The 72,089-nt window shown below is 42.0% G+C and overlaps 2 protein-coding genes and 1 pseudogene across 5 annotated transcripts; all 3 read left to right on the top strand.

Moving 5' to 3' along the window:
* The first annotated feature begins 30,058 nt into the window (after positions 1-30,058).
* havcr2 (hepatitis A virus cellular receptor 2) lies at positions 30,059-40,245 on the top strand. Of its 4 annotated transcripts, none has more exons than XM_031826974.1 (7): positions 30,060-30,187; positions 30,351-30,695; positions 38,400-38,522; positions 38,733-38,846; positions 38,974-39,044; positions 39,251-39,347; positions 39,630-40,245. In XM_031826974.1, exons 1-7 carry the CDS (start codon positions 30,127-30,129, stop codon positions 39,770-39,772), a joined length of 954 nt encoding a protein of 317 aa, XP_031682834.1. In that variant the 5' UTR covers positions 30,060-30,126; the 3' UTR covers positions 39,773-40,245. The 4 variants fall into 4 exon arrangements, with proteins under 4 accessions (XP_031682835.1, XP_031682834.1, XP_031682833.1 ...); XM_031826973.1 differs by having other exon boundaries at positions 39,248-39,347; XM_020484623.2 differs by having other exon boundaries at positions 30,172-30,234; positions 39,248-39,347.
* A 304-nt stretch (positions 40,246-40,549) lies between these two features.
* On the top strand, positions 40,550-43,675 carry LOC109892182 (T-cell immunoglobulin and mucin domain-containing protein 4-like; annotated as a pseudogene).
* A 227-nt stretch (positions 43,676-43,902) lies between these two features.
* LOC109891852 (hepatitis A virus cellular receptor 2 homolog) lies at positions 43,903-48,912 on the top strand. Its single transcript, XM_031826972.1, has 7 exons — positions 43,903-44,177; positions 44,892-45,227; positions 45,419-45,469; positions 47,260-47,336; positions 47,470-47,581; positions 47,823-47,853; positions 48,059-48,912. Exons 1-7 carry the CDS (start codon positions 44,117-44,119, stop codon positions 48,222-48,224), a joined length of 834 nt encoding a protein of 277 aa, XP_031682832.1. The 5' UTR covers positions 43,903-44,116; the 3' UTR covers positions 48,225-48,912.
* The last annotated feature ends 23,177 nt before the right edge of the window (positions 48,913-72,089 follow it).

Here is a 72,089-nt window from a genome sequence, read left to right as displayed (position 1 = left end):
CAGAGTAATGTGACCAATATGTTTAGCTACATGAGGTAAGATAACACACATGTCAGATTCCTCCTTTTCATTTTAAGTAACTGTATGACAAAAACAACAAATAATAATGTTACTGTATACCAGATCTGAACAATAATCCAACAAACCTCCGCTGTACTGTAAAGGTCCACTACCGTTCACGTTTCAGGTTTTATTTTTTTATGTCACTTGCACAAGTACAGTGTAATGCCTTTCTGGAGGCAGTGCAGTACAGTACAGTACAGTACGATGGTTAACCTCATGGCTGTGCGTAGACATCAAACACTCAAACCACCCCTCAGACCTTAAACAAGCCCACTTCTCATCCGCAGAGTAATATTCAGTAGGACAGGTTACAGTTATAACAGCGTTGTCGTGATCGGCATGCTTCCATTATTCCAAATCCTAACAGAACATGAAGCCACAGTGGTTTCTCCTGCCAGAGAAAATACTATTGTTATTCTCCTCAGTTGTTATTACATCTACCGATGACAAATTGGGAGGGGATAGATGCCAGCATTGGGGAAGTGGGGCCTCTATTTTTCGCCATTATCAAAACAGCACACTTCACACCAGGCAACATGCATGGATGGAAAAGGGGACAATGTCCAACAAGCACATCTAACTTGAGTTTCATACATTGAGGACAGAGAGACCTCATAGCACCGGACCCTCAGGGCCTGAACCATGTCACCGCTGAGCTCTCCCCAACCCTCACTGTCTCACCCCCTTCACCAGACAACTAATTCACCAACCGTGGCACAAGTGCCACAGTCAGTGAATTACACCATTAGTATTCACAGAAATGGATCACGGCCAACGCTAGATGTGAATACCTCAAGTCTGGATACCAAATGGTTAGGTGCCTTTAACCAAATAGTTAACCTACACCTCCAAATCCCATTTATATAACATACATACTTTTCTTCAAATTGAGATTACGCTCTCTATATATGAATCTCCTATTTTTTTGTGTGTATTCTGTTGCACCTGTCAGTGAGTCATAGTCTGAATAATTGGCATGAATGGTCAAATGAGACAGAGGATTCATTTCACTACTTTAATTAACAAAGCTGTTGAAAACCCTGTGGCTAGAATGTAAATTAATTAGCCTCATTGTGAGCAAAACTCATTTCAAAGGCTAATGAAGTACACGTTAATATTTACATAATATCACTGAATATGCATTCGCTGCTTATTTTGTCAATTAGCCTACTGTTCATTTATGAACATGCTAGACTTCTTTCCAACCATTTCATAATACAAAAATGTCAATATTGAAAACACTGTGGGACAGTTAGCTAATTGAAATGATTGTTTTAGTCAAATATTATATCTGTTTGAGTTTCTTGCGGCCAATTTGCAGTCTACAATTTTTTTAAATTATTTCCCGGATCCCTGACCAAGATAGAAATTGGCCTACGACTGAATCTAGTTGATGATCCTTGGCATACAGCATACTTTAACAGTCACGCCTGCTCCCGCTCCCCCTCCATGGTGCTCAAAGGCACCAGGCTCCCCAGCATTACGCACTCCTGCCACCATCATTACGCACACCTGCCTTTTGCCATACGCATCAGTGATTATTGGACTCACCTGGATTCAAACACCTCTGTCATTACCTCCCCTATATCTCTCTGGTTCCCCGCTCTGTTCCCTGCTTCAGCATTAATTGTCATTTGTCGTTGTTTACCCATGTGCTGACGCTGTTCCTGTTTTGTTACCTGTCTGTTCCTGAATAAATCTCCAGCGTCGGTCCTTACATTAACTGCAGTAGCTGATATTATATATGTAAATGTCCTTCAAATACATTATCTTATCTACATAAACATACAGCTATATGCAGTATAGGGCCGTTCACCCTTAGTTGGATTCTGTAGCTTTACTGTATATTAGTATACTGTATGACATTGTAAATTTGTCAAAACCATCTTATTGACAAAAACAAAAGGACCATACACAAACATGTTCCTCCGTTAAACATTTTCACAGTATACAGTAATACAGATATCCAGTGCATGTTCTCTGAATTAAGGGATGACAAGGTCTCAAAATGTAGGCTACCATAGAAAGGTTGTGTCACTGGCCTTCTGTGTGAAAGCATATGTACCTGTCACTCTGTGAGTAGGGTACACCATTACCATGTGAATCAGGTCAAGATGTTGATGTATATACCTATGGATGTACACTACCGTTCAAAGGTTTGGGGTCACTTAGAAATGTCCTTGTTTTTGAAGGAAAAGCACACATTTTTCTCCATTAAAATAACATCAAATTGAAATACAGTTTAGACATCGTTAATGTTGTACATGACTATTGTAGCTGGAAACGGCAGATTTTTTTAAATGGAATATTTCCATAGGCGTACAGAGGCCCATTATCAGCAACCATCACTCCTGTGTTCCAATGGCACGCTGTGTTAGCTAATCCAAGTGTATCATTTTAAAAGGCGAATTGATCATTAGAAAACCCTTTTGCAATTATATTAGCACAGCTGAAAACTGTTGTTCTGATTAAAGAAACAATAAAACGGTCCTTCTTTAGACTAGTTGAGTATCTGGAGCATCAGCATTTGTGGGTTTGATTACAGACTCAAAATGACCAGAAACAAAGAACTTCCTTCTGAAACTCCTCAGTCTATTGTTCTGAGAAATGACGGCTATTCCATGCGAGAAATTGCCAAGAAACTGAAGATCTCGTACAACGCTGTGTACTACTCCCTTCACAGAACAGCTCATACTGGCCCTAACCAGAATATAAAGAGGAGTGGGAGGCCCCGGTGCACAACTGAGCAAGAGGACAAGTACATTAGAGCGTCTAGTTTGACAAACAGATGCCTCACAAGTCCTCAACTGGCAGCTTCATTAAATAGTACTCGCAAAACACCAGTCTCAGCGTCAACAGTGAAGAGGCGACTCCGGGATGCTGGCCTTCTAGGCAGAGTTGCGAAGAAAAAGACATATCTCAGACTGGCCAATAAAAATAAAATACTAAGATGGGCAAAATAACACAGACACTGGACAGAGAAAGATTGGAAAAAAATGTTATGGACAGATGAATCTAAGTTTGAGGTGTTCGGATCACAAAGAAAAACATTTGTGAGATACAGAAAAAATGCTACTAATTTCATGTATGTTTTCATGAAAAACAAGGACATTTCTAAGTGACCCCAAACGTTTGAATGGTTGTGTACATCACAACTAGAGTACATGTAATCTTTTTAGCCTGTAAATGAAGTCTTAAGACACCAAGCAGCATACGTTGTCAACAGGCACGGGACAGCCTTTGAGATACTAAAAGAACAGAGATGGAGAATTGTATGGATTATTTTCCTATTAATAATGTAAAATTAGCATCTGTGCAGAAAGACTCATGTGAAGGCCAAATTACAGAGGAGAAACTTCTTGATGCAATTAAAGCCTTTAAGTCTGGGAAATCTCCAGGGCTGGATGGCATTCCAGTGGAAGTATACCAAACTTTTTTATTAGCATGTTTTAAACAGTCCAATATAAATGGTAGATTATCGGACACTCAACAAGAAGGTCTGATTTCATTATTACTGAAACAGTATTCAAGAGGTATATTAAAAAAATTGGAGGCCTCTTACACAGTGTTGTGATGCAAAAACTAGCTAAATGCTTAGCGCATAGAATTCAAACATTTTTGTCAGATATTATTAATCCAAATCAGACAGTTTTTTTTTACATGGATGATACATTGGAGATAATATAAAACAAGCATAGGAAACAATACAACATTTCCCCAATACAAAATATTGGGGAAACCAGGCCTGGTTTTCATAGCTGACTTTGTAAAGGCTTTTGATATAGTACAACTGGAGATTATATACAGTGCCTTGCGAAAGATTTCGGCCCCAATGAACTTTGCGACCTTTTGCCACATTTCAGGCTTCGAACACAAAGATATAAAACTGTATTTTTTTGTGAAGAATCAACAACAAGTGGGACACAATCATGAAGTGGAACGACATTTATTGGATATTTCAAACTTTTTTAACAAATCAAAAACTGAAAAATTGGGCGTGCAAAATTATTCAGCCCCCTTACTTTCAGTGCAGCAAACTCTCTCCAGAAGTTCAGCGAGGATCTCTGAATGATCCAATGTTGACCTAAATGACTAATGATGATAAATACAATCCACCTGTGTGTAATCAAGTCTCCGTATAAATGCACCTGCACGGTGATAGTCTCAGAGGTCCGTTAAAAGCGCAGAGAGCATCATGAAGAACAAGGAACACACCAGGCAGGTCCGAGATACTGTTGTGAAGAAGTTTAAAGCCGGATTTGGATACAAAAAGATTTCCCAAGCTTTAAACATCCCAATGAGCACTGTGCAAACGATAATATTGAAATGGAAGGAGTATCAGACCACTGCAAATCTACCAAGACCTGGCCGTCCCTCTAAACTTTCAGCTCATACAAGGAGAAGACTGATCAAAGATGCAGCCAAGAGGCCCATGATCACTCTGGATGAACTGCAGAGATCTACAGCTGAGGTGGGAGACTCTGTCCATAGGACAACAATCAGTCGTATATTGCACAAATCTGGCCTTTATGGAAGAGTGGCAAGAAGAAAGCCATTTCTTAAAGATATCCATAAAAAGTGTCATTTAAAGTTTGCCACAAGCCACCTGGGAGACACACCAAACATGTGGAAGAAGGTGCTCTGGTCAGATGAAACCAAAATTGAACTTTTTGGCAACAATGCAAAACGTTATGTTTGGTGTAAAAGCAACACAGCTCATCACCCTGAACACACACCATCCCCACTGTCAAACATGGTGGTGGCAGCATCATGGTTTGGGCCTGCTTTTATTCAGCAGGGACAGGGAAGATGGTTCAAATTGATGGGAAGATGGATGGAGCCAAATACAGGACCATTCTGGAAGAAAACCTGATGGAGTCTGCAAAAGACCTGAGACTGGGACGGAGATTTGTCTTCCAACAAGACAATGATCCAAAACATAAAGCAAAATCTACAATGGAATGGTTAAAAAATAAACATATCCAGGTGTTAGAATGGCCAAGTCAAAGTCCAGACCTGAATCCAATCGAGAATCTGTGGAAAGAACTAAAAACTGCTGTTCACAAATGCTCTCCATCCAACCTCACTGAGCTCAGGCTGTTTTGCAAGGAGGAATGGGAAAAAATGTCAGTCTCTCGATGTGCAAAACTGATAGAGACATACCCCAAGCGACTTACAGCTGTAATCACAGCAAAAGGTGGCGCTACAAAGTATTAACTTAAGGGGGCTGAATAATTTTGCACGCCCAATTTTTCAGTTTTTGATTGTTAAAAAAGTTTGAAATATCCAATAATTGTCGTTCCACTTCATGATTGTGTCCCACTTGTTGTTGATTCTTCACAAAAAAATACAGTTTTATATCTTTATGTTTGAAGCCTGAAATGTGGCAAAAGGTCGCAAAGTTCAAGGGGGCCGAATACTTTCGCAAGGCACTGTATAAATGCCTGGAATATTTACATTTTGGAGAATCTGTGTGTGTTGAAGTTATGTATAGTAATCCTAGGTGTAAAATAGTAAATAATGGCTCCATCTCAGAAAGTTTTAAACTGTCAAGAGTAGTAGAACAAGTAGAACAAGGTTGTCCAATATCGGCATATCTATTTATTACTGCCAAATGTTAGCTGTTAAAATGAGATCCAACAATAATATTAAAATATTTTAAATCTATGGCTTAAAAACAAAGGTGTCATTGTACGCTGATGATTCATGTTTTCTTTTAAAACACAATTAGAATCCCTCCATAGCTTCAGAGGATCTAGATACTTTTTCTAACCTCTAGATTAAAACCAAATTATGATATGTATTGGATCACCCAAAAATTTAATTTTTACATTAACGTGTAGTTTACCATTAAAATGGTTTGACGAGGATGTGGACATTCTTGGTATACATATTCCAAAAATAAATAAATGATCACTCCGATACATTTTAATAGAAAATTAGCAAAAATAGATAAGATCTTGATACCATGGAAAGGGAAATACCTGTCTATTTGTGAAAATATCACCCTGATACTTAAATCCGAAATCGTTCTCTAGTAAATTAGTAAGAATGTCTCACCCCATGTTCATGAGTGACTTTTTTCACTTTATTCAGATTACAACCGCTCACTTTTGGTTATTTGAAAATGAAATAATCTACGATATATCGTTATTTTTTTAAACAAGCCATAGAAAGTTGGTTGCAATTTCAGTTTAATCCACCTGAAAAGACAGAGCAAATAATACAACAAATATTGTGGTTAAACTCAAATATACTAATTGATAAAAAAGGTATAATCTTTGTAAATGATATCATAAATAGGACCGGTAGATGTATGTCACACATGCAGTTAACACAGACATGTTCTACCCAAAATTACAACCAACTAATTGCAGCATTACAACACAAATGGAAGAGGCAAGTGGAAGGGAGAAAAAGTAAGGAACTTGTCTCTCTGCATTAAAGACCAAAATTGGTTAAAGAAAATTGTGGTACATAAAAATATACACCAGTTTCATTTAAAGACCAAAAATGGACAGCTGTGCCATATAAATTGCAAAATAGTTGGGAAGAGATTTTCGATGTAATGATTCCATGGCACATGGTTTATGAAATGACACGCAAAACGACACAAGATTCAAAACTTTGAATTTTTCTATTTAAATTATTATACAAAAATCTTGCAACCAATAGTGTCACGATCGTCGTAGTGAGGAGACCAAGGCGCAGCGTGATATGAATACATGTTACTTTTAACAAAGATAGACACTAAACAAACTATACAAAATAACAAACGAACGTGGCGCTATATAATCTAAATGTGCAGACATAGGCAACTAGACATAGACAATAACCCACGAAATACTCAAAGAAGATGGCTGCCTAAATTTAGTTCCCAATTAGAGACAACGATAAACAGCTGCCTCTAATTGAGAACCAATCTAGGCAACCATAGACATACATAAACACCTAGATAGTAAACGAACCCATAAACCTACAAAACCCCTAGACAGTACAAAAACACATACATCACCCATGTCACACCCTGACCTAACCAAAACAATAAAGAAAACAAAGAATACTAAGGTCAGGGCGTGACAGTACCCCACACCCCCAAAGATGTGGACTCCCGGCCGCACACCTAAACCTATATGGGAGGGTGTGGGTGGGCATGACTCCGAGGTGGCGGTTCTGGCTCAGGACGTGAACCCCGCTCCACTTCACCCTTACTTAATGTCTCTGGAGCGGGAACCCTCACCGCCGACCACGGACTAGAGGACGCCACTGGACTGATGGTCGAGTCTGGAGTGAGTGGCACCTCTGGATTGGAGGTAGATTGTGGTGGATCCGGACTGGAGGGAGACTCTGGCAGATCCGGACTGGAGGGAGACTCTGGCGGATCCGGATTGGTAGGTTCCGGACTGCGACCCGTCGTGGTAGGTTCCGGACTGCGACCCGTCGTGGTAAGTTCCGGACTGTGACTCGTCGTGGTAGGTTCCGAACTGTGACCCGTCGTGGTAGGTTCCGGACTGCGACCTGTCGTGGTAGGTTCTGGACTGTGACCCGTCGTGGTAGGTTCTGGACTGCGACCCGTCGTGGTAGATTCCGGACTGCGACACGTCGTGGTAGGTTCCGGTCTGTAGATGTTCTGGACGCTCTGGACTGGGTACTGTTGCCGGACGCTCTGGACTGGTATGTATATATGTGGGTATGTGTATGTATGTATATATAGATATATATATATATAAAGTATATTTACCCCAGAAATATATGGGGGATTGGATGATGCAGACAATTACATTGAAGGAAGCAACAATCTATACGCAATATTAAAGCTGATCCACCCCCTAAAAAATAGAAAATATATAAATACAAAAATAATAAAAGACAGAGATGGTTAAAGGCTTCTGGAATTCCTTCCCAGACGTGCAGGGAGCTCCACACTAGCTTTCCCCCTAAGGGAATTAAGTTCTATTCATATGGCATTATTCATGTATCACTGGTGAAAATTCAGTAGCTCTGTTAACATTTTTCGGATGAGTTTGCAGTTTATCATGTCCACAAATAAATGTTCCTTGGCATTCATCTGGGAGATGGGGAGGGGCAGCCCATCCAAGGGCCCTTGAGCTCTTTGGACATACTAGATTACATGGTTGTCCCTTGTGTGGAAGGAAACAACCCTGCGTGTAAAACTTAATTTATCAACATTGTGTTTTGGTTGTTGAGTCTATAAAATATAGATTTTTAAACCTCAAATAAGTTGTCCCAATGTCAATTTCTTTGATACATAAAGTTGATGCAATAATAATACCTGTGAAAATGCCCACAGAATAATGTATATAGTATTTTAACCCCTATACTGAACAAAAGTATAAATGCAACATGCAACAATTTCAAATATTTTACTGTTACATATGAGGAAATCAGTCATTTGAAATGAATGAATTAGGCCCTAATCTATGGATTCCACATGACTGGGAATACAGATATGCATTCAGGCCACTCAGAAAGGAAGCATACACTGCTCCAAAACCGCCATAAAAAAGCCAGACTACGGTTTGCAACTGCACATGGGGACAAAGATCGTACTTTTTGGAGAAATGTCTTCTGGTCTAATGAAACAAAAATAGAACTGTTTGGCCATAATGACCATCGTTATGTTTGGAGGTAAAAGGGGGAGGCTTGCAAGCCGAAGAACACCATCCCAACCGTGAAGCAGCATCATGTTGTGGGGGGTGCTTTGCTGCAGGAGGGACTGGTGTACTTCACAAAATAGATGGCATCATGAGGATGGAAAATTAATGTGGATATATTGAAGAAACATCTCAAGATATCAGTCAGAAAGTTAAGTAACATTATAAAAAAATCCCCAAATCCGTCAGTTTAAACTAGAGATATGTTTTTCTGCACTGGTTGCATCTCAATCCACCACATCTGCCAATGTTGCACTTCTGCATATGCGGTGAAAGGTAGCAGAGCTAAATACTTGTTTCTTATTATAATTTTTCTTCACTGTCTTTCTTGCCATTTATGAATGTGTTATGCAATGCATTTTTCTGGGCTATAGTAGAAAAGGCCAAATTCAATATTGTAGCCCCCCAAAACATTATTTAAAAAAATTGACCTAAAGGGGTCCTAAAATTCTAAATCAAATAGCTAAATGATCCAGAGCATGACCATCTTAAAACAATTCCAATGATAGCTTAGAACCCCCTCACCCAACTGCTTAGATTTACAGGTGTTTAACAATCACAACCACCTAGAGATTGAACATCACTGACCTGGCTGTGACACTGATGAAAGAAGCAAAATAGGTTAAGGTTTTGGTAAACTAATCTCTTAAAAAGTGCTGTTTATTTGAGCGAGACTTTCACAGCTTTATCTGTTTTCAGCATCAACACAGGGAAGGGAAGGTTACAAACTAATGAAGGATGAGACATGAATTGACAGCTGGAAACAGCCAGCAGTGGATTTTGACTTCATAGGAATAATGACTAATCTCAGCATCCTAATAAAAACAACATTTGAGTACACAAATCAAAGATATACACAGTCTGGCGTAGTCCATTTTCATTGCAGTATTTGTCACGCCTGCTCCCGCTCCCCCTCTCTGGCGCCAGGTGGCCCATCATTACACACACCTGTCACCATCGTTACGCTCATCAGTGCTTCATGGGACTCACCTGGACTCTATTACTTTATTGATTGCCTCCCCTATATCTGTCACTTCCTCAGTTTCTTCCCTGTGTCTGCATTAATGTTGTTTTGTTCCCCCTGTCCAGACGCTGTCCTTGTCTTGTTTCTTGTCCGTCATTTATTAAATATTCACTCACTCTACTTGCTTCTCGTCTTCCAGCGTCTGTCCTCACAGTTTTGACAATTTAGGAACATATGTCATTGCTATTGAGGAGACAAAAGTAAGCTCTAAGCAACTGTTCTATCACAGCCTTATTAAGTTGTGTTACGATCTGTCTCAAACACTATGGGGAAGTTGGATAAACAACACTATGAAGCCTATTCCTGGACGCGAAGCATTCTTCTCAGTCTGGGAGTAAGTTTATAAACTGGATCCTTGCAACTGCCTAAGAGTTCAATAAAAAGCATCACGTCTGACCGACTCACATTGATATGAAAAGGATGCCGCCGTGTACATGACGTAACACTCTCTCAGCGGTCATCGGTTTTGATCAACGGATGAACTGGGCCATTATACCCTCTAGTGCTCCAACACATCAGTCATGTGTGCTCAAGAACCTCTGCAACATTCAAATCTTAATGAGCTATTTTCCCTCAGCTAAAATGGCACCTTAATCTGATTAGCAGATCAAGAAAAAGGAGAGAGGGGGAGGAAAACATTAGTGTCAACCTAGCGCTGTTTGGAATCCGACATGAATTCATTTGGCACGCTGTTGAAGAAAATATCTTCATTAGAGGTGCAGGTGCGTGTTATGGGGGTGGTGATGGTGGCTGCCCCCTGGTGTATTGAACTCCTTTATCTAATTTGGGGCTTTGCAGATAAATGCTGCATCCTGCAGTGTCACAGCAGCATGGTACTAGAGCGAGGAGACTGGGGGATGAGGGGGGAGAGGGGGGTAACTGAATCAGCACTCTCAGCTGTATACTCACTTATACCTCCATGCTCCTCCCACATGGTCTAATTCACTTTCATCAGTTGGTAAAAAGTCCTAATTGTTGGAGATTCACCTTCATGGACAGCCGGACTCGCTCACTGCTCCCCTCACACACCTGCCATTCTCCAACAGCATCAACAATGTTAGGACATACATACGTATTGATATAAAGAAATCATTAGTAAAGAAAGAGGTTTTGCATAGAAGAGACACTCCTACCTGGTGTTAACTTCAGGTGATAATAAAGCCTGTGGATTGGACCGAGTCTCACTGAGGTGATCTAAATGACAGACTTTAGATAACACCGACATAGGAAAAGCACTCACACATCTGAAGTTGATCCTTGCAGGTGTGTAGGAATAATTTGATGATATCTTGAAAGAAGAGTAAAGAAAAACATAACGAATAAAAGGGTGATAACCTTCAGTCCTGCTGTTAGATTCAGATACATTCCTGTCTGGCTTTTTTGATTGGACTACTCAGGGAGCTGGAGCAGGGCCAGGTAACAGAGAGCAGTCTGACTAGGTGAGAGGCTGGGTACACAGTGAAGGTGGGGATTCAGTGGTGCACTGTACAATGCACCACTCTAGTCAAGGCAATTCAGATCAGGCTCGGGGGTTTTGTGAAACGAATTAAAACTATTCATATAGTTTTATAATCTATGACAAAAATGTTTGAACATTTCTGGGGACATGTAAAAAAAAAATGAGGCACTGTTCCAATTCATGGCAAAAAAAGTTAATTGGTATCAATCAAGACACCGAAAAAGGTTAGTGATATTGTCAGATGATCTGAGGTGAGATCAACAAGGAATGTGCTCTTAATCGTTAGCAGCTAACTGTGTTTTTTTTAAACAGTTTGTTGAACACACCTCAGGTATCATGTTTCGTTTAATCACTGGTTTAAATACTGCTTCCTAGAAACTCTACTATTTCATATCAGTCGAGGATTCAATAGTGATCAAGTCTATCCAAAATAGAAAACATCAAAGACATGTAATTCACTATTGTAATGCAAATTGACCGCTGTAGTCTAGTCAAATTGGCAATGAGAAGAGCCGGAACTTCAGACGGTGTTACCAGGGAAAAAAAGGTTTTCCATCCAATTGTTGACAGATTTTAGTTTGACAATTGTAAAATCCACATATAAGCAATATGCGAATTTTCCAACCAGAGATCTGTTCCATCAAATTGAATTGCGGATAAAAGGCTGTGCGTGATGACATAATGCACAAAAAAAAAATATTTTGCCGTTAAATTCCCATGTTCCGAATAAAAAAATACAAGATTTGTTTTCTCCGAAATAATGTTGCGTTATATAGCGAATGTGCACACTAGTCTTGACACTTGCGTTCTAGCTAACAGCTCGCAGATACAGTGCGGGTATAGGCTACCTACACAATGAGATTATTATGGAGAAAAGAGCTACATTCTTTTTATTTGTCAATCGGCAGCCAAGCATCGATCATCATGTCACCAGAATAAGACCCTTGATATTTATTGGAAAGCTCATCACCGTGCACTTTCAACACCCTGTGAAGGGCATCACCATTTATTTACTTTGTAGCCTAATAAACTGCATGCTTTCCCGAGTCATAGTGAGAGGACCACACATGTCATCGCGTGTCTCCAATTTTACTTCGATATGATGGTTATGATGTAAATATTTGTGCATAAAGAGGTGTCCACACTGCCATTTCTTGCATAATTAATTTTACTGACAGAAAAAGATCTTGTCTAGTATATTTTATTTTATTGACATCTGGAATATTTATCGACTATTTAGCTGTTTCCATCAATGTTTTATTTCCAACATACTTTACTCTCACAAATAGGTTGGATAGAATCCTGTTTGGGACAGGCCCATTAAAGGTTCAGGACTGAAATGTTTTGAGCCCCATACCGAAAGCTTCTGCTCAACTGAGAGCATTATGAGAAGCAATACTGTAGGCTGCTTACAGTCAGTTTTCCATTATCTATCTCACAAGGCTAACATCCACCACCAGAAGGCCTGTAATGGGGGTTGGTGATCCCAAGGCTGATGTCACCTGTCATCTTGTTGGGGGATCCTTTGCATGGGGTGATGTAAGTTTCCTTTAACAGTCAGTCTTCCAGATAGATGACACAGACACAGGAACCTTGGTATACAACTCTTTAGTAATACAATGCAACTGCAGACAGAGTTTCACATACAGTATACCTCAGTAGTCATTGTTGCATTGGATTACATATAAAGTAACTAAGATGAGAAAAACATGTCTAGACTGTGGTTTCTCACTCTGCTATCTCGGCCTTGAGCCTGTGTGGCTATCAGCAGGTGCAGGCAATTCTCAGCCTGAGAACTAAAGCAGTATATCTCCATTTACCCAGTACTTTTCCATCATTGCACATTGCAAGCATACAAAGGTTATCACATATATACAGTAATCATGGCATTGGTGTAGCCCCACACCTGACCCCCAGGGTAACCCCGAATAATCTCTATGGCAACACAGCATGCCCCTTCCAAGAGATCGTGGGTAAAGGTCCCTGGAATACACAGAAGTTGATAATTATTATAGGATCGAACCGATCACAGCATAGCCAGTTATGATTACCATAGCAACTTTCAATTCCTGAATGGATGTGTCTAACCTTATCGTGTTATCACAGATTGTTTAGGTCTTCACCTTTTTTAAATGAATATTTAGTTTTCAGTGGCACCTTACATGTGAGATGACATCAGTAAAACACTGACATTACGGAGAGAACAATTCATAAAAGTCCAGTACATATCAGAGGATTGGTGACCCAGGGAAATATGAGACTAGGAAAACAAAGACAATATCTATCCAAGGCTACTATGTTTGACTTTGCTCCAGCATCCATTTATGTAATTTATGAGTGGATCAGGCAAAATATGTTTTGACACTAAATTCTATTTCCTAAACCTCTGATCGTAGATATGGTTTCCAGTCCAGGACTATCTGAAGGGTGATTCATTGCTGTCTGGGGTGTTGTGACTCACAAAGGTATCATCCTAGATGTGAATGTTAGACTATATAAAAGTCAACCCCCACCATATTATAACAAAAAATATATTATATATATATATATATATATATATATATATATATATATATATATATATATATCAATATTTTGAATTAAGACTCAGGCAATGTATATTCATAATGTGTAACTAAACATACTGTTCTAGCTAATGTCAGGTTCTGCTTTCTTTCACTGTAAGGTCTACACCTGTTTTTTTCCGGCGCATGTAACAAATCAAATTTGATTTGATTTGATCCAGTTTAGATACACCAATTATTGATAATAAATCTTCAAACAGAAGGCAAAGGGATGGCCCTTATTGTTATAATTCCCTTGTTGTCCTTTCTCTGGCTAGAGATTGATACTGCTGCTGGCCATGCCAGCTATGGGACTCCAATTAGGAACTTGGTATGATTCATTTCTAACAGCTGCACACAGTACCAGCACTCTGAAAAGTTCATGTAATGATACTTTTCTTTGCATGTTTTGTTTTACATTCCTACCATGAAAAGAACCAACTGCACGGATAACCAATGAGGCGGATGTCCAGGTTAAGGGGAGTTAATTAAATGGAAGAAGATGTCCACATTCACACACACACACACATCTGACCACTCATGGTTAAGATAACTGAGAATGTGGTGTGGAGATGTGGTGATAAGTATTTGGTGTGACTTTGACCAATAAGACACTAATAAAGTGGGGGTCCTCTGAATGGTAGACTAATCTGCCGACTAGAACTAACCAGAAGGGATGGCTAGAATCAGCTGACTGAAGCTGGCCGTTTTAACAAATATGGTTTTCCTGTTATGAGGTTCATTTTATAACACGGGTGAGGTATGCCTATAACACGGGTGAGGTATGCCTAGTGATCGGTGCCCATGCAACGCTTCACGGCAGCTGCCCACAGCAGCAGACACGACATGGGGGCTGGTACCCTGAGAGCAGGATTCCAAAACATTTCGCCTAGACTCCAGCTCATTTCCCAGGTGTTCAATCTGGTGTCTCAATGGGAAGGGGATAAATCGCAGAGGGGGTGATGGGATGTCATCCCTGCCCATGAGCTCAGATGAGTCACATGTGACACGGCCAGAGATAGACTTTTACAGCAGTGACACTGTCTGGGATGATGAATGCCATGGAGCTCAGTGGGAGAGAGCCCCGTATAAGGCTGGAAAAGAGCAGGCTCAACACACAGAGAGAACAAAAACATCAGCAGCAACCAGTTGCAGCAAATCATATAGACCTGTAAAACAGCCCCCATAAATAAACCCAAAGATACACCAAATCCACGGTGGTGGGCTGAAGGGCCGGTGGGCTGCGAAGGCTGGAATTGCCACTCTGTCTCCGGCGAATGTTTTATTACATCACTTCCAGGTAAGGTCACTAATCTGTGGTGTGAAGCTGAAGTAACGTCACTATTACCCAAGGTCAACTCAATACCAGAAAAAGTGAATGCCAAGTACGGTAGTCACCTTTCTTCACAATATAAAACTTAAACAACATGGACAGCAAGATGGGTTTGAGACATATATGTGATTTTAAGGTACCATAAAAGGCTTTTTAAAAATGGGCTGAAACCAAACTCACATTGACATAAATGCATGGTCTATGCAGAAATCTGAGTTACCTGTACAGACATGAATAATGCAACATTAAGGAAGTAATGTTGTTTCCATGGTGATGATTACATTCAGTGGTCAGCACTGCATGTGTTCATTTACTGTTAATCCATCTGTTATTACCCTGAGTAGTTTTCCACTGTGGCTTACACTCTCAGTAAAAGGCAATGTGTATTAAGGGAACTGCTCCAGTGTGAAGAGAGCATGCTCTCTCTGCCAGAAACACGGAGCCACAATAGACAGCCAGCCAGCCAGGGCAGGGTGACTGACAGACTGCTCCTTATACCCCTTGTGTTCTCTTGATGAGGAGGTGGCTCTACATTCAGGTAGCAACACACACTGTTGGTTCCAGGTGAATTAATTATGACTAGCCATTTCATCAGACCAGGGACAGGGTAGCTAGGGCACTGCTGCTGAAAAGTATTTTTTTTTTGCCATAAATTGTCAGATTAGGGTTCGTTAGTACTGTACGTCTTGATATAAGGGAGCGGGATAAATCAAAGCCTTTACGCTCAGAAAGGAAACTAGAAGTTCCAGTAAAGCTTGTTTTGGGATTCATCAGCTGAGATTTTAGCCTGTATATCTTGGTGGGGCAAAATACTTATTTTTATTTTTAGATGCATGCCAGCAAACCCACTACACAACACAACACAACACATTAATTGCACAATAACGGTGACAAACTGTGCCCAAACACTGTTAGGGCCTACATAAAGCTGTCCCAACACCTTACCACTGCTACACCTGGATATCAGTGGAGCCTTGTCTGGCAGTTCGTTCAGCCTCATTTACAGTTTTCACCTAAAATGACATAACCAAATCTTGGGCCACAGGTAGCATAGTGGTTAGAGCATTGGGCCAGTAACTGAAAGGTTGCTGGATAAAATCTCTGAGCTAACAAGGTAAAAATCTTTTGTTCTGCAGTTAACCCGCTGTTCCCCAGTAGGCTGTCATTGTAAATGAGAATTAGTTCTTTACTGACTCGCCTAGTTAAATAAAGGTTAAATAAAAATCGAACTGCCAGTAGCTCAGGACCTGAAGCAAGCATATGCATATTCTTGAAAACCATTTGAAGGGGAAAACTTTGAAGTTTGTGAAAATGTGAAATTAATGTAGGAGAATATAACACATTAGAGCTGGTAAAAGATAATACAGAGAATTTTGTTTTGTGTGTGTATTATTCCAGCATAGGCGGAATTTAGATTTTGGCCACTAGATGGCAGCAGTGTATGTGCAAAGTTTTACACTGATTCAATGAACCATTGCATTTCTGTTCAAAATGTTGTATTAAGACTGCCCAAATGTGCCTAATTGGTTTATTAAACAAATGTGGTTTCTACTGAAAATTGAGCTGTATAAACTATGGCATAAGGGGACAATGAGCATATAAGAGGCAATCCGTAATTTCGATTAAGACATTAATGAGCGAGCTAGGATGGACATAGTCAATATAACTATTTGTTCAGCACTTTTGAAGTGTACAGCGAACAGAATTCAGAACATGGGCTGTTCCTAGCGTATTCTCCCTGTACACCAAGTCAGAAAAGTAGGATAAATAAAGGGGGAATATAAGCAGACAATGAAAGCTCAATGATTGCATTTCTCTAAAACAGGCTACATGCTACATGTGCAGCACCAAATCAGAACAGTAGAGAAAATTAGGAGGGAAACAGGACCAAACTATTAGGGGAGGCACGTTGGCTACTAACATCTTACTACAGAACATGCACTTAGTATTACTTTCTTAGCTACAGTACACATATCTCCTTGGCATATTACATAATTCATGCAGCAGCATACCAGACATTTTCGGACTACCTTATTGTGCTGTGCTCACTTGAACAGAAAGGTGGTCCTTCATGGGCAAATTTTGTCATCAAACTTTGCCATCAAAGTCTGGCATTCTCTGGATTTATGGTACTTTCAAGACAACCGGGAACTCAGAAAAAAACAAGGTGGAATCATGATGACATCAGTGATCTTCAGGTCAGAGCTCTAGAAAGGGGTTTCCCGACTTGCAATTCCGAGTTGGATGACCGTTCAAAACTTATTTTCCCAGTTGGAGCTCGTTCTTTACCCAGAGTTCCCAGTTGTTTTGAACTCAATGAAAACAAATTTCCCAGTTCTGTGTTTCCAGTTGTTTTGAGCACGGCAGAAGTAATGCTGAATGTTAATATTTTCGAACTTGGAAAAGAGACCGTTAAACCCAGACTTGGGAACACACACCCAGTGCTCTTTTATTGTCTTTGTTTTAGTATGGTCAGGGCGTGAGTTGGGTGGGTTGTCTATGTTACTTTTTCTATGATTTAATATTTCTGTGTTTGGCCTGGTATGGTTCTCAATCAGAGGCAGCTGTTAATCGTTGTCCCTGATTGAGAACCATATTTAGGTAGCCTGTTTTCTATTGTGTTTCGTGGGTGATTGTTTTCTATTTTCTGTTGTGTGTCTGCACCAGCCAGAACTGTTTTCGGTCGTTTCTCTTTGTTATTTTGTTATTTCCGTGTTCATTTAATACATATGGACACATACCACCCTGCACCTTGGTCCTCACCTTCTTCCACGTACGGCGGCCTTTACAATATCAGGTTAGTGATTTGCAATGCAATGCTTGCAGTTAGCCACTGATTCCTTCCAAACCAATCATTGTTGAATTTGAGATTTCCAACTTGTTGTGTAATGTTTATGTACAATGGCACCGATGCATTTTATTTATAATTTCTCTTAGTTATTTCTCTTCATATGACAAGGATTTGCCATTAGATTGATTGACTTGATTCATGATGATGACTGCAAACTAAGCTAAGATTTTGAAGTATGGTGTTGAAAGGATCAGTCCAAATAAAGCTGTTGTAGATATAACTGTCACACCCTGATCTATTTCACCTGTCTTGTGCTTGTCTCCACCCCCATCCAGGTGTCGCCCATTTTTCCCATTTATACCTGCGTTTTCTGTTTGTCGGTTGCCAGTTCGTCGTGTCTCGTCAAGCATACCAGACCGTGCCTTAAATACAATGTTAGGCATCCAGCCACAACAGTAACCTCCCAGCTCCTCAGTAACCCCGCTGTCAACAGCATGTCTCTCCAGGACACCCCAGCTTCCCGAGAACCCCGCTTACCTTCTCCGGAATGCATTGCTCTCGCAGTGTTCCCTCATCTTTGAGCTGCAGTCCTCGTCCTTTCCCTCGGAGCTCGAGGATAGAATACCTCATAATGCTGATGTCCGGGATGGCCCTCATCTGGGCTACGGTCGTGTGGGAATAACAATCTTCCATGTGATTTAGTCTGGAGGATTTCGTGGCTGAGGTGAAAAAGGTTTTAGATTCTTTGTTGTCCGGGAGAGAGGCTGCCCGGACGTTACTCCAGCTTCATCCCTGGTCACATATCTCTGGACTTCGTCACTGGTCTCCCTCCATCTGATAGCAACACCACTGTCCTTACGGTGGAGGGCAGGCTTTCCAAAGCCGCCCATTTCATTCCCCTCCCCAAGATACCCTCAGCCAAGGAGATGGCCCAGTTCATGGTGCAGCACGTCTTCCGGATCCATGGTCTTCTGGTGGACATTTTCTCCAACTGTGGTCCTCAGTTCTCGTCCCTGTTCTGGAAGGCGTTCTGCACACTCATTGGTTCGTTGGCCAGCCTGTCCTTCGGGTTTCACCCCCAGCCTAATAGCCAATCTGTGAAGCATGGTGGTTGCAGCATCACATTGTGGGGATGTTTTTTAGTGGCAGGGAATCGGTGACTAGCCAGGATCGAGGGAAAGATGAACGGAGCAAAACACAGAGAGATCATTGATGAAAACCTGCTCCAGAGCGCACAGGATCTCAGACTGGGGTGAAGGTTCACCTTCCAACAGTGCAACGACCCTAAGCACACAGCCAAGACAACGCAGGAGGGGCTTCGGGACAAGTCTCTGAATGTCCTTGAGTGGCCCATCCAGAGCCGGGACTTAAAATAGCTGTGCAGCGATGCTCCCCATCCAACCTGACAGAGCTTGAGAGGATCTGCAGAGAAGAATGGGAGAAACTCCCCAAAACAGTTGTGCCATGCTTGTATCGTCATACCCAAGCAGACTCAAGGCTACTTTCAGAGCCAAAGGTTCTTCAACAAAGTACAGCGTAAAGGGTCTGAATACTTATGTAAATGTGATATTTCAGTTTTGTATTTTTTAAATTAAATGGACTAAAATAAGGCTGTAATATAACAAAATGGTCTGAAAACCCTTTGACTCTTTGACCGAATACAAACAGTGTAGTTATTCCCTTCACAAGGCAATCAAATAAGCTAAGTGTCAGTATAGAGACAAAGTAGAGTCACAATTCAAAGGCTCAGACACGAGACGTATGTGGCAGGGTCTACAGTCAATCATGGATTACAAAAAGAGAACCAGCCTCATCGCGGACACTGATGTCTTGCTCTCAAACAAATGAAACAACTTCTTTGCTCGCTTTGAGGACAATACAGTGCCACTGACACTGCCCGCTACCAAAACCTGCGGGCTCTCCTTTACCACTGTCAACGTGAGTGAAACATTTAAATGCGTTAACCCCCGCAAGGCTACCAGCCCAGATGGCATCCCTAGCCGTGTCCTCAGAGCATGTGCAGACCAGCTGGCTGGTGTGTTTACGAACATATTCAATCAATCCCTGTCCCAGTCTGCTGTTCCCACATGCTTCAAGAGGGCCACCATTGTTCCTGTTCACAATAAAGCTAAGGTAACTGAGCGAAATTACTTCCATCATCATGCTTTGAGAGACTAGTCAAGGATCATATCACCTCCACTTTACCTGACACCCTAGACACACTCCAATTTGCTTACCGCCCCAATAGGTCCACAGACTACGCAATCGCAATCACACTGCACACTGCCCTAATGTATCTGGACAAGAGAAATACCTATCTAAGAATGCTGTTCATCGATTACAGCTCAGCATTTAACATCATAGTACCCTCCAAACTCATCATTAAGCTCAAGGCCTTGTGTCTGAACCCCGCCCTGTGCAACTGGGTCTTGTACTTCCTGACGGGCCTCCCCCAGGTGGTGAAGGTAGGAAACAACACCTCCACACCGCTGATACTCAACACTGGGGCCCCACAAGGGTGCGTTCTGAGCCCTCTCCTGTACTCCCTGTTCACCCATGACTGCGTGGCCATGCACGCCTAACAACTCAATCATCAAGTTTGCAGACAACACTACAGTGGTAGGCTTGATTACCATCAATGACGAGAGGGAGGAGGTGAGGGCCCTCAGAGTGTGGTGTCAGGAAAATAACCTCACACTCAACGTCAACAAATCAAATGAGATGATCGTGGACTTCAGGAAACAGCAGAGGTGGCACCCCCCTATCCACATTAATGGGACAGCAGTGGAGAAGGTGGAAAGTTTTAAGTCCCTCGGCGTACACATCACGGACATACTGAAATGGTCCACCCACACAGACAGTGTGGTGAAGAAGCAACCTCAGGAGGCTGAAGAAATTTGGCTTGTCACCCGAAAACACTCACAAACCTTTACAGATGCACAATCGAGAGCATCCTGTCGGGCTGTATCACCACCTGGTACGGCAACTGCTCCACCCACAACAATAAGGCAAACTACCTGCCCTCCAGGACACCTACATCACCCGATGTCACAGGAAGGACAAAAAGGACAACAACCACCCGAGCCACTGCCTGTCCACCCCGCTGTTATCCAGAAGGGGAGGTCAGGACAGGTGATCAAAGTGGGGACCGAGAGACTGAAAAACAGCTTCTATCTCACGGCCATCAGACTGTTAAACAGCCATCACTAACATTGAGTGGCTGCTGCCAACATACTGACTCAAATCTCTAGCCACTTTAACAATAACAAATTGGATGTAATATACATATCACTAGTCACTTTAAACAATGCCACTTTATATAATGTTTACATACCCTACATTACTCATCTCATATGGGCTCCCGAGTGGTGCAGTGGTCCCTTAGGGCGGCGCACAATTGGCCCAGCGCCGTCTGGGTTTGGCCAGTTTAGGCCGTCATTGAAAATAAGAATTTGTTCCTACTGACTTGCTTAGTTAAATAAAGGTTACACAAATGTGTATACTGTACTCTATGCCATCGCTCATCCATATATTTATATGTACATATTCTTATTCATTCCTTTACACTTGTGTGTATAAGGTAGTTGTGAAATTGTTAGATTACTTGTTAGATATTAATGCACGGCCGGAACAAGAAGCACAAGCATTTCGTTAACACCCGCGTTAACATCTCCTAACCATCTGTATGTGACCAAAAACATTTGTTTCGATACTTTCCGAATGCACTGTATGTATATATAACTAGGAATAAAGGGACAGATCATAAACAGTAGCAGCAGTGTATGTGATGAATCAAAAAAGTTAGTGCAAAAAGGGTCAATGCAGATAGTTCGAGTAGCTATTTGATTAACTCTTTAGCTAACACTTTAGGAGTCTTATGGCTTGGGGGTAGACTCTGTTCAGGGTCCTGTTGGTTCCAGACTTGCTGCATTGGTACCGCTTGCTGTGCGACAGCAGAGACCACAGTCTATGACTTGGGTGGCTGGAGTCTTTGCCAATTTTAGAGCCTTCCTGCGACACCGCCTGGTATAGAGGTTCTGGATGGCAAGGAGCTCGGCCCCAGTGATGTACTGGGCAGTACGAACTACCCTCTGTAGCGCATTGCGGTCAGATGCCAAGCAGTTGCCATACCAAGCGGTGATGCAGCAAATCAAGATGCTCTCAATGGTGCAGCTGTAGAAGGGGGAAGAGGCATTGTTATGCTCCCTCACAAATGTTTTGGTGTGTTTGGATCATGATAGATCCTTTGATGTGAACATTAGAAGCTCTCGACCTGCTCCACTATAGCCCCGTCGATGTGAACAGGGGCGTGCTCAGCTCTTTGTTTCCTGTAGTTCATGATCAGCACTTTTGTCTTACTGACGTTGAGGGAGAGGTTGTTGTCCACCACACTGCCAGGTCACTGACCTCCTCCCTATAGGCTGTCTCATCGTCGTTGTTGAGCAGGTCGATCACCGTTGTGTCGTTGGAAAACTTAATGATGGTGGTGGAGTCGTGCGTGGCCACACAGTCATTGATGAACAGGGAGTACAGAAGGGATTAAGCATGCACCCCATTTAAAAGGAATTTGAAGTGAACAGGATACAGAACCGGATACAGAACAGGATAAATTAAAGGATATAGTGTTCTGCGGGGCGGCACAAATGTTCTGTGGAGTGACAGGTAGCCTAGTGGTTAGCGCTTTGGACTAGTAACCAAAAGGTTGCAAGATCAAATCCCTGAGGTGACAAGGTAAACATCTGTTGTTCTGCTCTTGAACAAGGCAGTTAACCCACTGTTCCTAGGCTGTCATTGAAAATAAGAATTTGTTCTTAACTGACTTTCCTAGGTAAATAAATAAAAAACATGGAATTCAAATGTCTATATTAGATGTAGTTTGTACATCAAACATGTTGTTATAAAAAAATTATGTTGGTTTGTCTCAATGACAAAGGCACTTAACCTTAATTGCCCCGGGTTGCCGTCAATAATGGCTAAACCCTGGCCGTGGCCCACTCTCCGAGGGTGTCTCAGGGGTAGTTGACATATGCAAAAAAACATTTCCATTTCACACCTCACACTGGTACAGGTTACCCACTTGTACGCACTTCCCGTTGCAAGGTGTCTACACATTTTTTTTTGGGGGGGGGGGGGGGGTTATCTGTACTTTACTTTACTATTTATATTTTTGACTACTTTTACTTCACTACATTCCTCAAGAAAAGCATATACTTTCTACTCCATACATTTTCCCCGCCACCCAAAAGTACTTGTTACATTTTGAATGCTTAGCAGGACAGGAAAATTGTCCAATTCACACACTCAAGAGAACATCCCTGTTCATCCTTACTGCTTCTTATCTGGTGGACTCACTAAACACAAATGCTTGTTGGAGTGTGCACCTAGCTATCGGAAATATAAAAAAAGAAGAACATTGTGCAATCTGGTTTGCTTAATATAAGGAATTATAATAGACGTATACTTTACTTTTGATACTTAAGTATATTACAAACCAAATACTTTTAAACTTTTACTCAATATTTTATTGGTGTCACACGAAGCGGAACAGGTGAACCCAAGAACAGACTCAGTTGAGAAGACTAGGATGAGGTAACCAAGGTATTTATTGAAACACGGGGGGGGGGGGGGGGATTGAGTGCAGGTCAGGTGAAGCTTGGGCGGGTTGTTGGAAACCAGGTGCGGAGGCTGAGGCTGGAGCGAGAGGTGTGGGGACAGGGTAAGCAGGTCCGGAGGGGAATCCAAGGGAGCGTAGATTGGGGAATCCAGGACAGAGTAGCAGGACTGATCAGAAGTCTGACTGGAGACAGGGACCAGAGTCAGATCGCGCAGAACTGTAGCGGAGAGGAAAACAGCGTCAGGCAAGGGAAAACAGGCACAACAGGAACATACTAGAACCATGGACTGACTGGGCAGAGATTAGGTTCTGGCAGTGTGGAAGTGGCAGGACTGAGTATTTGTACAGTTCTTGATTATGGAACAGGTTGCAGCTGGTGGGGGATCTGCTCTCAACCCTGATTGGCTATTATTTAAACTGTTTTTATCAAAGGGAGGCCGAATGCTCGTTGACTTCCCTTACATTCAATGCTATGGGCGGTAACAATGTCCATACTCTTTATGACCAGATTGCATCAAATAGATGGCCTACACATACAGAGACAGATGGGCACTGCTTCGCTCGCTTAGATGCTTTTTCCGGCGAGATACATCCAGCCTCTTGCGAATTGAAGGAACATTATGAAAACACAGATAGACAAAATATCGATTGTTTTTTGGGGAAACCTGGCTTCCCTTGGCATCCATGAGTACACGCCACTGCCTTTTGTAGAGAAATCAATGAAACATCCCTCCTTCCACCGCATTACGCATTCCCTTTAGGCTAAACTAATGCATGTACGTGTCAGGTCCCAGGAATACAAAATGTTTAAGGCCATTGAAAAGAACATTCTGGAAAATTGGCTTTTAAGAAAAAATACAAAAACCAAACTGTTTCCTCAAATCAACTCGAAAATTAATATTTTATTTGTTCTGTCTGTTATTTCACTATGGAATACAACTGTTGATATTAAACTTTATATTAGCATCTTGCTGGTGGACAACCTGACAGATTTGTTTTTAAAAACTTGCTTTGATAATATATTTTGGTTAAAGAACAAATTGTACTTGACAAAACTCTTTGACAACTGGTGCTCCTTTGAATCTACCACCGCAGGCAAAAGTGAAGATGTGTTCTGCAGATCTGAATGGATAAATCTATTACTGGAGATGAACATGGTTGGTTTGTGGAGAAAAACAAAAGGGGTAGGCTCAAAAGAGCGTTCCAATGTACACATGATCCTGAGGTAGCCTGTTCAGACCTATGGCGCTCATTAGCCTTACTATTACATTTACCTCTGTCTGGAGATCAGACACAAGGTTTCAGAGAGACCCATGTCGCTGCTTTGTCCCTGACTACTCACATATAGACTGAAATTGCCTGCCGAGTATAAACCATTGAAATATTGATCGGACTGATTTGGTTGAGACAATCTTGTGCAGCAGTTCTGTGGAAAGTGGTCAATGTATTTCTTGTACTAAAATACTTGAATCTATCTGATTATATAAACTCATTATAAGTACATTTGCTTTTTGTTTGGTTTAGGTATGTCCTCTTGTGAAATGCTTACTTACAAGCACTTAACCAACAATGCAGTTCAAGAAATAGAGTTAAGAAAATAATTTACTAAATAAACACAATAAAATAACAATACCGAGGCTATATACAGATGTACTGGTACCGGGTCAATGTGCAGGGGTACAGGTTAGTTTACAGTACTGTAACATATTACATTTCAAGGGCAATTTTGAAATGTTTCTTGATTTTTTTGGGGCTATTGGATGAATTGGTTGTTTCAACAAAGGAATTGAGAAGATATCATTATGTTGTGTTTTGCTGATTAAACCAATGTTCTCATGGTATTTCACAGTAAACATATATTTTAGATCAATGGCTGTGGGGTGAAAGATGTCTCCAAACTAAATGAATGCACAATTGAAGGTTTTGAATATAAGACTTGCTGCATTACAAGTGTTATATGATTCAATACATTTACACCTCAGCACAATAGTTATTTGAATTATTGCTTTCATTTAACACTATAAAACACAGCAAGCTACTAGAAAAGTGGTTTACTAGGTTTACCGTATAGCACATTTTCAAACCAAAAACAGCATTAGCCTTTTTTCCAGAATAGAAGTGTTATAAATTGCACTGTAGATCAGTCCTGCTTTTGGCCTCAGAGCAATATTGCCCTTAGAGAATAAGACTAATTGGAAGAGGAAGTTGGTGGAAGTCTTCCTCCTCATCAAGTATAAGGATACAGCGCCCCCTCTAATCCCTCATCAACATGTGGCCATAACCTCAAATCACACAACCACCTCCTAATTCACATATTTTACTGTACTTGACTGAACCAACAGTATATACGGCTATTAGTTACAGAATCCATCAATACGGTAGATGTATGGTAGTACTAATTGTACACTACCAGGAAGGATATCAGCGGTCCATTTTACTGGCATGAGAAGTGGAATTATCAGAAGAAAAGTCACAAGTACGCAACTCTGTAATAAAACGAAAAAACAAGGGGAACAAACAGAATCGTCTTGGACAAATGATTGAATTAGCCAATGAGATAGAGAGCGAGAGAGAGAGATGGGAAGAGACAAAAATAAGAGCGAAAAGGCTAGGCCTTTCTTTCTTATTTTGTTACCCAGGAATGTAATCAGATTAGTGAACTTCTTATGGGTCAAATGACGCTGAGAAAGTAGTTTTGTAACCGGACTGTCAAAAAATAAAATAAAGCTCTGTTTGTGTAGCAATGTGTCCTTCTGACGGTTACAACCTCTAAGATGGAAGTGTGAAACATTGTTATGGTATTAAACACACTGTTCCTCTGTCCAGATCAAACTCTGACACATCATCTGCTACTTTGGTCTTCTTCATTAGGTTACACTGCTAATACAGATCAATTTCAAGATAATCTAGTCAAGTTCTGTGTGGTACTTCAATATTGTGTGTTGTTGAGTGAGAAAGCGTGACCGCATGTGTGTTTTGTGCGTGCTTGCTGTATGTGCGTGCCTGTGTACTGTATTGTGTGTATGATGTGCGTGTAATTAGGTGTGTAATTGTGGTTCATCTTAATGAACGTCATTGTTTACGTGACGTCTACGTGATGGCCACTCAGGAAGTGACCTTCGTTCGAGCCCCATAGCCGCTGACTCAGGGTTTCTGTGATGCTTACTGCTGAACCAAGATAAAAAGCGAAAAGTGAAGGGAATGACAAGAGCAGATCAGGGAGATATCTACTGGGTCTGCTCCAGGGCTTTGTCCCTTTAACCCTCTCTTCTGCAGTGTCATCCTCAACACAATGACATTACCACATCATTAAGTCCACACTGCCTTTATCTCGACCTCACCGTTTTTCAAAGAGTTGAAAAAGACACGGGTGCATCAGAGTATTCCCTCACTAACTTTTAATTAAATAAATGGGATGCATCGGTGGCTTCGCTAAAAGAGGTTCTCGGTCTCAGTAGTCTCACTGCAATCGAAGAATGAGTACACCTGACTCGTGCTCACACAGCCTGTGCAGTGTGCAACCACTGCAGTGCTTCCTAAACATCCCCCTTCTAGACCATGTTTCCACTGTGAAGAGAGTGTCTCGTCTCACAGTCTGACAAAGAGCGATGGTCAAGAGCAATCATTCCGTTCAAAGTTTCTGGTTAATGGTCACAATAGGTTCTCCAGAGAATGGAAGTCCCCTCTTTTCCTGCAACAAAATTGAGTGGCTCGAGATCAAGGATAATAGTCTTTCGCACCAGACTCATAGGCTCTCTTTTCTCAGCAGCACTGCTGTTGACAGCAACTACCTCTACACCAACACAAACATGACCTCCCGTTTGGTGCCCTTGCTATTCAGTGCCCCCAAAGAACCTGTAGACCAGGGGTAGGTAACTAGATTCAGCTGCTAGATGATTTTTGTCTAAGTGGGTGGTCGGGGGGGCCGTAACATAATATAATCATTTGTACATTTGCAAATTGAGACATGATCTCGTCTCTTTTATTATTCGTGAGAATACTTAGCAACAGATTCTTTTTTTTTTTTTACCAAAAACTGCTTCGGACTGTAGGGTCGCTAACCCTAAAATAATTGCTTGGCATACAATGGCCTATACAATTTCAATGTGAAATGACATACAGTGGTTGGCGTAAAATACACCTGGGCAGCAGACATTTACGCAGCATCATGCTGCACACAGAGTGTTCTACACAGAACCATTCTGTACACAGTGTGTTCTACGCAGTTCTACACAGCATCATTCTGGAGGCAGTGTGTTCTACACAGCACCATTCTGTACACAGTAGCTGTGTTTGAATACCCATACTAACATACGGTATAGTACATACTACATACTATTAGTTCATTTTAGTATAATGTAAACGAACGGTCTCCTTTCAGTTGAGAGTACTAGCGCTTCGCCTGTCTACCGGAAGTTGATGCTGTTGCTATGCAACTTCTTGCTAGCTTGTTAGCATAGCTAACAAGTTACTAGCTTGACATCTTACAACTTCATTAACAATGTCTATTGAGAACGCACAAAGACTATACCACTTAGCTAAGCCAAGAATTACTTGAATAATCAAGTCAATAAACATTGGGTAGTTAGTTAGATAGCATATAGTTAATATACTGGCGAGTTCAATATATTAATAGCCAACCAACGTTAGGACGGTAGCTAGCTAACATACCAGCGGTACATACAAGCAACTGCTGTCATGATATGCTATGCGGTGCATAAGGCTAGCGAAGCTAACAAATTGACAGACAGCATAACGTGTAACTTCATTTATTTGAAAAGTCAATACTTTATTACATTGCTTAACATTTTTTTTTAACATTTGTCATAATTAGTTGAAGCAATGAATTTGTATCTGCTCTCGTTGGACTTTGGCTGCATATTTTCCATATTTTCCATTTATTTCAAATCTGAAAATGTTGTTAAGCCACACTTATTTTCTGAAGAATTTCATTATAGGCCCCAAAAGCACGGATATATTGTCCACTGCTTGTATACTTAGTATTTGGGCAAATGTAGTAGGACATAAGGCAACTTTTGGCATACTAACTATATCCATACTATGACTAATAATCATAGTACATACTCAATTTACATTACAAATAGTATGGTTAGTGGGTTAGCAATGAGTATTCGAACACAACTAGTGTGTTCTGTGTTCTACACAGCACCATGCTGTACAGTGTCATGGTTTCACCTGTCACCAGAGGACGGCAGACACCCTCCTAGAGACATTAACGACACTCAGGTGTGTCCTATTTACTCATTATGATTTCCCTGTTGAAAAAGGTATGTTTTCTGTTGTCCTTTGCTGAAGCTTGAATTGTTTACCTTATGCGGTTGTTTCCTGAGTGAGTTTGAGACTTAGTGTTTGTGGGTTTTTTCTTCTTCTAGTCTACTGTGATCCTGCGGCTACTGTTTATCAGTGAAGTATTATGTTTATCCTTAACCCCTGATTCCTCGTCTGGTCTTTAATCTGCACCTGGGTCTAACCTCACCACGTCACACACAGTGTGGTCTACACTGTGCACATCGTGAAACTATGAGACATGAGATGAATAAGGCACTAGAGGGACATTTACTGTTTGCAACTGATTGTAAACGCTCTCAATTCCAGTGCAGTTAGACATAAACTTTCATGACTCATCTGAAACCCCCTCTTAAATTCTTTCTCAGAACAGGGACCTGGTCCTACTGCTTTTCAGTGACTAGGAAAACAGCTGTTCCGTAACAACAGATCTATTCATAGCTAATATACTGAGTCGCTCTGTCTTAATTTGGAATGTGGAACAGCATGCGTACCGAAGGTACGCTGGGCCTCAGTGTACATCGACAGCACCTCCGTGTAGCGCTAGAGCATTCAGCAAGGCAAGCAACCCATGTAAAAAAAAAAACTTCTCTAGGTCTGCTCTCTTATTTAAATCATCAAATGGAACGTCTGGACATACCGGAAAAAGTAGATCAGCCACATTAGACAATGGCCATGAACAGTGTCTCAACTATCTGTGGGATATGTCACACACACACACTATCTTCAGAGAAGATCACTCAGATGAAAAGCACAAGCCAAACATTTATACCTGACATTTCTTTCTATCCTATTCCCACTCCTCCGTGTGTGATCAAATTACAACTCTGCCGTCAAGTGGGAGATAGATTTTGTTCCTGGATAAGTGTCTAAACAAACTGCAGGTTAAAGATATATAAACCACAGAGTTATCATGGGAAATCATCCCTTCACAACGACACTATGAAAGACAGTTATTATGGCATTGCCAAGTTATACTTGTAGGGATGGAGATAAACAAAGAAAATGTAGTAAATCAGCCATTCCAAGATCCCTCTAATACACATTGTTTCACAGTAATGTTGATTTCTGAAGCGTTGGCCTGTTGCCGTGGATATAAAAGACAGTCTCACTACTCCCCCTGGTGGGTGAATGCTGAAATCCCTGGCAAGGTTTGTGGGCGATAGTAGAGAAGTGCTGTGCTATTCTAGGTTGATTGGCACACACAGTCTGTTTAAAGCCATCTGTGATACATTCAGTTAAAAAAAGGAAGCGGTGCCAGACTGTGAGACAAAACTGATTGTCTGTCTTGTTTCGATGAACACAACGACAATGCGGTCTACACTTCATACCCTTCTCACAGTCTCTCTGTTGGCATGTAAGTCCTGCCTGTCTTAATCTCTGTAAACCAGGAACCTCAGTCAGGTAAAATGAATCCATCCCAAAAAACTTGAAGGAAACGCACTCTTCTGTTTGTCCGAGACTGGCGCACTATTGAGGTCCCACTAACATGTCCGCGATTGTGTTTCTGTTGCCTGCAGTGTGTGATGGCGTCATGGAGACAGTGGTTGGTGTTGCAGGTAGGACGGTATCTCTGACCTGCAGGTATGACACCGCTACCCTGGGTCTGACAGAAGTGTGCTGGGGGAGAGGAGCACAGCCGTCTCTCTTCGGCTGTGAGAACACAGTCATTGCTACTAATGGAGTAGAGGTAACCTACAGGAGGTCCTACAGACACAGGTTACCAGGGAAGCTTCAGAGTGGAGATGTTTCTCTCATTATCTACAACGTCGGAGAGGGAGACTCTGGGTTCTACCACTGCCGTGTGGCGCTATCAGGACTGTTCAACGACCTGACGCACACCGTTCATTTAATTGTTCAACAAGGTGAGAATATACAACTGTTATCATGAATACAAAGGTTAAGGCTGGGAATTGTCAGGGACCTCACAATGATACACTACATGGCCATGGGTATGTGGACAACTGTTCGTCGAACATCTCATTCCTAAATCATGGGCATTAATATGGAGCTGGTCCCCACTTTGCTGCTATAACTCTTCTTGGGAAGGCTTTCCACTAGATGTTGGAACATTGCTGCGGGGACCTGCTTACATTCAGCCATAAGAGCATTAGTGAGGTTGGGCACAGAAGTTGGGCAATTAGGCCTGGCTCAGAGTTGGCGTTCCAATTCATCCCAAAGGTATTCGATGGGGTTGAGGTCAGGGCTCTGTGTAGGTCAGTCAAGTTCTTCCACAATTTGGCAAACCATTTCTGTATGGACCTCTCTTTGTGCACGGGGGCATTGTCATGCTGAAACAAGAAACGGCCTTCCCCAAACTGTTGCCTAAAAGATGGAAGCACCGAATTGTCTAAAATGTAATTGTATACTGTAGCATTCAGATTTCCCTTAACTGGATCTAAGGGGCCTAACAGAAACCATAAAAAACAGTCCCAGACCATTATTCCTCCTCCACCAAACTTTACAGTTGGCACTATGCATTCAGGCAGGTAGCGTTCTCCTGGCATCCATCAAACCCAGATCGTCCGTCGGGCTGCCAGATGGTGAAGCGTGACTTATCACTCCAGAGAACACATTTCCACTGCTCCAAAGTCCAATGGAATCAAGCTTTACACCACTCCAGCCGACGCTTGACATTGCGCATGGTGATCTTAGGCTTGTGTGTGGCTGCTCGGCCATGGAAACCCAATTCATGAAGCTCCCGACTAACAGCTATTGTGCTGATGTTGCTTCCAGTTGGAACTCGGGTGGTGAGTGATGCAAACGAGGACAGACAATTCAGCACTCAGCGGTGCCATTTGGGGAGGTTGTGCGGCCTACCACTTTGCGGCTGAGTCGTTGTTGCTCCTAGACGCTTCCATTCAAAATAACAGCACTCTAGCAGGGTATTAACTTGACAAACTGACTTGTCGGAAAGGTGGCATCCTATGACAGTGCCACGTTGAAAGTCACTGAGCTCTTAATTACGGGCCATTCTATTGCCAATGTTTGTCCATGGAGATTGCATGGTTGTGTGCTCGATTTTATACCCCTGTCAGCAATGAGTGTGGCTGAAGTTTCCGAATCCACTCATTTGAAGGGCCGTCCACATACTTTTAACCATGTAGTGTATTTAGGTGCCAATATGATATGAATTCAGATTCTCACGATTCTATATGTATAATGATTCGTTACTGTGATTTTATTGAGATTTGATGTTCTAAACATATTGCTCAACACAGAGTGCATTTGGAAAGTATTCAGACCTCTTGATTTTTTCCACATTTTGTTACATTACAGCCTTATTCTAAAATGGATTAAATAGTTTTTTCCCCTCATCAATCTACACACAATACCCCATAATGACAAAGCCGACATTTTTTCAAATGTATTAAAGTACTTTGTTGAAGCACCTTTGGCAGCGCTTACAGCCTCGATTCTTCTTGGATATGTCGCTACAAGCGTGGCACACCTGTATTTGGTGAGTTGCTCCCATTTTTCTCTGCAGATCTTCTCAAGCTCTGTCAGGTTGGATGGGGAGCGTCGCTGCAGAACTATTATCAGGTCTCTCCAGAGATGATCGATCGGGTTCAAGTCCGGGCTCGGGCTGGGCCACTCAAGGACATTCAGAGACTTGTACCAAAGCCACTCCTGCTTTGTCCTGGCTGTGTGCTTAGGGTCGTTGTCCTGTTGGAAGTTGAACCTTCGCCTCAGTCTGACGTCCAGAGCACTCTGTAGCAGGTTTTCATCAAGGATCTCTCTGTGCTTTGGTCTGTTAATCTTTCCCTCGATCCTGACTAGTCTCCCAGTTCCTGCCACTGAAAAACATCCCCACAGCATGATGCTGCCACCACGATGCTTCACCGTAGGCATGGTGCAAGGTTTCCTCCAGATGTGCCGCTCAGCATTCAGGCCAAAGAGTTCAATCTTGGTTTCATCAGACCAGAGAATCTTGCAAGTTCTTTGAAGATTATTGGTGGTTCCAAACTTCTTCCATTTAAGAGCTAATTGACCAAGAAGGAGAGTGATGGAGTGCTGCATCAGATGACCTGGCCGCCACAATCACCCAACCTTTTGTTATATTTAAAATAAAAAAAAACATCTTTATTTAACCAGGTAGGCCAGTTGAGAACAAGTTCCCATTTACAACTGCGACCTGGCCAAGATAAAGCAAAACAGTGCGACAAAAACAACAACACATAGTTACACATAAACAAACATACAGTCAATAACACAATAGAAAAATCTATGTACAGTGTGTGCAAATGTAGAACAGTAGTGTGGTAAGACAATAAATAGGCCATAGAGGTGAAATAATTACAATTTAGCATTAAATACTGGGGTGATAGATGTGCAGATGATGATGTGCAAGTAGAGATACTGGGGAGCAAAAGAGCAAGAAGATAAATAACAGTATGGGGATGAGGTAGTTCGGTGTGCTATTTACAGATGGGCTGTGTACAGGTACAGTGATCGGTAAGCTGCTCTGACAGCTGATGCTTAAAGTTAGAGAGGGAGATGTAAGACTCCAGCTTCAGTGATTTTTGCAATTTGTTCCAGTCATTGGCAGTAGAGAACTGGAAGGAAAGGCGGCCAAAGTAAATGTTGGATTTGGGGATGACCAGTGAAATATACCTGCTGGAGCTTGTGCTATTGGTGGGTGTTGCTATGGTGACCAGTGAGCTGAGATAAGGCGGGGCTTTACCTAGCAAAAATGTGTAGATGACCTGGAGCCAGTGGGTTTGGCGACTAATATGTAGTGAGGGCCAGCCAACGAGAGCATACAGGTTGCAGTGGTGGGTAGTATATGGGGCTTTGGTGACAAAATGGATGGCACTGTGATAGACTACACCCAGTTTGCTTAGTAGAGTGTTGGAGGCTATATTGTAAATGACATTGCCGAAATCAAGGATCGGTAGAATAGTCAGTTTTACGATGATATGTTTAACAGCATGAGGGAAGGAGGCTTTGTTGCAAAATAGGAAGCTGATTCTAGATCTAATTTTGGATTAGAGATGCTTAATGTGAGTCTGGAAGGAGAGTTGACAATCTAACCAGACACCTTGGTATTTGTAGTTGTCCACATATTCTAAGTCAGAACCGAGTAGTGATGCTAGTCGGGCGGGCGGGTGCGGGCAACAATCGGTTGAAGAGCATGCATTTAAAAAAAATTAACTTGGTAAATATATATAACCATATCCATACACACATGCATACATATACACATATATACATACACACACCTACATGGACATACATACTTTTTTTTAGAATATACCTTTATTATTCCCCGCAAACCCTACCACCCCTCCCCCAATTGGAGAAACTAATAAACAATAAGACATAGGCTTCTACCTTCAGTTTATACACATTTTACAGACACAATCTATTTTATAACAGTTATATTACCAAAATAAATGATCTAATGACTCTGCCTGCTCACAGCAGAATCTGCAGAGTTGGGAAGATTGTATCCCCCATATATATAACACTCTGTTGGCTGCAAGAATTTTGTATATTAATTTAAATAGAAATATTCGAAGTTTTGAATCCGGCGTTGTTTTGCGTATCAATTCATAAACCATGTGCCATGGAATGGGTACATCGAAAATCTCTTCCCAACTATTTTGCAATTTATATGGCACAGCTGTCAGTTTTTTGGTCCTTAAATGAAATTGGTATATGTTTTTATTTATCATACTTGTCTTTAACCATTTATGTTCTTTAATACAGGGCCGACATTAATACAGGGCTGACAAAATGAAAGAAGCAAGTAGAAGGGGAAAAAGTAAGGAAATTTCCCAGGTGCAATCTGAATAATGTGAAAAAGGCCCTTCTTGAACATAGGATGAGACATTCTTACCAATTTACTAGAGTGATTTTTCCACAAATAGATGGTAGGCAAGATCTTATCTAGTTTTGCTAACTTTATATAAATATTATTGGAGTGAGATAATTTCTTTCTTTTGGGATTCGTAAACCGAGTATGTCCACATCTCCGTCAGGCCATTTAATTGGTAAACGACATGGTAATGTAAAATTATAACTGGCTATACTTATTTCACCACTTACCATAATGAGACACAACTTTCAATTCTATTTATCAAATATATGTTTGTAAATGTACCATTAAAAAGTAACATGATGTTTGAGCGTCTATATAGCGGTACCATGATATTTGCATTGCTACTAAGTAAACCTCCAATTGGTCCCAACTATTCCACCCTCTAAAAGCCCTCCTCATCCCGAGTTGGGTTGTCATCCCAATGCCCGGCAGACCACCCCCGACCACCCGTATCCCATAGCCCTGAAGAGACTGGGATCCATCCTTCGAAAAGAGCACACAGTGCCATTTACAGAACAGCAGTAGATCAACTGCCAAATCTATTTCCAACACCCTTACCTCGATTTGTATTATATATAGCCATCAATATATATATTTATATATATAAGAATCCAGTTTCTTATTTTACATAATTAGCTATTAATATTTGTAGTAATGTAGGCAATTTATGAAAAGGATTTTACCTCACCAGTCTCGCCATTATCAAAATTACATTATTACAAACAATTATTATATTAGCAAACAATTGTTGTTAGTCATCCTCTATTGTCCCTAACATCTTTTACTCCTTCGCAACAGTTGTGGGATACACACATACACCCACACACACACTCATACACACTCAACCCTTTCCCCCACACAACCATAGGCTCACATTCTCAACAGTTGCACCATCCCAGAGCCCAACTCAAGAAAGGTCTTGATTTACAAATGCATTTACAGTTGCAGCCGTATGAGAAGATGATGGAGGTCAAATGTACACCTTTTCCCTGAAACACCCACAACACGGTCCCCCGTATTGACCATATTCCCAAGCATCTCCATGCAGTCAGACTTTTGATATTGTGCCTCTAGGGCCACAATAATATACCCCCTCTCTGAATGTCCGAGTGTGACCCCCTCCCCATGGGTTACTGCAGCTAGTGTTGCCAGCACTGCCACTGCCTGGGTGGGGGCACCCCACCGGAATCCCCACCGGCTAGGTACAAGGTCGTCAAGGTTCTCATTAGCAGCTTTGAGAATGTCCTTGTATAGTATGCTCTCCCTTTAGGGGGCTTTGACTTTGCAGAACCAACCCTGCCAAGCAGGCTCAGAATGTTGAGGGGGCAGTGCTGCTCTAGGTCTCTGACCGCATTCTGGCTGCATACAGACCGCTTACAGCAGGCCCATAAAACAGTTAGGGACTTCTCCTTAGTATCTGGGTCATTCAGGTGGGTGTCCAGTGTATAGGGTTGTGGACCGTAGGATCATAAATACATTTATAAAATATAATTTATTTGAAAAATGTTGTTCCCCATGATAGGACAAAAAATAAATAAATAAGATGTATAATTCATTATAAAAAGGTTATCCAGCATCTGAACAACATTGAAAGCTCTCTCACACCCCTGCTCACAGCAGTACATTGGTTCTGGGATATGCAACCATTTCAGACACTGCTAGGACGTCAGGGTTTGGGGAGTGTACTAAAGCAGTTAATAAAACAAACTTAGGGTGGAGGCTTCTAATGTTAACATGCATGAAACCAAGGCATTTACGGTTACAGAAGTCAACAAATGAGAGCGCCTGGGGATTGGAAGTGGTGCTGGGGGCTGCAGGGCCTGAGTTAACCTCTACATCACCAGAGGAAGAGAGGAGAAGTAGGATAAGGGTATGGCTAAAGGCTATAAGAACTAGTCGTCTAGTGCGTTCAGAACAGAGAGTAAAAGGAGCAGATTTCTGGGCACGGAAGAATAGATTCAAGGCATAACGTACAGTATGGTAGGATGTGAGTACAGTGGAGGTAAACCTAGGCATTGAGTGACGAAGATAGAGGTTTTGACTCTAGAGGCACCAGTTATGCCAGGTGAGGTCTCTGCATGTGTGGGGTTGTAACATAAGGGGTATCTAAGGCATATTGGACAGGGCTAGGGGCTGTACAATGAGATAAGACAATAATCACAAACCAAAACAGCAATAGACAAGGCATATTGACATTAGGGAGAGGCATATGTAGACGAGTGATCATAGGGTCCAAAGAGTTGCACAAGATGAGTCAGGGAGGCAATTCCGTAGTCGCTGCTACACTAGGCGAGCTGGAGACACGGCGATTCAGACAGCTAGCAGGCCGGGGCTAGCAGATGGGCAACGTTGCAACGGAAGAGCCTGTTGAAACCACCTCGGACGGTTATGTCGGCAGACCAGTCGTGATAGATCTGCGGGGCACCGTGTCGGCAGTAAAGGGTCCAGGCCTTTTGTAGCCCAATAATTGGCTGGTGGACCTCTTTGGCTAGACGGGAGATGGGCCTAGCTCCAGGCTAACTGGTGCTTGCTTTGGGACAGAGATGTTAGCCAGGAGTAGCCACTCGGATAGCAGCTAGCTAGCTGTGATTATACAGTGTAAAGGTTCATAGCTTGCGGTAGGAATCAAGAGATGTGGTAGAGAAAAAGCAGTCCGATATGCTCTGGGTTGATATCGCGCTGTGCAGACTGGCAGGAATTGACCTGGTTGAGGCTGGCTGATGTCCGAGTTAACGGTGAGGACCGCTAGCAGTGGCTAACTGACTACTAGCTAGCAGCTAGTTTGCTGGCTTGCTTCTGATCAGGGTTCCAGTTCTAAAGTATAAAGATAGCAGATCTGTACCACATTGGGTGTGGTGGGTTGCAGGAGAGTATATTCAGTTCGTAGAAGGAAAGTGAGATTAAAGTATATACATAAGAAATTAAAATATATACGAAGAAAACTATATAAACACGTTACAGGATGGGACAAGACAAATACACGTCTGACTGCTACGCCATCTTGGTGTAGATACACACGTCTGACTGCTACGCCATCTTGGTGTAGATACACATGTCTGACTGCTATGCCATCTCTGTTCCTCTGGTGATGTAGAAGTTAACCCATGCCCTGCAGCCCCCTTCGACCTCAACCCAATTGAGATGGTTTGGGATGAGTTGGACTGCAGAGTGAAGGATAAGCAGCCAACAAGTGCTCAGCATATGTGGGAACTCTTTCAAGATTGTTGGAAAAGCATTCCAGGTGAAGCTGGTTGAGAGAATGCCAAGAGTGTGCAAGCTGTCATCAAGGCAAAGGGTGGCTACTTTGAAGAATCTCAAATATAAAATATATTTAGATTTGTTTATCACTTTTTTGGTTACTACATTATTCCATATCCATTCTATTTCATAGTTTTGATGTCTTCACTATTATTCCGCAATGTAGAAATTTGTCAAAATAAAGAAAAATCCTTGAATGAGTAGGTGTGTCCAAACTTTTGACTGGTACTGTAACAACAATATACCGATATGTAGCTGTATGGATTTTCCTCCCCATCACAAATAGTGTGGCTTCTGTTTCATTGACGCATAAATCATGAATGATTATTCTGTTGCAATAAGGGCCATCGCAACTACGCAAAATGTACACTTTTTCCAGAAACAACAAGACTATAAAAACCATAGTTATAATTTTGAAACCGTCTGCAATATCACCTTATTTAATGTGTTTTTAAATAGAAATCAATGTTGTTTTCTACTCCTGTAGCACCTGTCGTACCAACTGTCATCCCAACTGTCGTACCAACTGTCATCCCAACAGTACCAGCCCAACTCCTGCCCATCACAGACACATCTGGGTCCTCTGTTATACCAGAAAATAACAGACAATGTATGTTTTGTCTGTCACTGTCTTTAACGTAACCTTGTGTTTCTCCTTATAGTTTGAAGTTCCTTCAATGTGTTAGGCTATATGTTTGTAAACAAAAGAATATCCCATAAAATCTATGCTTTCATTTCTAGCACCTTTTGTCACAACTGCCCCAGCAGTGTTGTGTTTTTAAACAGAAATATATGTTGTTGTTTTTTTTTACTCCTTTAGCACCTCTCATCCCAACTGTCATCCCAACTATTGTCCCAACCGCGACAGAAGAACAACCACTGCCCATCACAGAAACATCTGGGTCCCCTTTCACACCAGAGAAGAGCAGAGAAGGTATCTGATATCAACACCAACTGAATATGTTTGATAAACCTGTATTGCACATAAAGATAGATCAGAAAAAGTAATTGATACTACAGTTAGTCAAGGTTTGAGATGTCTGCATTTTTTTTCTTACTAGGTGAGCAAGGTCCCGATATCCTTTATGACTGCACTACAGGCCCAATAATAGGTCTTGTCAAGGGAATTAAGGTACAGTGCTACTGGTTTTGAAGCAAATTATATCCAAAATGTCCATAAGCTACATACAACCAGAATATTGTACATAAAAACCTAAATGCCTTATGAGCTATAATGTAGCAAAATGCAAATCTTATGCAAATACTTCCACATTTCTGTTTCAACTTTGTCTTCAATCACTGTGCCTGAAGCAAAACTATGACTGTAACCCACAGCAGAAAATGGCATCTCCATCTCTGGATAGCTACATAGGACACACTGTCCGAGTGGGAGCAATCACCTTCATCCCTGGTCTGATCCTAGCAGTTCTTCTTCGTGAGTGATGGAGCAGTCACAGCAATTACATTTCTTTCATCAACGATGACATGAATATAATACTTTTCTTGTTCTATCAGTGCATTAGCTTAATCAATGTGTTGCAACGGTCTGTTCTTGATCCTATTGTACCAATTCTTTGTTCAGGGGCTAATCATGTTCGAGAAGAATTGAGCTGCTTAAAACAGTTTGCCTCTCAAAGTGGATGTGAAAGTGGTGACTCCCGTTATTTCTGCATAGTGTGCATTAAACGTCTGTCTGGCCCCTCCCCCCTGCATCTAGGTCTGAGACGGTCCAGAAATAGCCGAGTCAGAGGAGAACGTGCCAGTTCCCCCAGTGTCAGCAGCAGGAACCCTAGAGCGGAAATACCCCTCAGTCACCATGATACAGATTCCTGGATCTATGATGCTCCTACAGATGTGTAGACTCATCAAAATACATTATCACGTGTACTATTTCACTCAATAATTCATTGAGTATTGAGAGAACTAAAACAATTTAGCGTATGCTACACGTTGTGACATTGCCAATGTAGGACCACTCATAAGAGGTTACTAACACTGAGTTGCACCCCCCACCTACTATTATACCCTGTTTAAAGGCACTTACATTTTTTGTCTTGCCCATTCACCCTCTGAATGACACACATACATAATCCATGTTTCAAGGCTTAAAAATTATCTTTCAACCTGTCTCCTCCCCTGCATATACACTGATTGAAGTGGACAAGTGACATCAATTAGGGATTACTGCTTTCAGCTCGATTCACCTGGTCAGTCTATGTTATGGAAAGAGCAGGAATTGATTATGTTTTGTATACTCTAGCTATGTTATCTAGCCATGTTTTTCTCGTGATGAGGTGTAAATTCAAAGATAAATAAATACCACTCAAGAGAAAGTTTGTTCCCTGGAGTCTTGATTCTGCACTACATAACATTAAATGCAACCTTCAACAAAATTGACATGAACAAATGGTTTTGGTTTTAATATATTTTCAATTAAGAACTTTATGAACTTTCCAAAAACCTGTGCAGTTCTGTGTGTTATATTATTTGGATGATGTGTGGCCTTCAAAAAAAAAAAAAACACATTGACCATCTCTGCCTTTCTGAGTGCAACGGAAACATCTGAAAGCAGATGTCAAGTAGATGAAGTCATGTGCTCAGGAGGTTCGACTTTATTAAAGAGAGAGAGTTCAGATGACTGTGTATATATGACTATGACTGTTCAGATGACTGTGTATATATGCAGTTGGTGTTTGAATGGCGAAGGGTGAAGTGATATGACCCTATCATGGAGACTCCCTGTGTTTTAGGCTGGTTTCTCCTCTGTCTACTTTCAGGTAAGTGATGCACAATGGTCCCATCTCTTTTAGGCTGGTTATTTACTTGATAATAAGTTAAATCATAATTTACAATTGAAAGTATCTCTGTCCTCCTCTCCCTCCCTCTTTTCCAGTCAGTGAATGCATTGACCCAAAAGTCATTGGTATTGAGGGCCAGAGGGCCATGTAAATATAACATATGCTGGGGGAGAGGAGCCATACCGAACTCTGGTTGTAACAAGGAAATCATCTCATTTATTCGGGGTGCTGAAGACAGGGGATGTCTCTCTCACAATCCTCAATGTCACTGAAAAAGATTCTGGACAATACGGCTGTCGTGTGCATGTTTACGGATTGTGGAATGATGAGAAATATCATGTCAACTTGAACATTGAGAAAGGTAAGCAATGCACAACATGCTATGATATACAGTAACTTGATGCCGTACAGGTGATCTTTGTCAGCCTAATGAGTGATATCATGATTTCTTAGCATCTATACCTTTCAAGCTGAGCAGTTAGTATTGTATTGCTTTCTGATTTCAGCACCTGTCCCGACAACATCTCAGGCACCGGCTAATGTGACCATAACTCAACAGACCATGGACAACCACACACACTGTATGGAACACAGCGCACAGAATAACATCAGTCCATCAAAATCATACTTTTATATCGTTTATATTGCAGCATTATTCTTACAACTGAAAATAAAACCTGTCAATTCCTCACTGTGTAGGTCATGTGACCACAAATTCCACAGAGTATTCAGACACATCCACGCCACTTTACAGCGAATCAATTTTGGTATGCATAGTTCCACACTGCAAATTCTGGCAAATAAGAAATCCCACTGTGTGATCTGGTACTGTACCGAGATGTCGTTTTAACTGAATCCGTGATGTTAACAGGAGCAGATGACAGGTCAGCCTGTGATCCTGGTGTCCATTCTACTGGTTCTGACAGGGGTGGTGATTGTGTCTGTACTTGTCGTCTTGAGTAAGTACACACATCTCTACATTTGCCTGCATAATAAGTACTAATTCTCATGAATATATCTCTAATGGTGTTGACAGTGTTACAAGAAGCAATAGTTTGCTATTTAAGTTTTTCGGAATACTTTAACACAGTCTTTGTTAACGTAATTACAGGAAAGCGATGGAAAACAATTGCTACGGTAGTCCAAATGTAAGTATGCTAATCATGACTGTATTTCTTCCAACTGACAAGAGTAGATGAAATACCACAATATGCCAATAGAATAACTGAGTCAAAGTGCAATGTCCCTCCATGAGACATGTCTGCCTAATTAGCAAAAACATTATGGCAACTGACCTGAGGTAATACTGAAACTTTGACTAATGAGACCCAAGAACACAACACTCATGTCAAGGATTTCCTCCTCTTCTTCCGAAGAGGAGAGGCAAAAAGGATCAGAGGACCAATATGCGGCATGGTAAGTGTCCATGGTTCTTTTAATACGTAAACGTACACATGAACAACTGATTACAAAAAACAAGAAACGTGTGAAACCCTAAACAGCCCTATCTGGTGCAAAACACAGAGACAGGAACAATCACCCACAAACACACAGTGACACCCAGGCTACCTAAGTATGATTCTCAATCAGAGACAACTAATGACACCTGCCTCTGATTGAGAACCATACTAGGCCGAAACATAGAAATAGCCTAATTATAGAAAAACAAACATAGACTGCCCACCCAACTCACGCCCTGACCATACTAAATAAATACAAAACAAAGGAAATAAAGGTCAGAACGTGACAACTCTGAGGAAGTGAAACAACCGGGCTTCTTCTGAACACTCATGTGAACATCTTGTGAGCAATTGCCACTCTTGTCTGTGTCGTTAAGAAATATGACTTGAAAGGACCTAACTGGCCAGTAGGTCATTGCTTTTAGAATCTAATACACAATTACAAATACAGTATTCTCCAGGCTGTGTCACGACCGGCCGTGATTGGGAGTCCCATAGTGCGGCGCACAATTGGCCCAGCATCGTCCGGGTTAGGCTTTGGCCGGGGTAGGCCGTCATTGTAAATAAGAATGTGTTCTTAAGTTCTTAACTGACTTGTCTAGTTAAATAAAGGTTAAATATTTTTGGGGAAATGCTCCATAGTCACAATGCAGAGCAAAATAAGTATTTTAAATCAATACAAACTTTATTTGCTATGTCAGCTTGTACACTAAAACTCAAACTTTTCTCAGCATTAATTCATCTGGATTGGTGAAATCACTAGAGTGGAACTAAGCAATATAATGCAGTCAATAAAAGCATGCATGTCTCCCTTGGCTGTGTATTTACTGTTCTTTCCTTTATCAGACCAGAGCACTCTGGCAGCTCAGTCCTGTACAGCAACTCAGAGTCCAGCTTGGCTGTGCATACTCGAGAGATGGCGGTGGAGAACGTCTATCAAATAGATGACAACGAGAGAGACGACTATGAGGAGTGCCCCCGACAAAGCATGGACACATCACCACAGTCATCCTGTTAACACGCGGTAGCTCTGTGTTTACAGGGCTGAGTCTGAACTTATAGGCTAATGATTCAACCAGACAAGACAAGCTACTATAAAATCAGATGCTTTTTGGTGATAAATTAGTCAAACTTTACTTGATTTGTATTTTTGAAATGTTTGTTTGAAAGGAAAGGCTCGGTAGTATGGCTATCGATGTGTATTCAGCACTAACAATTACGATGACTGTATTTTTTTGTATGTAATAAAAGGTACAAAGAATGGCTCAAAAGCAATTCCTTTTCTCTGAAGGAGCCTTTTCTGCCCCCTCCATCTCCTCTAACCATGACATTTAGCTTCACCCATCTGCAACAGGACCCAGGCATAGAAAGGCAGCGAATTAAAAGGTCAAACATAACCACAGCTTTCTTCACACATTGTCTCCACCCAACTTTGCACTGTACTGTCTTATTCAAACCCAACCTGTTGCATGATAATGAATAAAAACTCTAACTTGAAACTCAAACATGTCTTATTATTGATAGGTTAGCACTGTTGTTCCACTTATACATTGTAATAAACTACTAAAAGCCCTAACAAAATCAATTTAAGGATTTTGGGCACTGGCCAGCCAAGCTATTACTAGCTTCAGGCTAGGGGATAGCTTTTAAAAAGTCCATCCCTGTGTGCAGATATGTACACTGTGAACCGTGAGAGATGAGCCTCCTAACTCATCAATGCAGTTTTTTTTTATGCTGGAAAATGCAGATGGAAATCCCATCAACAATGGGAGGAGTTTGACAGAAGGGTCAAAGTGACTCTGGCTGTCCAACCTGGAGATGTCACAGGCAGTGGCACCGAGAACACAGTTGCCCATTCAGATGCCCTGTCTCTGAGCCGTCCTGCCCGCGCCCAGCACAACGCAGTGTCGTGTGCACCCTCCACTCCTACATACTGGATATACAGAATGGCTGCTGGTTCTGGACCATCTTTCCTGCGTTGGATCCTTGTCCTCCTAACAGTCTCAGGCAAGGACATTTAATCTAAAACACTACAAATAATTGGAGGTTAGGCTATTGAGGGATTGGGTACGTTGATGTAGTTTAAATTGAATGTCCCCATAAATGGAATCAAACACCACAGAAAGGACAGCTCACTCTTTGTGCCTTTGTTCACCTCTAAATAGTGACAAGCTCTCCAATGGCTTTGTTCTAGACATGTAGGTTGGAAGTGATGGTGTTTGCTGTCTGTAGCTACATTGACTAGGCCTAACTATTCAACGAGACATGGACATTTTTGCACAATTAGGCTGTGTGTTAAGATGTTACTCTGAGTTCTTTAGCATTGCTGTGTATTAGCTTGTATTCCCACCAACATAGGCCTAACCCACAGTGCCTTTCGGGAAAGTACTCAGACCCCTTGACCTTTCCCCACGTTTTGTTTAATCCATTTTAGAATGAGGCTGTTACGTAACAAAATGTGGGAAAAGTCAAGGGGTCTGAATACTTTCCCGAATGCACTTTATATACTATTTAGAAGACTACCCTACTTTTACTTTAATTATAGCAACCGAGTTGAGGGGCCTACCTAGCAAGCTACAAAATATAGCCTTTTGACCATAACGTCAGGCGACTATTGAGAAAGTTTCGTAGTCGACCTCGGGATGTTGACAACGTGTGTATGGAACTCCGGAACAAGGAAATAGCCTTGTCAGACCTGTGTTTCTTTCCCCCACTCAACAGCCAGGTGTTCGGTGTCGGCGTTCAAGGTGATGGAAGGTGATACTGCGACATTGTCCTGTCAATATTCAGTGGGCCGTTTGGGTTTGAGCGGTGTGTGTTGGGGCCGAGAATGTGGCACGTTCTGGTGCAATAACATTATCGTGCAGACAGACGAACATGGGGTCATCTCCAAGGTTTCGGACAGATACAGAATGACAGGTGATGTCCTCGCGGGAGAAATGGACCTTGGAATTCTCGACGTCAAGCAGACGGACAGCGGGCCGTACTGTTGCAGAGTGGACATAGACGGCATTTTCAACGACAAAAAAGTAATCCAAAACTTGAGGGTCATGAAAGGTAATTTGTGGCAAAATATTATTTTATGTCCCTATTTAAAATTCTTGGGCAAAAATGGGGATCGATGGACTTTCTAGTTTTCATTTGCTTTGTACAGCAGACTTACATTGTGAACTCAGAACTTTAGACCTAAAATGCAATTGAATTTCCTAATACGTCTGTTATAAATTTGTTTATTTTTTATTTTTTAGCTGCTCCAGTAACCATTATGTCAACAACCACAGAAGCTAACCCTGCCACAGGTGAGTATATTGTAAAAAATAATAATAATAATAAATAAATAAAATGTGATCCAGGTGTGTGTGTGTGTGTGTGTGTGATGCATATTCCTTATCAGAGATGATATTAAAATGGGTATTATTTCTGCGTTGATAATGAAGGTGGTAATGATGATGACTCATGTGTGGTTAGTTGAAGTTGAGAAATCCTTACGAGATGGGGAAGAGGAAAGAGAAAGAGTCATTTAAAGACAGGGAGGACGGGAAAATGGCGGAGGCAGATGTTCTGTTTGAATCAGATGGCGTGGAGAGGAGAGTGAGAAGACCTGGATCACAGTGGAGAATGCAAAAGGAAATAAGAGAATTAAAGTGGTAGTGGAATCTAGTAAATCAAAACCAGGTTTGGAGTCTTTTTTTGGTTGGAATAAGGGTTTTGGATCCCATGTTGTTCCCTGAGAGATCCGGGTTGAAGTTAAAATCGTGGATGTGTTGGATGAGGTGGCGTCAATAAGAATAACAAGAAGTGGGCGTTTCTATGGAACAGAAGGAGCGTGCTTCGCAACTCCAGAAGATGTCCGATTGGAATGTGTCGTGTGTGGAACCTCGAAGCAGGGCGCCTATCAAGGGTGTTATCTCTGGGGTGGGGCTAGAAGTAAACGCAAAGGATACACGTGACGAATTGGATCAACTGGTTGGTGCACACCCGCTGACCTACATGTTGGATGGAGTGAGGAAGACCACTCCATCCATTCTATTGTTTTTTTTGATGAAGAGTCTCTTCCTTCTCACATGTATTTGGGTCATACGAGATTACCTGTGAGAGCCTTCGTACCCAAACACATGCATGTGTGATGAATGTAAATGACTCGGCCATGTGTCAAGTGTATATGCAGATGGGAGCAGTATTTTAATGCCAGCTGAGCCTAAACGCTGCAATTGTGGCGGGGAACATGCACGCGAATTCCTGAAGTAACCTGTTAGGCTGAAGGAGACAGAGGTGGCAATAATAAGGGCTGTCCAGCAAGTCTCCTATCCAGAGGCGGTGAGAAGAGTGGAAGAAAGGAGGGATGTTGAAGAAGTAATGGTAGCAGGAGGAGAGACACCTTGATACTATTCCTTCTCAACAGAGGGATCCCGATGTGTTGCATGTTAGGAAGGTGGACTTTATAGCGTTTTATTACTGTGGTTGCCAACTGCACAGCACAAACGGAGAGGAAAGTGGAAACACGGAGGAAGCAGGTGTAGTCTGCGATAACATTCCAAAGAAGAAGAAGGAGCGATGGGAAAGAGAACTGCCGACTTAAACATTTACCCCTCATTCACACATCAGTGGTACAACGTCAATTATTAAACTACTTTGCCTCCCACAGTTCCAGGATGTGGTTATTCATCAAAGGGAGTCAAATGTGCTAACCATTGTGCCTTACAAACATTCACTTTCAAAGTGACTACGAGGAGACCCCTTCTCAGAGAGAGTAGTCTCAGACCACAATTCTAACTCCTTTTCTAGGGCTGATTGATCACTGAAAGAGCCTCATCTCAAACATAACCTTGATGAAACAGGGTGTGCTGTTTGGCTGTGCAGTGTGATCTTGAATCCCATTGTGTTGCTCAGTGCAAGTGCAGCAGACCTCATAGGAAACCACAAACTAGCGTTGAAATGACAGCTCTCATTTCAAGAGCATATCATGCAGCAGTGGTTGATGATGTCTCAGGGGTGATAAAATGTCATGATTTCCTGAGAAGTGATGGGGAAGAGATGACTTGCTTGTGCCATCATCATCATCTCCATTGTGTCGTGTCTCCCTTTGTAGACCACTGGAAAGCTGTTGAGTCGTCACACATAGCCATTCCAAGACAGAACACCAGTGTTTTGCATTCTGTAACACTGGTGAGTAAACTGTATACCGTAACACCACCGACATATAATCACCCTTTACTCAGCATTCTGGAAGACTATGAGAGACAAAATAAGCCCCCATGTGTTTAACCCGCTCGCTTCTCTCTCTGTGCTCTGGAACCAGGTGGATGACCCTTTCCCCAGCCTCTCTCTCCAGATCAACATCCCGGTACTCTCTCTCTCCCTCAGTCTACTCCTACTCATAGTGGGGGCATTGGTCATACTGGGGTTCAAACGTATGTACCACAAACTCACATCCTCTGTAGAAAAGCCCAGTGTGCCAATGATCACTTATTCAGACATCTTGCTGTGATGTGAAATGTTTGCCCATGTAAAAGTGCATTGCCGCTAACTCAGTAAGAGTAAGCGTTTCATTGAACCGTGCACAGTACGCTGTATGTATCCTCCTGTGCATATGACTAATAAACGTGGATTTGACTTTATGTTGATTTGAACTATTTATTTTCTTCTCGCGAGGGATGCACAGAAGAGCTCTAAAAGCAGGCTGGTAAGCAAACACGTGATAAGCGTAACAGACATGCAAACATATTGAACACAAAACAGAAGCAATAATTGTCTTGGTAAATGTTTATGTTTTGTGTGCAATATGTTTTACATGTCTGGTATACTTATGTGTACAGGAATGTACTGCACTAGGTTACAGTTAAACCTGTCTATGATCAGCGTGTGATGATGCTGTGCTGCTTCCCTAGTTTGTCAGCCAAGGAGCCGCCCCACATCATCTATGAGATTCGCATGAGGAGACCTGTGGAGGAGAACATCTGTACTCTGGACAAGGGAGGAGGGACCTATTCCCGATATGGTACACTACTTTTGACCAGGACTCTGGTCAAATGTAGTGCCACATACAGTATGTAGGAAACAGGGTGCCTTTTGGGACGCACCCACTGTGACACACAGACATCAGACTGGCTGTCCTCACATCTTCATGTTAACTGACGTCCATTGGACTGATCACGGTCGCCTGAAACCTGCCTCACAATGAACACCTATCTCAAAGGCTCTATTTTCACCTACTGAGGGAACTGTTGTACAGAGAGACACCTTGAAGGATGATTCAAACTAATGAAAAAGAGTTTGGGTTCCCCCCCCCAAGTAAAATGTATTTATTCACTTTTTTCTACATTGTTATTGTACTGTGTGATTTTTTTCTTCTTGATACACAGTGTTGGATTGTTTTTTACAAACTGTCTGAATTTAGTCTCTTTCTAATAAAACATCAAGTAAACCCAACCAGTAATTTTGTTGATAATTAACATGGTGTTCAACGTTTGGAATTTCTAGAGGCTATACCCCCAAGAAAACAAAGAGACTATTTTTTTCCTCTAGTGGATTCTCTTTGACAGCAAAGGCACAGGCAGAATGGATATAGGGGGAAGGGAATGGTGCTGCATGCAAAATTCTCCTGCCAAATTCTTTTTCATAGCCACGTATTTTAAGTTGAATCAATGGTCTCCTTTTAGGAGTTTTATACATTTAGGTCAGTTAGGATCACCAGTTTATTTTAAGAATGTGAAATGTCAGAACATTTCCAAATGCCTGAAGGTACCACATCTGTACAAACAATAGTACGCAAGTATAAACACCATGGGATCACGCAGCCGTCATACCTCTCAGGAAGGAGACGCGTTCTGTCTCCTAGAGATGAATGTACTTTGGTGCGAAAAGTGCAAATCAATCCTAGAACAACAGCAAAGGACCTTGTGAGATGCTGGAGGAAACAGGTACAAAAGTATCTATATCCACAGTAAAACGAGTCCTATATCGACATAACCTGAAAGACCACTCGGCAAGGAAGAAGCCACGGCTCCAAAACCACCATAAAAAAAGCCAGACTACGGTTTGCAACTGCACAAAGATCTTTTTGGAGAAATAACCTCTGGTCTGATGAAACAAAAAAAGAACTGTTTGGCCATCGTTATGACCATCGTTATGTTAGGAGGAAGAAGGGGGAGGCTTGCAAGCTGAAGGACACTATCTCAACCGTGAATTATGGGGGTGGCAGCATCATGTTGTGGGGGTGCTTTGCTGCAGGAGGGACTGGTGCACTTCACAAAATAGATGGCTTCATGAGAAGGAAAATTATGCGGTTATATTGAAGCAACATCTCAAGACGTCAGTCAGGAAGTTAAAGCTTGGTCGCAAATGGGTCTTCCAAATGGACAATGACCTCAAGATACTTCCAAAGTTGTGGCAAAATGGCTTAAGGACAACAAAGTCAAGGTATTGGAGTGGCCAAAGCCCTGACCTCAATCCCATAGAAAATGTGTGGGCAGAACTTAAAAAGCATGTGCGAGCAAGGAGGCCTGCAAACCTGGCTCAGTTACACCAGCTCTGTCAGGAGGAATGGTCCAAAATTCACCCAACTTATTGTGGGAAGCTTGTGGATGGCTACCCGAAACGTTTGACCCAAATTAAACAATTTAAAGTCTATGCTACCAAATACTACTAATTAAGTGTATGTAAACTTCTGACCCACTGGGAATGTGATGAAATAAATCAAAGCTGAAACAAATAATTCTCTCTACTATTGAATATGACATTTCACATTCTTAAAATAAATTGGTGATCCTAACTGGCCTAAGACAGTGCATTTTTACAAGGATCAAATGTCAGGAATTGTGAAAAACTGAGTTTAAATGTATTTGGCTAAGGTGTATGTACACTTTCGACTTCAACTGTATGTAGATATATATTTTATCCCAGCCACGTCTCCGCAGGAGGCCTTTTTCCTTTTGGTAGGCCGTCATTGAAAATAATAATTTGTTCTTAACTGACTTGCCTTGTTAAATAAATTAAATTTAAAAAAAATTAAAATGCAATTACATTTTTTTGCCACATGATGACAGCACTATACAGTGAATGTTTGCTGGGCAAGTATTGACTGCAAGTTCGTCTTCCTGGGAAATGTGTGTTAAAACAGATGGAACGTTAGGCAACTACACCGTAGGCTACATAGTGTACTGATGATTTCTCAGTCAGGAAAGCCTAAGATATTTTATGTTGCACAGCAACAGGTAATACTGCCTTTTTTTTTTTAAATAGTTGTGAAAGTGCACCAATATAAAGTACTTATTATTATTATTATTATAAGTTATTTTTAGGGTCAAATTCAATGAGCTTTTGAAGTGTAACCCTGAGGGTCTGTTGCTCAGCTGTACAGAATGTGCTTTCACATGTTCATATGCTTAATTCTGCCTGTAACATCAACTTCTATTAGACTTTAATTTCACAGTTCATTTACAGAATGAAGATACTTAACCAAACAATTTTTTTTTACAATTAATTGCTGACTCTATAAGGTTACTACCACCCAGTTCATTGTGTTTGTGACAGACAGACAACGCAATACAATGCCTGTCTGGATGTGTCAGATCAGAGTACCCTCAAGAGCCTCAAGCTGACAACCAGGACACCTCAGCGGCAAACTGGATGGAAAAAACAAATGATCTCAATCTAAACATTGCTTCTCAGATTCCTCAGCAGAAACAGAAACACAGTCATGTGGCAGAAGGAGATCAGGCAGACAAGCCCCCTGTGCACCAGGCCCCCAGTGGGGAGCAGCAACAGCAGCCACTGAGAGATGGGGAATAATCAACACTCAACCATGGAGCCACATGGACGGAAGTGAGGAACGGGGACAGGATGTGCCACACGTCAAGGCTGTGCACCATTGGAGGGAGAGAGAGCTTGGTCCCAGGACTAGTCAGACAGACAGATAGAAAAACCGACAGAAAGACACACACACACACACACACACACACACACACACACACACACACACACACACACACACACAACCTGCCCAGCAAGGTACAGAGGAGAAGCCAGATGTGGGGACTTGGTAGCCCAGATGGGAGAGGCCTGGAGTCACTGGAGGCCAGGGGATAGACTCAAATACAAATAAAAACGGGGAGGGGACTATTAAAGAGACCATAACAAAACGTTATTGACTCTCAAGTAACCGAAATGTCAGACCTGACATATTGAATATTGTACACAAGGAAGCAATTCAATTCTCAGTCACTTGAAACAAGTCATGAACAACATGTGTACTGAACCAGGCTGACAAAGGCTGACAAAGGCTGAGGCTGACAAAACAGCAGCAGGGGATTCACTTTGTCTTCACATGGATCTGAAGGATTTCACTTCCTTCTCGAAAACAAAGTGATAAGGAATTCTACATTATTTCAGTATGATCAATCCAGTATAATCAAACCCCCCGCTTCAATACATCACAACAAGCTGGTACTAAGATCAATTCACCCACTGTCAAAGCAAAACAGCACCATAAAGCAGAACTGCAGTGCTCTTGTCCTCTGAAGTGGAGGCTTTGAATTGAGGTGGATTCAGTGGGCAGTTTGTTGACTCATCGTGAACAAACACATCAGGAACATACACACCACGAAGGTCATCATGAAGTAACATTGTGAAAATGGAAAGACCTTGTTTGCTGCTTTGACCATCAGTACACTTCAGCGTGAATAGGCGTTCTCACTCACTGCACTTTCATCTGGTTTGAGCATTCCACAACAGGAACACCGTGTTGGACAACACATAATAACTAACCAGTCGAGTTTTTGAGTCAATAGGCAGACAGAAATGCTACCATTGCGACCCTCTGAGGACATACTTAAAGAGTAAGACTAGATCATTATCTCTCCAACAAAAAAGAAGTGCAGACGTCTCCTGTGCTCTTTAACTTTAGTCATAATTATGTAGCTCTTCTGTAGGGAAAAAATGCAAGTAATGACAGCGTAGGTGTAAGGTCACTGACTTTACACATGGTTCCTCTGCTATGAGGTATGTGTTTGAGGGTGAGTTGCTCTCTCCAGACACATTAGGATAGAATATCCTCTGAGTGCAGCTCCCTGAGGTAACCTTACACCTGCGGAGTGGAGCTATTCGCCACCGCCACACCATCGGCCTGTGGTCTGTTCCACCACAACATTGAGCTTTGTGATGTGTAGGTCACTGCTATCCTCTTTAGCATGGGAAAAGAGAAAAACAGAAAGGTATTCCCCGCCTTTCTCTTTCAAAAGCATACACTTTTTGATATAAGTTTTAATGCAGAATTACAGTATATTTCATACTGTTATACATATCGAGCAGATAGGTCAAATAAATGTGATAAATGAAATGAAACGGACCATTACAGCATTATGGTCAGAATAATGCTTTTATATCTAATTAATCAAATGAGTCACTTCTTCCTCTGTTCCAATCTCTCTAAAACGTTCGTTCCACTAATCACCTCATTCTGGGAATCGTTGAGGCGCTATTTGTGGAATAGCTATTCGCCATGTTTAAGCCCAGAAAATGCATTACAGCCACTACTTGTGGCTGGATAATGTGAAGTTTCCCCTTTGACAACAGTTGATCAGTGAGATCAAGTAGCTAAAGTCGTGCCTACAAGAACAATAATATGATGTACAATGTAGTTGTTATTGTGATTAGAAAAGCTAAAGTACATACTTTGGGACGAGAAAACATTGACAACAATTTCTATCAGGCACTTGATCTTGGTATTGCCTCTCTCTCCCTGCATGTGTCAGGGCTCAAGCCCAATTCTCTGAGTTCCCATGGAAACAGATGAGGACTTTTATTGGTGGTGTTTGTCAAATATTTGATAACTAGCTCTGACAATCTCATAATGACCTGAAATGTAGGTTTGTCGCAAGTCCTACTGCTCCTGCTGATGTGGTAGTATCTAATTATTCCCTAAAAACTCTCATGAGGAATTAATACAAACTTGTTACAATGGCAACTATGCTAAGAAATCCACACAAAATGTATTGAATAGAGCCAGTAGCACAATTCTAAAGACAATTCCTCTTTTCCCACTACCCCTTTAAAGAGCGAGGCCAAGGTGTATTGATAACAGAGCACTGTGATAACAGAGCACTACACCAAGGTGCAGCGTGGTGAGCGTACATTTTCTCTTTTATTCAAAATGACGCCAACAACACAAACCAAACCGTGACGCTTCAGGCTATGTGCCATCAAACAGAGCTAACTTCCCACAAACACAGGTGGGAAAAAGGGTACCTAATTATGGTTCCCAATCAGAGACAACGATAGACAGCTGTCCCTGATTGAGAACCATACCTGGCCAAAACATAGAAATAGAAAATCATAGAAACATACAACATAGAATGCCCACCCCAACTCACGCCCTGACCAAACCAAAATAGAGACATAAAAAGGATCTCTAATGTCAGGGCGTGACATACTGATAGGGGGAAAGTGTGCTAATGGTTTTAAAAGGAGTGACTCTAGTTCTGGATCAGTGCGCTTTGAGAGAGACGTTGTCTGGCATAAATCGATGACCTGCTATAAGAGGAGAACAGTGTAATCTCATGAGCTGCAATAAGAGGAGAATAGCGTGATCTCATTAACGGATTACCACCAAAGATGAATGAGCACCGTCTTCCTAGATCTGGCCATTTCCATATAAAAGGACCCATGAGCATACATGTGAAGTTCAGAGGAGCATTTAAAATTGGGTGTCAAATTAAAGAGACTGCCCACTGGGCACAGGTATCAATGATTTACATTTGATTGAGTTGTCAACTAATGTGACTTCAAGGTGAAATCAACAAAGAAATTCACCATGCCATTAGATGTAGGTTCAAAGTTGGGTGATAATACCACAAAATTTCATTTAAAAAAATCCACTCAGTTTCATTATATATATATTTTTTTCAATGACTTGGAAACAATGTTGATTCAACCAGTTTTTGCCCAGTGGGTAAGAGTCTATGTTTTGGGGAAATTAAGACATAGATACTAGTGGTGTGCAGGTCAGCTGTTTGTTCACCCGCACCCACCCGTAACTGTAACCTGTTCACAACAGCCTGACTATAAGTGCATTCGGAAAGAGTTCAGACCCCTTGACTTCAACATTTTGTTACGTTACAGCCTCATTCTAAAATTGATTAAATAAATACAAATCTTCATCAATCTACACACAATACCCAATAATGACAAAGTCAAAACATTATTATTATTTTTTGCTATTTTATTTTTAAAAATCGAACAGAAATGTCATATTTACATAAGTATTCAGACCCTTTGCTATGAAATTGAGCTCAGGTGCATCCTGTTTCCGTTGATCAGGGTAGCCTAGTGGTTAGAGTGTTGGACTAGTAACCGGAAGGTTGCAAGTTCAAACCCCTGAGCTGACAAGGTACAAATCTGTCGTTCTGCCCCTGAACAGGCAGTTAACCCACTGTTCCTAGGCCGTCATTGAAAATAAGAATTTGTTCTTAACTGACTTGCCTAGTTAAATAAAGGTAAAATAAAATAAAATCATCCTTGAAATGTTTCTTCAACTTGATTGGAGTCCACCTGTGGTAAATTCAATTGATTGGACCTGATTTGGAAAGGTACACACCTGTCTATATAAGGTCCCACAGTTGACAGTGCATGTCAGAGCAAAAAATCAAGCCGTGAGGTTGAAGGAATTGTCCATGGAGCTGTGAGACAGGATTATGTCGAGGCACAGATCTGGGGAAGGCTACCAAAAAATGTCTGCAGCATTTATGGTCCCCAAGAACACAGTGGCCTCCATCATACCTAAATGGAAGATGTTTGGAATAACCAAGACTCTTCCTAGAGCTGGTTGCCCGGCCAAACTGAGCATTTTCAGCTGCAGGGGACTGCGAGACCAGTCAGAATCGAGGGAAAGATGAACGGAGCAAAGTACAGAGAGATAATTGATGAAAACCTGCTCCAGAGCACTCAGGACCTCAGACTGGGGCGAAGGTTCAGCTTCCAACAGGACAACGACCATAAGCACACAGCCAAGACAAAGCAGGAGTGGCATAGAGACAAGTCTCTGAATGTCATTGAGTTTCCCACCCAGAGCCCAGACTTTAACCCGATTCAACATCTCTAGAGAGACCTGAAAATAGTTGTGCAGTGAAGCTCCTCATCCAACCTGACAGAGGTTGAGAGGGTCTGCAGAGAAGAATGGGAGAAACTCCCCAAATACAGGTGTGCCTATCATGTAGCGTCATACCCAAGAAGACTCAAGGCCGTAATCGCTGTCAAATGTGCTTCAACAAAGTACTGAGTAAAGGGTCTGAATACTTATGTAAATGTGATATTTCCGTTTTTTTATTTTAATAAATGTGCAACAATGTCTACAAACCTGTTTTTGCTTTGTCATTATGGTGTATTGTTTGTAGAGAAAAAGGATGTAAGGTAACAAATTGTGGAAAAAGTCAAGGGGTCTGAATACATTCCGAATGCACTGTATGTGAAAAAGTGACAATCTTGAGGCCTGCACCCAACCCTAAACTGGTAATATAGAAAAGGCACTATAGGCTACAGTCAGAGACAGCAGACATGTTTTGGGGCATGGAGTGCAGTATATATTTTTGCCTGATTTAGATATGTTTCTGCTTATAATTTTCTGACATTTTGGTAGGCTAAATGTTAGTCAACTTGTTTATAATTAGATCCATACAGCTTCTCTTTTATCATTATACACTGTAATTCGTAACATATCATACGTGTTCTTAATGTTTTGTACACTCAATTTATGTTATATGTTAAGAATTTTTCAAAGCATACAATATGTTCCAAATGTGCAAAACTTATCATATTTGACTAATTCTAGCTCGGTGGCTAGCTGACTAATGTTAGCTAAGTTCGGGGTTAGGGTTAAGATTAGGGGTTAGGGTTAAGCTAAGTAGTTGAAAGTTGCTAATTAACTAAAGTGTTATAGTTGTCCATGATGATATTCTAACTCGCAACTTTTGAGTTGCTTGACGTTTACGTTATACGTCCAACCATCCACCCCAACCAACCACCCTACTTTAGTTTCTGCCTTAAGTAACCATCTGTCTCATGTAACCATACCAAAAAGTAACATATCATACTAATTTGTATGTCAGATTGACATTTACTATGTTACCTCTAGTCTTTGAGACCGGGCTGGTGAGCTTGGCACCTACTACCATGCCCCGTTCAAAGGCACTTAAATCTTTTGTCTTGCCCATTCACCATCTGAATGGAACACATACACAATCCATGTCTAAATTGTCTCAAGGCTTAAAATCCTTCTTGAACCTGCCTCCTCCCCTTCATCTACACTGATTGAAGTGGATTTAACAAGTGACATCTACATTTGAAGTCGGAAGTTCACATACACCTTAGCCAAATACATTTAAACTCAGTTTTTCCACAATTCCTAACATTTAATCTTAGTAAAAATGCACTTTTTTTAGGTCAGTTAGGATCATCACTTTATTTTAAGAATGTGAAATGCCAGAATAATAGAGAGAATGATTTATTTCAGCTTGTATTTCTTTCATCACATTCCCAGTGGGTCAGAAGTTTACATACACTCAATTAGTATTTAGTAGCATTGCCTTTAAATTGTTTAACTTGGGTCAAACGTTTCAGGTAGCTTTCCACAAGCTTCCCACAATACGTTGGGTGAATTTTGGCCCATTCCTCCTGACAGAACTGGTGTATCTGAGTTCGGTTTGTAGGCCTCCTTGCTCACACATGCTTTTTCAGTTCTGCCCACACATTTTCTATGTGATTGAGGTCAGGGCTTTGTGATGGCCACTCCAATACCTTGACTTTATTGTCCTGAAGCCATTTTGCCACAACTTTGGAAGTATGCTTGGGGTCATTGTCCATTTGGAAGACCCATTTGCGACCAAGCTTTAACTTCCTGACTGATGTTTTGAGATGTTGCTTCAATATATCCACATAATTATCATTCTCATGATGCCATTTAGTTGGGGAAGTGCACCAGTCCTTCCTGCAGCAAAGCACCCCCACAACATGATGCTGCCACCCCCGTGCTTCATGGTTGGGATGGTGTTCTTCGGCTTGCAAGCTTCCTCCTTTTTCCTCCAAACATAACGATGGTCATTATGGCCAACACTTCTATTTTTGTTTCATCAGACCAGAGGACATTTCTCCAAAAAGTACAACCTTTGTCCCCATGTGGAGTTGCAAACCATAGTCTGGCTTTTATATACATATTTTGGAGCAGTGGCTTCCTCTTTGCTGAACAGCCTTTCAGGTTATGTCGATATAGGACTCATTTTACTGTGGATAGATACTTTTGTACCTGTTTCCTCCATCATCTTCACAAGGTCCTTTGCTGTTGTTCTGGGATTGATTTGCACTTTTTGCACCAAAAAGTGGGGTAGGGTATGACGGCTGCGTGATCCCATGGTGTTTAGACTTGCATACTATTGTTTGTACAGATGAACGTGGTACCTTCAGGCATTTGGAAATTGCTCTCAAGGATGAACCAGACTTATGGAGGTCTACGTTCTTGGATGATTTCTTTTGATTTTCCAATGATGTCAAGCAAAGCGGCACCGAGGTTGAAGGTAGGATCTGAAATACATCCACCGTACACCTCCAATTGACTCAAATGATGTCAATTAGCCTATCAGAAGCTTCTAAAGCCGATTACATACTTTTCTGGAATATTCCAAGCTGTTTAAGGCACAGCCAACTTAGTGTATGTAAACTTCTGACCCACTAGAATTGTGATACAGTGATTTATAAGTGAAAAATCTGTCTGTAAACAATTGTTGGAAAAATTACTTGTGTTATGTACAAAGTAGATGTCCTAACCGACTTGCCAGAACTATAGTTTGTTAACAAGACATTTGTGGAGTGGTTGAAAAACAAGTTTTAATGACTCCAACCCAGGTGTATGTAAACTTCCGACTTCAACTGTTTAAGGGATCATAGCTTTCACCTGGATTCACCTGGTCAGTCTATGTCAGTCTGTCATGTTCTTAATGTTTTATACACTCAGTGTACTGTAGGTTGCCCTAGAAGACTAAATAAGCCCTTGATCAACAGAATCATGTCATAAAACGATAATGTGAATGCTTCAATCTAGTTGACATTGGTCAAGTTTCCTCTGTAATCTCTGCTTCTTTCATCCAGCAAAGACATTTATGGATAAAATGCAGTAACTCCAGGAAAAAAACAAGAAGGAACATTTCCAAATGACATCACTTTTACCGATTGTAAGGAAATAGAAGCTGCACGTGAAAACGACCAACATGTTTCTGATAAGACTTCAGTTCGGCTTGGATACATAGCCTATTTTATGTGGTTTAAATACTATCAGCTTTTATGACGCTGATAAAGATAGAACCGCTACAGACGGTATCTAAAGTGCACATTCGCCTTCTCTCAAGATGCTGAAAGAAATGAATCATATTTCTCGGGACCAAAGTTTTTCCTAGATTTGGTGTATAATTATAATAATTCTGCAGGAGTTGATATTTCAGCAATGTGAGAGGTTATAGACCCACAGTCAGTGTCCAGATTTCAGTTTCCATTTAACCCTAACAGTAGGCTACAGTTCCCTTGACGTGCCATAGGCCTATTTGAAGTCCCATCTTGTGACTGTTGAATTTTATAACGCCTCACAATCAGCACTTAAAACATAGAGACACTCCTATCATCCTCTGTACCACTTCACCAAATCTTTCCCAAACATGACTTTTCTGGCCCTCCCTTCTTTTTATTTTCAACTCTCCATTTCACTGCTATTTTCTCATTGAACTAAACTCTGACATTGTCCTTTTTTTGCCTCGGTGGATGACATGAACTTTTCCTGTCCATTCCAAAAAACATTTGTCGTCTGCGTGTATAACTCCAGTTAAGCTCTAAAGCTTAGGCTTAAGCACTAATGCCAGATAGCCTAAAGTAATGAAAGAAAACCCTCCATGTAGTCTATAGATAAAAATTGCACAAGAATAATACATTTACGGATTTTTTGTTTTCTCTTTATTCAACCCACCCGCCTGCCACCCACCTGCCTGCCACCCAGCCGCCTGCCACCCACCTGCCTGCCACCCACCTGCCTGCCCCCCAGCCGCCTGCCACCCACCTGCCTGCCACCCAGCCGCCTGCCACCCACCCGCCTGCCACCCACCCGCCTGCCACCCACCTGCCCGGCCACCCACCTGCCTGCCACCCACCTGCCTGCCACCCACCTGCCTGCCACCCACCCACCCGCCTGCCACCCACCCGCCTGCCACCCACCTGCCTGCCACCCAGCCGCCTGCCACCCACCTGCAAATCAAATTGTATTTGTCACACACACATAGCTAACAGATGCGAGTTTAGCGGAAGGTTTGTGCTTCTAGTTCCGACAGTGCAGTAATAGCTAACAAGTCATATAAAAGTTCCCCATCACAACTACCTAGCACACACAAATCTAAAGGGGTGAATGAGAATATGTGCAAGTAAGTATATGGATGAGCGATGGCCGAGCGGCATAGGCAAGGTGCAATAGATGGTATAAAATACAGTATATACGTGATATGAGTAATGTAAAATATGTAAACATTAACAGTGGCATTATTTAGAGTGCATTGTGTAAAGTGACTAGTGATCCATTTATTAAAGTGGCCAGTGATTGGGTCTCAATGTAGGCAGCAGCCTCTCTGAGTTCATGATTGCTGTTTAGCAGTCTGATGGCCTTCAGATAGAAGCTGTTTTTCTCTCGGTCACAGCTTTGATGCACCTGTACTGACCTCGCCTTCTGGTTGGTAGCGGTGTGAACAGGCAGTGGCTCAGATGGTTGATGTTCTTGACGATCTTTTCGGCCTTCGGGTGCTATAGGTGTCCTGGGGGGCAGGTAGTTTTCCCCCGGTGATGCGTTCTGCAGACTGCACCAGCTTCTGGAGAGTCTTGCGGTTGAGGGCGGTGCAGTTGCCGAGATCCTGAGTCCCATTGTAATGCCATTCATCTGCCGCCATCACCTCATGTTTCAGCATGATAATGCACAGCCCCATGTCGCAAGGATCTGTACATAATTCCTGGAAGCTGAAAATGTCCCAGTTCTTCCATGGCCTTCATACTCACCAGACATGTCACCCATTGTCATCCAGCATCTTCATACAGCCATTGAAGAGGAGTGGGACAACATTTCACAGGCCACAATCAACAGACTGATCAACTCTATGTGAAAGAGATGTGTCGCGCTGCATGAGACAAATGGTCACACCAGATACTGACTGGTTTTCTGATCCACACCCTTACCTTATTTTTTAAGATATCTGTGGCTAACCGATGCATATCTGTATTCCCAGTCATGTGAAATCCATAGATTGGGGCCTAATTATTGTTTTTAAATTGCTTGGTTTTCTTATATGAACTGCAATTCAGTAAAATTGTTGAAATTGTTGTATGTTGCATTTATATTTTTGCTAATATCAACAGTAATATTTCATTTTGGATTTGCCTTCTGTAAGTTTAAGAAACATGCCTTGTGCCTTGTAATTCCGTTACCAAACCCCCCCCCCCCCCCCCCCCCCCCCCACATATCTATAAGATATTTTTTATTTCTCTCTCACACGAGGAAGGAGGATCATGAAAGGTTCACAGAAGTAACAAGGTAGACCTATCAATTAGTTGTACTGTTTTTACTAAATACCAGTAAAATCACTGACTGACACTGGACGTCCATGGACGTTGGAAAGTAGTTCCATTTTGGACACTCCACTCTGGACTTTCAAGATATCTTTTTTTGGTCCGGACCGCCCTTGATTTCAATATCTACAGATGTAGATTTTTGGTCCGTTCCAGACCGCCTTGATTTGGCTCAACAAAGATGTTACGGGATTGGTGACCGGACCACATCTGAACCAATCATTGACGTCTATGTTTCACAAGTTTGGACAGCATAGTAGAATTACAGTCCAGTACAGTGAAGCACAGTAGAGTACAGTACAGTGAATAGAAGTAGAGTAGATTTCAGTGGAGTACAGTAGAGTAGAGTTCAGTACAGTACACTAGATTACACGAGAGTAGAGTACAGTATAATATACTCTACTGTACTCTACTGTACTATACAGAACTCTACTGCACTGAACTCTACTCTACTGTGATGTGCTGTACTGTACTCTACTGTGCTCTACTGTGCTGCACTGTGATGTCCAAACTTGTGAAACATAGACGTCTATGATTGGTTCAGATTTGGTCCGGTCAAGACCAACTAAATTTGGCCTTGTTTGGGGGCGGAGCTCATTAGAATAATAGCCAGTATGTCGAAATAATATCCAAATATGCAAAGGATGATATTGCACATGTTTACCTTTGTGTACCTATTCAGGATACATCACCATGAACAGAATGATATCCATAATGATTTCTGTGTGGTACAGATCAAGGACCCATTCCGTAAGCGTAATTTTGTAACAGGGTGTAAATCCACTTAACTTACTGTATTTCAATAACGAAAGATAGATATTTTCAAACTCAAGGTGTCATGTCATAGCTGACACCCCATTCTTCCTCAAGACATCTTTCAATCTTAATGCTTAGAAGAACGTTATCAGAGTTTTTTGAAAATGTGGTCGTATAAAAAACTGAGGTGGATTTGACCATAATTCTGTTACCAAACTTTGCATCTGCATATGTGTTTTTGTGACATTTTCTATGTAAATTGTTCGAAGTAGTCCTCTTGCATGGAGTTGTATGGTTTGTTAAACTTTGAAGTCAATGTTGTTTGTTTGGCATACATTTTAAATAGAAAATCTGAGTCTCAGCATAATTCCATTATCGTGGAATTTCCCATCTGTTCTCTCTCTCCACACTCCTGCTCTCTCACATCTCAGATATTGTGCGGTTCCACATCTGCCTCCCTGGCAGTTGCACTTAGAGGATTTTCCCCACAGCCATGCTTGATTTAAGTAATACTCTCGCTGCCTTTCACATGTGCCATGCAGCTGTATGTGAGTCACTGTGATTTCTTTCCTTGGTGGTGAAGGGATTCTTATCACACCAAGTAATCACTTTGTCAGAAATAGCTCCAAATAGATGTAGGTCAATAGTTGACCTAATAATGTACTGGTTAATTCAATTTGATGAATAAATATATAAAAACGGGTTTACATTGATAAGAAAAAGGCATGTCGTTTATTGGCAAAATGTGTATTTTTTCCAAATGAATTGAGAGCAGGTAGCCTAATGTTGCATCTGTGCCTAGCACAGTTTTCTACTACTGCAACCTGCACTTAGGGATAGACATAACATAGTAAATGTAAATCTGTCTCCCTCCACTCAGTCTGATATGTTTCATATGTTATGTATTCATTTGATGGGTATCCATCATGCATTTAGTATGATATGTTCCAAATTAGCAATATACTGTTTAACATATCATATGAATTCCACCTTGTTTTGGTTAACGTTAGCTACTGTAGGTGGTTAGGTGGTTAACGTTAGCTAAGCTGGGGGTTAGGGATAGGGGTTAAGGTTAGGGTAAGGGGTTAGGGTTAAGGTTAGGAGTTAGGGTTAGGGGTCAAGGTTAAGGTTATGGTTAGCGGGAAGGGTTAGATGACATGCTAAGTAGCTGCAAAGTAGTTAAAAGTAGTAAGTAGTTGCAAAGCTGCTAAAATACAAAAGTTGTCTGTGGTGTGATTGGAACACACAATCCTTGGGTTGCTAGATTTTCACATTACGTGCCCTCCTACCCTCCTACTATTTTTGGGTGTCACAGATTTACATTTACTATGTTACGTATTTGAGGCTAGCTGACTAGCTTACCGTTTTTCCCTATGGTTTATCAATGGGAGGGATACCCAGCAGGCATGTCTACAAATATTGGCCACATGTAGGTTGTCAATATTAGACCAATTCGCCTTTGATTATCGGCTCCACATTGGCCCCGAAGGCATTTCCCCAGTGAGGCGCATTGTGGGCAATATATCTGGTGAAGGCAGACCTCACTTTGCCTGAAATAAGCCAATACTTTCCTGCAAACATGCCCGTGTTGGCCATGATCCTCTGATAGGAATATATTTATTGATTACAATTTCATCGTAGAAAACCCTCTCTCTGGCACTGGTACACAGAGACACAACTTTGGGACTTCTAATTCTGTGTGACTTCTAACTGCACCAAGTAGACACCCCACCCCTGCCTGAGCCTAAGGGGACATAAAACTGGCACTTCATGCCTCTGTTGCTAGTCCAAGTTGCCAGATAACACCATGGGATCAGCTGATCACAGGCAGTCATCTGGGGTCATAGATCCCCATTCCTGCCTGTTTTGCTCAGTCATCAAATCAAATCTCATTGGTCACATACACATGGTTAGCAGATTTTATTGCGAGTGTAGCGAAATGCTTGTGCTTCGAGTTCCGACAGTGCAGAAATATCTAACAAGTAATCTAACAATTCCAAAAAAACGACATAATACACACAAATATATACATATCATATATATATATATATACCGAAGAATATATACATATCAATATATGGATGAGCAATGACAGAACGGCATAGGCAAGCTGCAATAAATTGTGTAAAATACAGTATATACATTTGGGATGAGTAGTGCAAGATATGCAAACATCATTATTAAAGTGACAAAAATGAAGTGACTAGTGATCCATTTGTTAGAGTGGCCAATGTCAAGTCTGTATGTAAGCAGTATCCTCTATGTGTTAGTGATGGCTGTTTAACAGTCTGATGGCCTTGAGATAGAAGCTGTTTTTCAGTCTCTCGGTCCAAGCTTTGATGCACCTGTACTGACCTCGCCTTCTGTATGGTAACAGGGTGAACAGGCAGTGACTCGGGTGGTTGATGTCCTTGATGATCTTTTTGGCCTTCCTGTGACATAGAGTGCTGTAGGTGTCCTGGAGGGCAGGTAGTTTTCCCCTGGTGATGCGTTGTGCAGACTGCACCACCCTCTGGAGAGCCCTGCGGTTGTGGGCAGTGCAGTTGCCGTACCAGGCGGTGATACAGCCCGACAGGATGCTCTCGATTGTGCATCTGTAAATGTTTGTGAGGGATTTTGGTGACAAGCCAAATTTCTTCAGCCTCCTGAGGTTGAAGAGGCACTGCTGCACCTTCTTCACCACGCTGTCTGTGTGGGTGGACCATTTCAGTTTGTCCGTGATGTGTACGCCGATTAACTTAAAACTGTCCACCTTCTCCACTACTGTCCCATCGATGTGGATAGGGGGCTGCTCCCTCTGCTGTTTCCTGAAGTCCATGATCATCTCCTTTGTTTTGTTGGCATTGAGTGTGAAGTTATTTTCCTGACACCACACTCCAAGTGCCCTCACCTCCTCCATGTAGGCTGTCTCATCGTTGTTGGTGATCAAGGCTACCACTGTACTGTCATCTGCAAACTTGATGATTGAGTTGGAGGCGTGCATGGCCACACAGTCATGGGTGAACAGGGAGTGCAGAAGAGGGCAGAGAATGCACCTTTGTGGGGCCCCAGTGTTGAGGATCAGTGGGGTGGAGATGTTGTTTCCTACCCTCACCACCTGGGGGTGGCCGGTCAGGAAGTCCAGGACCCAGTTGCACAGGGCGGGGTCGAGACCCTTAATGATGAGTTTGGAGGGTACTATGGTGTTAAATGCTGAGCTGTAGTCGATGATTCTTACATAGGTATTCCTCTTGTCTAGATGGGTTTGGGCAGTGTGCAGTGTGATTGCGATTGCGTCGTCTGTGGACCTATTGGGGCAGTAAGCAAATTGGAGTGGGTCTAGGGTGTCGGGTAGGGTGGAGGTGATATGGTCCTTGACTAGCCTCTCAAAGCACTTCATGATGACGGAAGTGAGTGCTACGGGGGCGATAGTCATTTAGCTCAGTTACCTTGGCTTTCTTGGGTACAGGAACAATGGTGACCCTCTTGAAGCATGTGGGAACAGCAGACTGAGATAAGGGTTGATTGAATAGGTCCGTAACCACACCAGCCAGCTGGTCTGCGCATGCTCTGAGGACGTGGCTAGGGATGCCGTCTGGGCCGGCAACCTTGCGAGGGTTAACACGTTTAAATGTTTTAATCACATTGGCTGCAGTGAAGGAGAGCTCGCAGGTTTTGGTAGCGGGCCGTGTAGGTGGCACTGTATTGTCCTCAAAGCGAGCAAATAAGTTGTTTAGTTTGTCTGGGAGCAAGACATCGTGGTCCGCAACAGGGCTGGTTTTCTTTTTGTAGTCCGTGATTGACTGTAGACCATGCTACATACCTCTCGTGTCTGAGCCGTTGAATTGTGACTCGACTTTGTCTCTATACTAATGCTTAGCTTGTTTGATTTCCTTCCGGAGGGAATAGCTACACTGTTTGAATTCATCATGTTTCCGGTCGTCTTGCCCTAATTTAAAGCAGTGGTTCACGCTTTCATTTTTGCGTGAATGCTGCCATCAATCCACTGTTTCTGGTTGGGGAAGGTTTTAATAGTCGCTGTGGGTACAACATCACCAATCCACTTGCTAATAAACTCCGACGTTTTGCCCTGGATCCTGGATCCGACGTTATGCGGAACATATCCCAGTCCACGTGATCGAAGCAATCTTGAAGCGTGGAATCTATAGGCTGGGAGCAACAAAATGGAGTCATGGTCAGATTTTCTGAAAGGAGGGCAGGGGAGGGCTTTGTATTCGTCGCGGAAGAGTAATAATGATCCAGGGTTTTGCTAGCCCGGGTCGCACATCCTTTATGCTGATCAAATTTAGGGAGCCTTGTTTTCAGATTAGCCTTGTTAAAATCCTCAGCTACAATAAATGCAGCCTCAGGATATTTGGTTTCCAGTTTACATAGAGTCCAATGTAGTTCTTTCAGGGCCGTCAATGTGTCTGCTTGGGGGGGATATACACGGCTGTGATTATAATCGTAGAGAATTCTCTTGGTAGATAATGCAGTCGGCATTTGACTGTAAGGAATTCTAGGTCAGGTGAACAAAAGGACTTGAGTTCCTGTATGTTGTTATGATCCCACCACGTCTCATTAATCATAAGGCATACACCCCGCCCTTCTTCTTACCAGAGAGAAGTTTGTTTCTGTCGGCGCGATGAGTGAAGAAACCAGGAGGCTGTACCCGATTCCGATAACGTATCCCGAGTGAGCCATGTTTCCGTGAAACAAAGAACGTTACAATTTCTGAGGTCTCTCTGCAAGGCAACCCTTGCTCGGATTTCGTCTACCTTGTTGTCAAGAGACTGGACATTGGCGAGAAGTATACTCGGGAGCGGTGCGCGATGTGCCCGTCTACAGAGCCTGACCAGCAGACCGCTCTGTCTGCCCTTTCTGCCGCGCCGTTGTTTTGGGTTGTCGGCTGTCATCCGATCCATTGTCCTGGGTGGTGGACCAAACAGGGGATCCTCTTCGGGAAAGTCGTATTCCTGGTTGTAGTGTTGGTGAGTTGACGTTGCTCTTATATCCAATAGTTCCTCCCGGCTGTATATAATAAATCTTACAATTGCCTGGGGTAACATTGTAAGAAATAATACATGAAAAAAACTAAATACTGCATAGTTTCCTAGGAACGCGAAGCGAGGCGGCCATCTCTGTCGGCACCGGAAGTAGATGTCGGCGTAACCTTGCTACAATCAATGGCAGAGTGAGGGGCTCTCTCATAAACCTCTTCCCTGCACACCAACAGATGGGCCACAACCAATGGACTTTTCTACCGCAGCCGTGGTCACAACGCTCACTAGTATGACTTACGTATGTGAACTCTACTCGGACTGGGCAGATTTATTTATATATGTTATGTATGTATAGTTTGACTGTTATTTATTACTATGTAACAACCTGTCTATGGCACATTGTTGCCTAACCTAATATGGCTACCCTCACGGTCATATCCTAGAGGACTACCGTTTACATACAGTATTAGCGTAGCCACCTAGCATGCTAGCACTTTGCTTGCTGCTAATTGTATACTTCCATATCACTGTGCTTTGCACCGCTGTGTAGCCTAGCCTAGTGTGCTAGCTGCTGTTGAAAATGTTACTGTGTACTATGTTAGCAATGCTAGCCAAAAATGCTAGCCTAGCCCTGCTGATGCTAGTTGCTTTGTATATACCATGCACAGTGTTAAGCCTACTAGCCAATGGCTTAGACTAGGGCATTAGCGTATTGCCAATGCATAGCTGCTGCCTTAGCTATTGTATATATTGTCTCCATTGTGTGATATGTTTAGCTTGTTGGCATGCTGATGCCATCCCTTAGATGCATATTAGCCATATATGTTGATGCCATCCCTTATGTATATAAGCCATTGTCCCTTACTTTATACAGTACCAGTCAAACATTTTGCAGCACACCTACTCATTCAAGGGTTTTTCTTTATTTTTACTATGTTCTACATTATATAATAATAGGGAAGACATCAAAACTATGAAATAACACATATAGAATCATGTAATAACCAAAAAAAGGTAAAAAAATCTCTATATATTTAATATTTGAGATTCTTCAAAGTAGCCACCCACCCTTGATGACAGCTTTGCACACTCTTGGCATTCTCTCAATCAGCTTCATGGGGTAGTCTCCTGGAATGCATTTCAATTTAAAGGTGTGCCTTGTTACTTATTAATTTGTGGAATTTCTTTCCTTCTTAATGTGTTTGCGCCAATCAGTTGTGTTGTCACAAGGTAGGGGTGGTATACAGAAGATAGCCCGTTTTGGTAAAAAATAACTCCATATTATGGCAAGAACAACTCAAATAAGCAAAGAGAAACAACAGTCCTTCATGACTTTAAGACATGAAGATCAGTCAATTCGGAAAATGTCAAGAACTTTGAAAGTTTCTTCAAGTGCTGTTTCAAAAACCATGAAGCACTATGATGAAAATGGCTCTCACGAGGACCACCACAGGAAAGGAAGACCCAGAGTTAGCTGTACTGCAGAGGATAAGTTCATTAGAGTTAACTGCATCCCTGATTGCAGCCCAAATAAATACTTCACAGAGTTCAAGTAACAGACACATCTCAACATCAACTGTTCAGAGGAGACAATGAAACCATTACAAAAGAATACCAATAATAAGAAGAGACTTGCTTGGGCCAAGAAATACGAGCAATGGACATTATGAGAATGGCGCCGAAGGAGACGGCTGCCGTTTTACTTTCCCGTATCGAATTGTGCTATTGTGTATGTTTTTTCGTGTTATTTGTAACTTATTTTGTACATAACGTTTCTGCCACCGTGTCTTATGACCAAAAAGAGCTTCTAGATATCAGGACAGCGATTACTCAGCCCGTACTGGAGGAATACTTTTTCTTCAACAAGTCAGACGGGAAGGATTTACTTCAGACAACCGACAAGGCCCTCATCCCCGTCATTTGCAGGAGAAAGAGATGGAGGTATCGAGGATGAAGAGTGACTCATAAGGATTCGTTGCCAAGAGGGTAATCTACCTTGACCATCGGTTCTTTTAGCCAATGTACAATCGATAATAAAATAGACAAACTACGATCAGGTATATCCTACCAACAGGACATTAAAAACTGGAATATCTTATGTTTCACCGAGTTGTGGCTGAATGACAACATGAATAACATAGAGCTGGTGTGTTTTAAGCTTTTTCGGTAAGACAAGGGGTGGCGGTCTATGTACAGTATATTTGTAAACAACAACTGGTGCACAAAATCTAAGAGACACGTACAAAGCTCTCCCTCGCCCTCCATTTGGCAAATCTGACCATAAGTTTATCCTCCTGACTCCTGCTTACAAGAAACAACTAAAACAGGAAGCACCAGTGACTCGGTCAATAAGAAAGTGGTCAGATGAAGCAGATGCTAAGTTACAGGACTGTTTTTTGAGCACAGACTGGAATATGTTCCAGGATTCTTCAGATGGCAGGAGTACACCACACCAGTCACTGGCTTCATCAAGATGTGCATCGATGACGTCGTCTCCACAGAGACTGAACGTACATACCCTCGACCAGAAGCCATGGATTACAGGCAACATCTACACTGAGCTAAAGGGTAGAGCTGCCGCTTTCAAGGAGTGGGACTCTAACCCGGAAGCTTATAAGAAATCCTGATATGCCCTCCGAAGAATCATCGAACAGGTGAAGCATCAATACAGGACTAAGTTTGAATCGCACTACACCGGCTCCGATGCTTGTTGGTTGTGGCAGGGCTTGCAAACTATTACAGACTACAACAGGAAGTACAGCCATGAGGTGCCCAGTGACACAAGCATACCAGACGAGCTAAATTACTTCTATGCTCGCTTTGTGGCAAGTAACACTGAAACATGCATGAGAGCAACAGCTGTTCCGGATGACTGTATGATCACGCTCTCTGTAGCCGATGTGAGTAAGACCTTTAAACAAGTCAACATTCACAAGGCCACAGGGCCAGATGGATTACCAGGACGTGTAATATGAGCATGCGCTGATAAACTGGCAAGTGTCTTCACTGACATTTTCAACCTGTCCTTGACTGAGTCTGTAATACCAACATGTTTCAAGCAGACCACTATAGTCCCTGTCCCCAAGAACACTAAGGTAACCTGCCTAAATGACTACCGACCCATAGCACTCACATCTGTTGCCATGAAGTGCGTTGATCCACTCCACTGCATACCCAACAGATCCACAGATGACTTAATCTCTATTGCACTCAACACTGCCCTTTCCCACCTGGACAAAAGGAACACCTACGTGAGAATGCTATTCATTGACTACAGCTCAGCGTTCAACTCCATAGTGCCCTCAAAGCTCATCACTAAGCTAAGGACCCTGGGACTAAACACCTCCCTCTGCAACTGGATCCTGGACTTCCTGACGGTCCACCCACAGGGCGTAGGGGTAGGTAACAGCACATCCGCCAAGCTGATCCTCAACACGGAGGCCCCTGTCGTGGAAAATTGCAAGATTATGTTATAATGTTTGTATGGCATTGAAATGGTTGTTTTATTGTGTGTGTGTTCCACTGAGGATGGGCCTCTATGAGATAGCACTGACAGAGGAGAAAGTCTTTCTTTGTGAACAGTTCCTAAGATCTGTGGTTCATCATGTAAGTTGAGAGGGGTGTATCTTGGCTATAAAATATCTTTGTATTTTTCTGTAGTCACTTTCAATGGTTCATTAGAGATAGCGCATCATTGCAAGTCAAAAAGGCTATTGCAAAGCTTATTATTATTAAAGATGTTGTTTAAGTATAACTCTGACTGGTGTGTAGTTTGTAACTCTCCTCATTTGGTAAAGCAGAAAAATGCCACCACACCCCTCAGGGGTGCATGCTCAGTCCCCTCCTGTAATCCCTGTTCACTCATGACTGCATGGCCAGGCATGACTCCAACACCATCATCAAGTTTGCTGATGACACAACAGTGGTAAGCCTGATCACCAACAACGATCCTATAGGGAGGAGGTCAGAGACCTGGCAATGTGATGCCAGGACAACAACCTTTCCCTCAACGTGATCAAGACAAAGGAGATGATTGTGGACTACAGGAAAAAAGAGGGCCGAGCACACCCCCATTCTCATCGATGGGGCTGCAGTTGAGCAGTTTGAGAGCTTCAAGTTCCTTGGTGTCCACATCACCAACAAACTATCATGGTCCAAACACACTAAGACAGTCTTGAAGAGGGCATGACAAGGCCTTTTCCCTCTCAGGAGACTGAAAAGATTTGGCATAGGCCCTCAGATCCTCAAAAGGTTCTACAGCTGCACCATCGAGGGCATCACTGCCTGGTATGGCAACTGCTCGGCCTCCGACCACAAGGCACTACAGAGGTAGTGCATACGACCCAGTACATCACTGGGGACAAGCTTCCTGACATCCAGGACCTCTATACCAGGCGGTGTCAGCAGAAGGCCCTAAAAATTGTTAAAGACTCCAGCCACACCAGTCATGAACTATTCTCTCTGCAACCGCATGGCAAGCAATACCGGAGCACCAAGTCTAGGTCCAAAAGGCTTCTTAACTGCTTCTACCCCCAAGCAATAAGACTTCTGAACAGCTAATCAAAGGGCTACCCATACCCCTCTTTTACGCTGCTGCTACTCTCTGTTTATTATCTATGCATAGTCACTTTAACTGTACCTACATGTACATATTTACCTCAATTACCTTGATTAACCGGTGCCCACATTAACTCTGTACCGGTACCCGCTGTATATAGACTCGCTATTGTTATTTTACTGCTGCTGTTTAATAATTTGTTACTTTTATCTATTTTTTACTTAACAATTTTTATTCTTCTTAAAACTTCTTAAAACATTCTTGGTTAAGGGCTATAAGTAGGCATTTCACTGTAAGGTCTATGCCTGTTGTATTCGGCGCATGTGACAAATACAATTTGATTTGATTTGATTAGACCGTTGGAAATCTGTCCTTTGGTCTGATGAGTCCAAATTTGAGGATATCTGGTTCCAACCGCCATGTCTTTGTGAGATGCAGAGTAGGTGAACAGATTATATCCGCATGTGTGGTTCCCACCGTGAAGCATGGAGGAGAAGCTGTGATAGTGTGGGGTGTTTTGCTGGTGACACTGTTTTTGGATTCAAGGCATACTTAACCAGCATGGCTACCACAGCATTCTGCAGCGATACGCCATCCCATCTGGTTTGCGCTTAGTGGGACTATAATTTGTTTTTCAACAGGACAACGAACCAACATACCTCCAGGCTGTGTAAGGGCTATTTGGCCAAGAAGGAGAGTGATGGAGTGCTGCATCAGATGACCTGGCCTCCACAATCACCCGACCTCAAACCAATTGAGATGGTTTGGATGAGTTGGACCGCAGAGTGAAGGAAAAGCAGCCAACAAGTGCTCAGCATATGTGTGAACTCCTTCAAGACTGTTGGAAAAGCATTCCAGGTGAAGCTAGTTGAGAGAATTCCAAGAGTGTGCAAAACTGTCAATGCAAAAGGTGGATACTTTGAAGAATCTCATATTTGTTTAACACTTTTTTGGTTACTACATGATTCCATATGTGTTATTTCGTAATTT

This window comes from Oncorhynchus kisutch, linkage group LG6 (assembly GCF_002021735.2).
Source record: "Oncorhynchus kisutch isolate 150728-3 linkage group LG6, Okis_V2, whole genome shotgun sequence".
Taxonomy (NCBI): Eukaryota; Metazoa; Chordata; class Actinopteri; order Salmoniformes; family Salmonidae; genus Oncorhynchus; species Oncorhynchus kisutch.
The sequence above is the reverse complement of the archived record's forward strand: the minus strand, read 5'-3'. Positions and strand labels throughout refer to the sequence as shown.

Coding starts and splice junctions, on each gene's coding strand:
- LOC109891852 (XM_031826972.1), top strand. CDS start 44,117: ATGGCTGCTGGTTCTGGACCATCTTTCCTGCGTTGGATCCTTGTCCTC. Junction 44,178..44,891: donor TGTCCTCCTAACAGTCTCAG/GCAAGGACATTT, acceptor CCCACTCAACAG/CCAGGTGTTCGGTGTCGGCG. Junction 45,470..47,259: donor AGAAGCTAACCCTGCCACAG/GTGAGTATATTG, acceptor CTCCCTTTGTAG/ACCACTGGAAAGCTGTTGAG.
- havcr2 (XM_031826973.1), top strand. CDS start 30,127: ATGAACACAACGACAATGCGGTCTACACTTCATACCCTTCTCACAGTC. Junction 38,523..38,732: donor ACCAGAAAATAACAGACAAT/GTATGTTTTGTC, acceptor TTACTCCTTTAG/CACCTCTCATCCCAACTGTC. Junction 39,045..39,247: donor GTCTTGTCAAGGGAATTAAG/GTACAGTGCTAC, acceptor TGTAACCCACAG/CAGAAAATGGCATCTCCATC.